Below are 72,089 nucleotides of genomic sequence, written 5' to 3' on the forward strand. Positions count from 1 at the left end.
TTTTATATTCTGAAGTGGGGTCAAGAAAAATATATGAAAAGCTTAAGGCACAGTGGAGTAGAAATAGTGCTATGTAACATTAGCTCTTTGTATTACTGCCATTGACGCCCCAGTGTGTTGGGGGGCCGAAGGCCATGTCAGGGTCTGCGGTGGGGTCTTTATTAAGTAAAATATATGTTTCTCTGTCCTGTAAGATTCTGAAACATTCTTTTTCATAACATTCTTTACTCATTATCACAGTCCCCCCGTCTTTAAGCACTATATTCCTGTTATTCCTAATTTTAACATGCCTTTTTACTTTTACTATTTGTGTCACCATACTGACCAGCGTCACACACATTTTCCCACAGTCCTTAACAAAAAATCTAATTATAATCCTAACCCTAATTGTAACCTTAACACTAACTATGCACATTAGTAGAGTGACCCCCTGGATGGTTGATCACCTTTCAGCCAATCGCACTAATGACATATTTTATGATAGGGCATACACCCCATTCTGAAGTATAAGAATAAAAAGGTATAAACAATATACCAGCAAGTGGAGCGCTATAATGAATATTAATATAAATAATGAGGGGGTATACTCACCCCTCCAACATAGTGATACAATGTGTCCAAATGTACATACAAAGTAAAACAACAAAAAGAGAGAATATAGTGCAGATGGTTTACAAAAATAAAAAATGAATAATAGTAGCAATTGGTTGAAACCACTCACGTGGGTTGGAGCCTATAAGCTATTGGCTCCGTAAGTGACTCCTTTTTGCTCTTGAGGCAGCAACACACCCCTTTATCCCAAACGATGTTCTCCCGAAGATATGGAACAAGCAGAGAGAGAGAACCTCATAGGTGGTATTGTACAGATAGTGTATACAAAATAGTGAGATAGTAATTGTTATGCTCACCTTAGACAGAGCCTTGAATTCCTGGCTCTGAGGTTTGTTGGCAATATGCTAATTTATTGGGATAGCATTCCCCACATAGTGTTCCTGGAGGCTAGAAAGGACTATATGGACTGATATAAAAAAATAACGATTTATTGTAGAGATAAAAAATAATAAAAACAATATTAAGACTTCTCAAAAGCATATAAGCTAAAAGGTAGAAAGTCCAAGTATAAAAGTCCAAAACTCCAGCTAAACGCGTTTCACTCTTGTATGAGCTTCCTCAGTAGCTGTGAAGTAGCCTCAGGAATCTTCCACTTTATAAGTGTTCTAAAGTTAATTCGGATCCTCCCTTTGGGGTCACAGGAAGTGTGATTATCCAATCATAAGGTCAGAGTCTCTTTCAAATTTCTTATACTGATCACCTGTAGTAAAAAAGCTTACATTGGCTGAATTGCCTGTCAATCAATTAAAAAACTTGATTAGAACGAATTCTATTGGTGGTTGGATGGGGCTTTCTTTTTCAAATTTCTTATATTGATCACCTGTGGTAAAAAAGCTTGCATTGGCTGAATTGCCTGTCAATCAATTAAAAAACTTGATTAGAACAAATTCTATTGGTGGTTGGATGGGGCTGTCATGCATAGCACCCATTATGGGCAGTGGTTGGCGGAAGTGACATCACTTCCGCACTCCAACATCTTCCCAAATGTCATTGTTAATAATAATAAAAAAACAAAAACAAAAAAAAACATTATGGACAGTGGTTGGCGGAAGTGACATCACTTCCGCCCTCCAACATCTTCCCAAATGTCATTGTTAATAAAAAAAATAAAAAAATAGATGACATAGATGACCTGTTTTTTATCTGGGAAGGCACAGAAGAATCACTAACCAACTTCCTTAATACATTGAACAATAATGATTGAGGCATAGCCCTCACTACGGATTTTAACAGATCTTGACATTTTTATTGAAGATAATAAAATCAAAACTAGCACTCATTTTAAAAAAGTAGATGTAAATAGTTTTTTTTTTTTGACAATCTTTATTTTGGATAGCATAGCAAGAGGTATTATAACAATAACAAGCAAAAACATGCCATGAGTACAATTCACCAAGCTTATAACAGGTGTACATCAGATATTCCAGGGTAGAGAGTTTTAGTTAATAGGATACTGCATAAGATATTGAGTGTGCAATATATTCACAACTGCTATACATATTTTGTTAACCCCTAGTACAGTCGAGGTGGTAGGACTTTTGTAGAACTCTGGTCGGAGATCACTGTAAGACATATCAGGCTATCTGGATTTCTGTGCAATGTTTAGTGATACAAAGTTATACTGTTATGAAGCTACATGCAGCTCTCAACCTATTTCACTCTGAGTCGATTTCTCATCTCACTCCTTTAGATCCCCCCTATAACATGTGGGACTATCCGTGTGTCTGTAGTCAAACTACGTGCCATCTTCGCAGGGATACGGGGCCACCGCTAATTTGATCGTCAGTGGGGTATCCATGGCTGGTCCATGTGATCTAGAATAGGACACTAGGTGTTAAAAAGTCAAGTCGGTGGAGGGGAGAGTGTCTACCCTTTGACGGGTCTGTGAGTTCGTCACTCGGGACGGTCGAGAGCGCTTATAGGCCGTACCCAATACGGTACAATACAGTGTGGAAATCAGGGGGGGGTGTCTCTACGGAGGAGTTAAGGAGTCTGACTGTCGGGGCTAAGGGGAGGGGAGGAGGGAAAGAGGGAGGGTGAGGGTGGAGAGGGTCGGGTTGCCTGTCTCCCACCCCCCGCCCCGGCGGCCGATATGTGCCACAGCCATGGCGTCCAGACATGGGTACATTTTTCTTGTCTATCCTGTAGGGCCGCCGTAAGGGATTCCATAGTATATATATCCCCCACCCTGTCCATCCACTGCCGGAGTGTAGGCGCATCCCGCTGCTTCCACATCGTGGGGATCAGTGAAGTGGCTGCCGTCAGCAAGTGTTTTATCAGGGATTTTTTATAGGCAGCGAGCGACATGTCTGTGTGGTGAAGGAGCATGGAGAGGGGTTGGAGCGGTAGTGTAACATCCGTGATCTGTTGAATGGAGTCTCTGACCGCTGTCCAAAAGGGGATAATCTCGGGGCAGCTCCACTAAATGTGCAGGTAGGAGCCGTCTGAGGCTCCACACCTCCAACAGTCTCCAGGTATCTCCGCGTCCATGCGGTGCAGAGTGTCCGGTGTCCTGTACCAGTGCGTAAGGATCTTAAAGTTCGTCTCTTGGAATTTGGAGCTGATGGAGCACTTATGTGACAGAATGAAAATCTTTTCCCACTCCTGGTCTGTGAGTGTGGTCCCCGTGTCCCTTTCCCACCTGGAAACATATCTCGGGTGTGACAGGTGTTCGCTAGCTAGAAGATGTGCGTATAGCCTAGAGACCCCCTTATCCGGGTGTGACCTGGCTGTGCAGAGAGTTTCAAACAGTGTGACGGCTCTGTGTAGGGATTGTTTGGCTGGGAAAGTCTTGTAGTATGCTTGAATTTGCATGTAATGGAAGGTGTCTAGTCCCGTGGGTACCTTGTCCCCTAAGATGTCCGCCAGGGGTTTAAGTCGGTTCCCTAGCGTGAGATGATGAAAGCTGAGCCAGTCAGTGTCGGTGTATGTGCTGAGGTCTGCAGGTGTTAGTCCCCCACCCACCCCCGGGTTGTGCGTTATGGGCGTGAGAGGACTGTCCGTGGTCGTAAGTTGGTGTGAGTATCGCAGTGTGCACCAGATTTGCAGTGTGGCGTCAATCAGGGGGTTGCCAGTTCGCAGGGCTCCCAGCGTTAGAGTGCTTAACCAGAGGCGTGAGGGAAGAACGCTGCCCGCCTGCGCGAGTTCCATGGGGACCCACAGCTTGTTGGTTGGGCGGGCGTGCCAGTCCACCAGCCTGAGTAGGTGGGCTGCTTGATAGTATCTCAGGAATGACGGGAGCCCTGCGCCCCCTCTCGTTTTTGGGCGTTCTAGTATCGCCTTGCTTACCCTACTCTTTCTCCCGTTCCAAACAAAGTCTCTCACCGCCGCGGAGATCGTTTGGAAAAAGGTTCTTGGCAGCGTAACGGGGACCGCTTGGAACAAAAATAGCAGGCGGGGGTAGCACATTCATTTTAACAACGTTTATCCGGCCGAACCAGGAGACATAAAGGCCCCTCCAGCGCCGGAGGTCATTCTGTAAGGCCGAAAGGATGGGGAGGAAGTTTAACTGGTACAGTAGGGTCAAATGAGTAGGTAGCCAGATCCCGAGGTATTTGAGCTTATCAGTGCACCATGAAAAGCGGAATTGTGAGTGTAGGTGTGCGATCCCCGCCGCTGTGAGTGAAATCGGTAGGGCCTCCGATTTAGTCATGTTCAGCTTGAGATTGGAGATATCTCCAAACTCCCTGAAGGCCCGAAGCAGGTTGGGGAATGACACTATGGGGTTGTCTATGAAAAACAGCATGTCGTCGGCGTATGCCGCCACCTTATGCTCCACTCGGTGCATGCTGTACCCCGTAATACCCCCGTCCCGTCTGACCGCCTCCAGGAAGGGCTCCAGGGTGAGGGCGAACAGGAGGGGGGACAGGGGACAGCCTTGCCTGGTGCTGTTGCGTATGTTGAACGGGGCCGAGAGCGCTCCGTTGATCCGGATACGTGCCGTGGGGTTAGTATACAAAGCTAAGATCCATGAGCGGATGTTGGGCCCGAACTGCATATGACGCAGGGTAGCTTCTAGGTACTTCCAATCCACCCGGTCAAAGGCCTTTTCTGCGTCCGTGGAGACCAGTACCAAATTTTTGTTGGTCGACCGGGCGGAGTGGATCAGATTGAGGGCTCGGATAGTATTGTCCCGTGCCTCTCTACCAGGGACAAAGCCCACCTGGTCCGGGTGGATCAGCGCGGGGAGTATGCGGGAGAGTCTCAGGGCCATGGTCTTGGCAAATAATTTTAAATCTGCATTGAGTAGTGATATTGGTCTATAACTCCCGCAGTCAGAGGGGTCCTTACCATCCTTGGGTATTACCGTCACCGTCGCGTGTAAAGTGTCAACAGGGAACCTGCCACCTTCCAACAGGGAGTTGAGACCCTGCAGCAAATGAGGCAGTAGTATATTTTTGAATTTGCGCAGGTACGTGGTCGGCAAGCCATCGGGGCCTGGGGCTTTGTTGGACTTAGATTGTTTAAGGGCTGCGGCAAGTTCCTCCTCAGTAATCGGGCGGTCCAAGTCCTCGGCTACGTCCACTGGGACCTTGCGCCCCACGTACTCAGAGAGGAACGCCTCTATCTTATGCTGATGTAGGTAGGTGTCCGTACGGTGTGAGGTAGCGTCAATATTGTACAGATCTGAGTAAAAATGCCTAAAAGCTTGTAAGATGTCCGGAGGTGCCCGTTTCACCGTTCCATCCCTGCCCCTTATCTGATGTACATGTTGCTGTCTATGCCTCTGTGTCAGGGAGCGGGCCAACATTTTCCCGCATTTGTTGGAGAATTCGTAAAAATGTCTATTAGACTTCCGGATAGTGTGTAACAGATTCTGTGAAAGCAAATCCCTGAGTTGTCTACGTTGGTCGGTGATAAGGCGGTAGGTATCGTCTGTGTGGTCTTGTTTATGTTGCGTCTCCAAGTCCGCTATAGTTTGTGTCAGTGTCTGGATCTGTGTGGCGTGGTCTTTCTTGCGTTGGGTGCAAAGTTTGATAAAATGTCCCCTGATCACACATTTATGTGCCTCCCACACCGAGAGGGGGGCCACGTCGGTGCCGTCGTTGTCAGCAAAATAATGCGTCAAGGTCTGTGCTATTTGGGTGGTGAAGGTAGTGTCTCCCAATACACTTTCATTGAGTTTCCAACAACGTTCCCGGGGTTTGAAGAGTGGGGACTTAAGTGTGATGAGTACTGGGGCATGGTCCGAGTCCTGTTGTATTCCAATGTTGGATGTGAGGAGGAAGGGGAGGTATTCTTGGGCAAGGAAGACATAGTCTATCCGGCTGTATCTATTGTGTACTGCGGAGTAGCATGTGTAGTCTTTAGCGTCGGGATGCGCCACCCTCCAACAGTCGACTAGACCTGATTTTCCCAAAGCTTGTTTGGCTTGCCTTAAGCAGTGTGCGGGGATGGTACTGGTGCCCACGGATGTGTCCATCCGGGGATCCAGCGGGATATTAAGATCGCCGGCTAGTATCAAAGTTCCATCTCGGAACCTCTCCAGTTGTGCCAAGGTTTTCGCCAGGCAATAGATCGTGGCAAATGTGTACTTATGTGCTGCAATTACGCCCTTTACAAACAAAAACCTCCCCTGTGGGTCTGCTTGCGAGGTAGAGTTCTCGATTGGGACCGTATTAGCGAAAATAATGGCCACGCCTGAGCGTTTGGAATCCGGGTTGTTGGCGTAAAATCCCAGCGGGTACCGTCTATCCCGTATCTGGGGGGCCTCGTCGCCTTTAAGGTGCGTTTCCTGCAGAAACGCTATCGAGGCTCTATGTGACCACAAGGTTCTCAATAATTGTCGCCGTTTTTCGGGGGCATTAAGACCTCGAATATTATGCGAGAATAGGGTCAGGGAAGCGGGGGTGAAAGTGGTCGCCATGGCTGTTCGGGGCGGAGGGGGGGTGAAGGAGGGAAGCTGGGGAGGGAGAGGTAGGGGTACTATCCCTGTATGTGGGTCCAGGCCCGTCAGGGGCTTCGGGGGGTTAGGCAACTAAGACCCTAGGTCGTGAGAGGGTGACCTGATCTACAGGTGGGTCGGTTGCGGGGGGATGAGAAAGTCCGGTAGGAGAGGTTCGTCCAAAGAGAGCGGTGCCCGCTCTCCCTCGACCCACGTTGTGGGGCGTACGTCTCGACTATTAGTCGTCCGGGGAATGGGAATCACGTGGCGAAGCGCCAGAGCCAACATGTAAACAGGGCAGGGGGAGGGGGTACCGTCCGGGTTGGGGCGTCTGGGTACTGGCTGTGAAAGTGTCGCCACCTCGCGTCATCAGCATACCCCGTTAACCTTAGACAGTTTGCTTACATCCCAACAGTACTTATTAAGGTGCACGGCCCCGGGGTCCCTCCACTGAGCCATACCCCACCCACCATAAAATTCCCTGCAAGGGTGGCGTTTGAGGCCTGGAGCCCCGTGCAGCGTCAAGGCCTAGAAATCCGCTAGTTTGATCGATGGGGGGAGGGCCATATAGTGGCTCCATACTGTTGGTGCCATGCCCCGAGAGGCCCGAGAAGGGGCGATATCTCCTCCTAGTGTGAGGATCTACTGGTGCCCAACTCGCACCCGAGGGTCGGGGGAGTAGATAATTTGACGTGGGGGGGGCCAATGTGGAAGAGGCACTTAACAGCGTAGGCCGCGAGGAGACCCCGAGGCCGTCGTAAGAGGTCAGGTTGAACCCCGCCATTCCCGCCCCACCAATGCAGATCCATAATTCAGTCATCAAAGTTATCCATAACGTAATAAAACAACAAGGGACCAAACATAACTGTTGTAATACATCATAACTGTTGACATACATTAACCTTTAAGGGCCTCGTGAGTTGGGGAGGAGCGACCCCGGGGCCGCAGTCCAAACCGCCCGCCACGGCATTGTAGGGACACCGCACAAAGTATAGTTGGGGGGACAGCACGTGGTGCGAGCGATTCAGCGCGGCCCCCGGGCCGCACCAGCCGTAATAGACAGACAGCCATACCAGGTCGTCATTCAGTGCCGCCAGACCGCAGGCGCCGGCTTAGCGGCCCACCGCCTGCCGTGGGGCGGTATGTGCTTCTAAGTCGGATAGGGTGACACACCATGGTATAGTACTAGCCCCCGCCCTCCAGCAATATTCATAAACTGCCCAAATACAGTTACATAACGTCTCTTCTGCCCCGTGGATGCCCCCTTGCAAAGTGTGTGCCAAAGGATCAGGCTGGCCGGCCTTCGTAGGCAGCGTGTGAGGGTGGTTCCTAAACTGGTCCTTAAACTGCTGCCGTAAGTTAAGTTGGCCGCTCCCCAGGCGGAGGAGTACTATCGATCGGACTGAGCCTGCCCGCATGGGGTGGTAGGGGGTATGGAGTCTCAAATGTCCAGAGAAAGAAGGTGTTGGCATTTACCCGTACCCCACCCAAAATCGGCAAGGGCCTAGATGTAGCTTTGGAAAAACCGCAACTGTTCACACCGCAACAAGTATGTAGGGAGGCCCTGCCGGGGGACTGTCCCGGTTCCCACCCATGTTATAAGCTAAGTGTTCAAGTGTAAATATAATCGTGGCAACTTATCTGATAGCGAAGTCGTCTGGGGAGGCCTCCTCAGGTCGGCTCCTGCTGCTGCGGGACCAAGACGACGTGATGCTTATCTAGGGACCAGTTGTTATTCTTCTGGGCCTGCTGGGCCCCCCCAGCGGGCGGGTTGCGCATCTCTCCTAGGTTGATTACGGAGAGCCTCAGGGACCTCGGGGTGGGATGGTCGCGGTGGAGGCTGGTCCAGGATCCAATTGCGGACAGTGACTGGCGGTAGATCGAGGGCTCTCAGAAAGCCGGGTATATCGTTAGGCCAACGCAGGGAGCACCACGTGTTGCCCTTCTTAGCCTGAAGGCTAAAAGGGAAGCCCCACTTGTATGGGATGCGCTTTTCCTGAAGGATGCCTGTCAAGGGTCGTAGGGCTCTCCACGCATCTAAAGTGGGGGCAGAGAGGTCTTGGTATAAGGAAATCGGGGCGTCCATATAGGTGACTGTCTGCGTGCGAGCTGCCCTCATAATGGCTTCTTTGAGCTGAAAGGAGAGGAGGCAGCAGATCACATCTCGGGGCAGGCCATCCCTTCTCGGGGGCCGCAGGGCCCTGTGTGCACGTTCGATGTGGTAGTCATCCTGAGCTCTGTCGCCCAGTATACGAGTGAAGAGCTGTGCGAGGGCAGTACCCAGGTCTTCAGTTTCAGCTTCGGGCATACCTCTGATCCTGATATTATTCCGCCTGCCCCTGTTGTCCAGATCCTCCACCTGTCTGCGGAGGTCTAGGAGCACTGAGCCCTGTCTGGCAGTGGCATGGTCAGCTGCCTGGGAGTGTTGAATCGCCTGCAAGTTTTCATGCTCCAGCTCAGTGACACGCTCCTCCAAGGCCGTGAGGTCCCTGCGCACCTCCAGAATCTCCTCACGGATCGCCGCTCTCAGTTCCGCTACCATGGCAGTTTTATCTTGCTTGGTGAGCATATTAGCCGATATGGCCGTCAGTTCCGCCGTGATTTGTGTTAATGTTTCCCCTCTGGCTGGGCTAGGCTCCGAGCCTGCTCCGCTCTCAGCACCAGGGGATGCCGCCGCCATTTTGTCTGCCTGCCTCGTGGCACGGTAAGCGTCAGGCGTGGAGAGAAAATCATCCATCGGGCAGGCCTGTTTTCTCGATGGGCTAGTGCCCGATGGTCCTGGGGTGCCCTGGCGCCTAGTTTTCCCCATTTCACCTGCGTGGTTTCGCTAATAATAGGGGCTATGTGGGTCGAGATCGCGGAGCTCCGAAAAGCATGTCTCACTCCATGCACCGGCAAGCCACGCCCCCAGATGTAAATAGTTTTATTCACACCACGAGCTGTCATTTTACACCTTGGCTTATGGGAATCCCCAAATCCCAATTTATCCGGATAAAAAGAAACTGCACTGAGGAGACTAAATTTATTGAACAGTCGCATAAATTAGAAGGTAAAATGTTGGAAAAAGGATATAAACAAGATGATCTAACCAAAGATCTTAATCAAGTAATGGCAATTAAGAGAGAAACCCTATTAACAGGTAAAGGGATTAATGAGAATAAAGAAAGATTTAATGATAATGACAACATACCTATTTTCTGTAATTACAGTCATGGTAACCGTCATTTAAAAAAAAAATAAATTTTATTAATAGACACTGGTCAATCCTAAAGGAAGACCCAGTCCTGTCCACCATTCTACCAGACAAACCCAAGGTGATCTTTAGAGGGGCACCTAACATGAAAAAATTACTAGTAGGGAACCACATCAGAAAACCATGCAGCATAAAGCCAATTGATACTAGGAAAGGTTTCTTTGGTTGTGGAATATGTTTGGCGTGCAGGAACACTGGAAGCAAAAAAAGACATGTAGGGAAATTCAAAAGTACTAAAGAAAATGAAGAGTTCAACATAAACAATCTCATCACTTGCCATTCAACCAATGTAGTGTACCTATTGGAATGTCCATGCGGCCTCAAGTATGTGGGCCGCACAAAACGTAATCTACATATTAGGATAGAAGAGCATATAAGGAACATTAAGAAGGGATATGAAGGACACAGTGTATCCAATCATTTCAAGATTACACACAACAGCAATCCTCAGGGGCTCATATTTATGGGCATACACAAAACTTTAGGGAATTGGAGAGGCGGTGATTTTAACAAAATTTTAGCTCAAAATGAAATGAGGTGGATTTTTAGCCTTGGGACCTTACAACCCAAAGGTCTAAATATAGATTTTGAACTCTGTCATTTCCTTTAATTATCTTTAACATATATTTAACACTATCATATTATATCTGCACCAACTGCAAATTTATACCATTTGGTTTTATGTCCTTTTAAAAAATGAAGTCTTGAATTCCAATGGGAGGAGTTTGTTTTGATTGCACTCTCTCATTCAGTAAGTTTTTAATCGACCCTCATTTTGGTAATCCCTTTTATTTTATGTTATATTTGAGGGATACCTCTCTGTTATTGTACCCATCTATTTATTTTACTTTGTTAATATTCATTCCGTTTTTTTTGTTTTTGTTTTTTTTTATTAACAATGACATTTGGGAAGATGTTGGAGGGCGGAAGTGATGTCACTTCCGCCAACCACTGCCCATAATGTTTTGTTTTGTTTTTTTTGTTTTTTTATTATTATTCACAATGACATTTGGGAAGATGTTGGAGGGCGGAAGTGATGTCACTTCCGCCAACCACTGCCCATAATGGGTGCTATGCATGACAGCCCCATCCAACCACCAATAGAATTTGTTCTAATCAAGTTTTTTAATTGATTGACAGGCAATTCAGCCAATGCAAGCTTTTTTACCACAGGTGATCAATATAAGAAATTTGAAAAAGAAAGCCCCATCCAACCACCAATAGAATTCGTTCTAATCAAGTTTTTTAATTGATTGACAGGCAATTCAGCCAATGTAAGCTTTTTTACTACAGGTGATCAGTATAAGAAATTTGAAAGAGACTCTGACCTTATGATTGGATAATCACACTTCCTGTGACCCCAAAGGGAGGATCCGAATTAACTTTAGAACACTTATAAAGTGGAAGATTCCTGAGGCTACTTCACAGCTACTGAGGAAGCTCATACAAGAGTGAAACGCGTTTAGCTGGAGTTTTGGACTTTTATACTTGGACTTTCTACCTTTTAGCTTATATGCTTTTGAGAAGTCTTAATATTGTTTTTATTATTTTTTATCTCTACAATAAATCGTTATTTTTTTATATCAGTCCATATAGTCCTTTCTAGCCTCCAGGAACACTATGTGGGGAATGCTATCCCAATAAATTAGCATATTGCCAACAAACCTCAGAGCCAGGAATTCAAGGCTCTGTCTAAGGTGAGCATAACAATTACTATCTCACTATTTTGTATACACTATCTGTACAATACCACCTATGAGGTTCTCTCTCTCTGCTTGTTCCATATCTTCGGGAGAACATCGTTTGGGATAAAGGGGTGTGTTGCTGCCTCAAGAGCAAAAAGGAGTCACTTACGGAGCCAATAGCTTATAGGCTCCAACCCACGTGAGTGGTTTCAACCAATTGCTACTATTATTCATTTTTTATTTTTGTAAACCATCTGCACTATATTCTCTCTTTTTGTTGTTTTACTTTGTATGTACATTTGGACACATTGTATCACTATGTTGGAGGGGTGAGTATACCCCCTCATTATTTATATTAATATTCATTATAGCGCTCCACTTGCTGGTATATTGTTTATACCTTTTTATTCTTATATTTTGCACTTTATTGTGGATTAAGGTATTCCACTTTTTGTGTTGAGCTGCTTTTATTCAGGCACTTTATTCAGGCACTTTAGTATCTCAGTAAGGGATAGTTATTGTTTTCTCTGTGTGTTTCATACCCATTCTGAAGTAGTTCAGCTGTAGCCAATTGACAGCTGATCCTAACATGCACTGCGGCCGCTGTGGATCAGCTATCAGTGTTACAGGACAGCTTTGGGTGTGAGACTGTGGAGTAGCAGCATGTACGCGCTCACGCTGTGGCGTGTACATCTTGAAAAGGAGGTCCAGTGGCTGTCTGAGGATGATAGGAATGGCAATCATCTGCCTTTTAGAACCTCCATATAGCTGCATCTGTGAAGCCACACTAGTATCCACAATCACAGTGATTGTGGCGATACAAAGGACCAGTCAATATGTGGTTCTCAGCCTGTCAGGAAGTACATAACCAAGAATTCTGTACCATATTCAGATTCAGTCAGGAAGAGATTAACCCCTTAAGGACACATGATGGAAATATTCCGTCACGATTCCCTTTTATTCCAGAAGTTGTGTCCTTAAGGGGTTAAAGGAAGTTTTTTTTTTAGTAAACACCATATTATATTGAATTCAAATCTAAATTGCAAAATGTAGGCCACAGTTGTTGATTTGGACAACTTTTCCAGCTGCCAATTTTTGACTACATTTAATAGTTCATTTTTTAATTTACAACAATTAGTCAAAATAGTCAAACTCCAACATACCTCTTAATTTAGGAGGGATAGTTCCTATTTTGAGCCCAATATCCCTTTCTATCCTAATGTCCCTATTTTTTTTTGTAGGAGATCCTTTAAATTATTATTAGTAACCTACAATTTCTCTGAACAACCCTGCCCCAATCATTGAAGTGTCCCTCTTTGTCCATTTAAAATGTTGACAGTGAGCTACTTTGCCCTAAAAAATGAAATTTACAAGTCCCTTTTAATGAAAAATCCCTGTATACATTGTGTATCATATATAGTATATTAATTTCTATTTCTAGTAATATTAATATTTTATAACTCATTTTATGCATAAAAAAGCATTTTTTTTCCCCAAATCTGTATAGGTTTGCAACATTAAACATTTATAATTCCTGCAGAATGTATTATTAGCGCTGAATTGAGGAAACACATATGTTTTTCTTCTCTTCGTAGCAGCCGAACCACCAGGGGGAGGAAGCCGACAGGCTGTTAATGGCTAGCACCACCCCTAGATTATCGCAATGGAAAGCAACCCTGCGGTTCTGCAGCAACGACCCCCACATCTCCAAGGCAACCACTTAAGGGAATAATTTTAGGAACACCAAATTCTTTGTGAGGCCCGACACGTGCTAGGCCTCAGGCCAAGTATCTGCACACCAGTGGATGCCCAATATAGCCCCAAAACCCACCGAGCCTGCCCTGTCAGTGAACAAGTGCAGCTCGGCATTGGATACTTCCGGCCCTTGCCAATAGGACCAGCCGTTAAAATCCACCTAAAAGGAACGCGTCAAACGCACAAAATGGTGAGGCCTGGGTATGCCGGATGTGGCGGCAGTCAGGCTCTGATTAAACACCTTACCCATGGGCAAGAAGCAACAGGCAAAGTTAAACTGACCTAACAGCACCTGCAGCTGGCACAACTAAATCTTCCTCATGCCCAAGACCGATGCCACCCGAGTGCGTAAATCTCCCTTATCCGCCAGGAGACGGCATTCCCGCACCACCAAGTCAATTTCAATGCCAATAAAGCGCAAGCACGTAGTCAGGCCCACGGTCTTCTCCGGGGCCAATTGTATCCCAAAAGACTTTGCACTGACTGTACCGAAAACAGCAGCTGCGCTCATCTCTCCGAACTCCCTGGTTCCACGTACAAGAAATCATCCAAATAATGCAGATAGGAGCAGCAGCCTGACTCTTTTTCCAAGAACGAGCTAAAACACTCAAAATATCACAAAATCAATCAACCCATTGGTAGGTACAGATCCACAAAGAATTGACCATAAAAGCAGCATCTTAAGAGATGATGGCACTCCGGATGTACCCGAAGCAACCATAATGCGGCCTTAACATCCGTCTTGGCCATTAGGGCACCAGGACCCGTGTCCTGCACCATTCAGACTGCCTGGTCAAAGCATAAGTAGGACACCCTACAGAGCTCCACTGAAATGTCGTCATTCACTGAGCCCCAGAAGGGGTACGACAGGTGGTGAATCAGTTCAAACTTACCCGCTTCCTCTTTACATTTGTTCTCATTGAACTGCCAACAACAACTGAGTCGATGGGTACCGGCCAACGCAGACTGTGTCCCTGCCGCGCCGCCCCCCCCCCCTCCACCCCTGAGAAAAGACGATAAGCCCCCTTTGGTGCGCCCCCGTGCTGGTCATAATTGACAGCCATAGCCCGATATCCATCTACTCCCACCCCACCGCGGGGCATACCGCGAGAAGCTGACGGAACTGCTCATCATAGCGCCAACACCCAAGGCCACCGTACACCGGACGCGCATTCCAAATTGTATCCTGGTAACAGAAGAGGGCCGAGCACTTAGCAGGGGCCTTCTCCCCTATGACACTGGCTAGGATAGAAAAGGCCCTAATCCAGTTACCAAAAGTCTTTAAAGCAGGAAAAATGTAGAATCTTACAAAAACGAAGCCTTTCCCTCACTTTCTCTGATTCCTTAGAATCCTTTTCCAGTGGAGATAAGTCCTCCAACGGAAGCAGGGAGAAAATGTCCACAAATTCACCCTTCCAGATCTTCTGCCAAACCTCAGATTTCATGTGTAGGCCCAGAGGGCCCGACCAGCACATGTAAGCTGCCCCATGCACCGCCTGTGCCACCTCCCCTGTGCTAGCAGTACCCAAATCTGTAGTCCACATGGGCATGGGCGAAGAAACCATAGCCTCAGGAACCAAAGGGGCAGTCACCAGAATGGACGAGGATGGACCAGCCGACCCCACCCGGGATGATGTAGCTGACCCCCCACCTGACCGTCCAACCCCTCTGGGCCCCACGGCCGGAGCAGCCCCCGTGCAACGCTCCCAGCCATCCAGCAAACCCTGCAATGAAGAAAGAAACCCACCCTGATCCTGGAAGCACACCAGCGAACATACCGCTCGCGCCCCCAACCATCCCCAGATCCCCCAATGCTGGAGCAGAAGGTAACAAAGGAACCACAGGAGGAAAATGCTGGCCAGCATCCGGAACCTGTTGGGGTGCTGAGAATCTGGGACCAGCCATTACCTAGAGTGCCACATAACCCTATCTAAGGAAGCAACTATTAACTTGCGTTCCAGAGCCCACTTCACTCTGCATGCATCCTCAAACGAAGCAGGCTGTGACACCCCAAGCCCACCTAAACAACGTCCATCTAGTCTTACTAGCGAAGTAATGCCACCCGCACTGTAGGCCCCTACCGGGGCCAATAACCAATTGTAAACCCATGTTAAAAATTATCTAGACCAATTGTGTTAAGCTGTACCACATCCTGCATCATTACCTTGCAGGTTTTAAGAGATCTGCTGCTAATATCTTGGTGCCAGATATCACAGGACACGATCAGAGTAACTGTTGCTTACATAGGCGTGCGCACGGGGTGTGCCGGGTGTGCCTGGGCACACCCTAATCCCCGCGGCACGCCTATGGATTGAGTCCTACAGGAACGGAGTTCCTGCACTTTTTTTGTGCAGGAACGCCGTTCCTGCAGGCACTCAGCGCCCCCCTTCCTCCCCCATGCCCCCCCTGTCATGGATGGGGGGAGGGGGGGGCAAGAGGTTATGGACCCCCCCCAGTCGGCTCTCTCAATATCAGCCGCGGCGAGGGAGCTGTGAGCTTTCTGCTCCCTCTCGCCGCGCGCTGCTTGCTGATGCTGGGAGCCGGAATATGACGTCATATTCCGGCTCCCAGCTACAGCAGACAGCCCGCGCGGCGAGAGGGAGCAGAAAGCTCACAGCTCCCTCGCCGCGGCTGATATTGAGAGAGCCGCCCGACCCACTGGACCACAGGGACAAGTCCACGCCAGCACTCCAGGTAGGGAGGCTGGGTGGACATTTTTTTAATAAAAAAAAATAATCATTTGTGTGTGTGTGTGTGTGTGAATGTGTGTGTGTGTGTCTGTGACTGTGTGTGTGTGTCTGTGACTGTGTGTGTGTGTCTGTGACTGTGTTTGTGTGTGTGTGTCTGTTTGTGTGTGTGTGTGCGTGTCTGTTTGTGTGTGTGTGTCTTTGACTGTGTCTGTGTGTGTGTCTGTGTGTGTGTATGTGTCTGTGAATGTGTCTGTGAATGTGTGTGTGTGTGTATGTGAATATGTGTGTGTCTGTGTATGTGTGTGTGTGTGTCTGTGAATGTGTGTGTGTGAGTGTATGTGTGTATGTGTATCTGTGAATGTGTGTCTGTGAATGTGTATGTGTGTCAGTGTATGTGAATATGTGTGTCTGTGAGTGTATGTGTGTGTGTTTGAGTATGCGTGTCAGTGTGTGTGTGTGTATATATATATATATATATATATATACACACACATATACATACACACACTGGAGTGTATTTTTTTTTTTTTGGGGGGGTGGGAATCTTGGTTCCCACACTTTATTCCCCAGGACTTTATTCTCCCCTGTCGGCTCACGCAGAACCGGCGCTGAGTGTCGGCTCTGCTCTAAGCCTCCATGGGCCGGCGGGGAGATCAAAGATCTACCTCACCGGCCCACAGCAGCATGAAGGGAGGCAGGAGAGGACCCGGGGAGCTCTAGACAGCAGCTCCGCCAGGTTCCTCTGGCGAGATCTGAGCGTTGCCGCGGCAACGCTCAGATCTCACGGGAGTTAACTCTAGCCCCGCAGGCTAGAGTTCACTCTCCACTGGACCACCAGGGATGGCACATGGCAGCAAGGATCCCCCCTCCCTACATAAGGTAAGAAGGGAGGGGGGATATTTACTAATCTGCCCCCACCTCCACAATCTGTCCAAACATACAGCACACACACACACATACAGCACCCACACACAAAAAGCACCTACAGACATACAGCACTCTCACACAAACAGCACACACACAGCACCCTCACACACACAGCACCCAAACAGCACGCACACACATACAGTACACATACAGCACCCTCACACACACAGTACACTAACCGCACCCTCACAAACACACACAGCACCTTTACAAACACACAACACCCTCACACACAGCACACTAACAACACCCTCGCAAACACACACACACACAAACAGCACCCTCAGAAATACATGACACCCACACACATCACACAAACAGCACCCTCACACACAGCACCATCACACACACATCACACAAACAGCACCCTCACACACACAGAACCCTCACACAGCACACTAACAGGACCCTAACACACACACACACACACACACAAACAGCACCCTCACACACACACACACACACACACACAAACACCCTCACCCACATAGCACACTACCAGCACCCTCACACATACACACACACAGCAGCACCCTTACACACACCACCCTCACACAGCACACTAACAGCACACACACACACACACACAGCAGTGTATGTATATATGTGTGTGTATATATATATATATATATATATATATATATATATATATATATATATACATATACATGCGGCGTGTGTTTGTGCTTTAGGGTGCACACCCTAATGCAATAGGCTGCGCACGCCTATGGTTGCTTAACCAACCTGCATCAAAAAAATCCCAGCGATCGGGCCACCAGTCATCTGATGAATTTCAATCACCTTCGGCTTCCTGCTAATGTGTTAATATGAGCCTATGCGTTTCACTTAAGCTTATTATTCTGTTCAAAGCCTCTGATTATTTTGATTGTGGCGAGGAAACCAGTGATTACATCTGCTTGTACAAAGATGAATGGTAATGATATTCAAACAGCTTTCTGTACAATGCAGGGATCATGACACACAGAGAAGGTGCAGATTTTTACACAGCCAGTTCGGTATAAAAGCACATAATACTAGGACTATTGCACAGGCCTGGGTACCAGGGATACAGAACAAAGCATCGTATTGTCTTGCTCCAATATTGCATTCAGTACAGGATAAAGATGATGGGTGTATGATATTATAGTCTTTTGCAGCTAAACATAGTCTACATGAGGGTTCTCAAACAGAGTATCATGCAGAGTAAAACATTACTTATCTCAAAGAGAGAGGAAAAAAAACAAGTCATAAGAAGTATTATAACCCTTTTACTAGTCTCACAAAACAATGTCGTATATAATGAAATTACAATAACTGCTAATTTTCTTAAAGTATTCTCTTTTTTACTATTTTATGGTTTGGTACTTGATTTATTTGTAGATTACGTAAGTGCTAAACTATTGCATAATCTGTGGTGAACACAAGAATGCCAGTAACATTAAAGATAGCGCCATTATAATGGCAAGCTTGGAATATCAAGCATCATTTGAACATAGCATTAATGGCACTGCATGCATGCGCCATTGTTGTGCTAAGTGCTGGTTTGTTAGCTTTACAAAAATTCAGGGTGCAGTGAGTTCACAATTGTAGAGACTTAAACCCTACAGCTATTGGAACTGTACAAACCCACTAAGCGTGAATGCTTATTTATCAATCTGTGATATTGTGCATTGGAAATCTAGTTGACTGCTTATTCTGCGTTAGTATCACAATGGATCGCAAAGTAGCACTTTTGAAAACTTCTTAACACTTCAGTGCTGTATCAATACTGCATCTTACAATGTCTGTCATGTTATAATTAACGACAAGTTGACCATTCTGTATAAGCCAATCAACCTTGCGTCAAGCATTATCTACCTTGAGGATGTGCGGGGTTATCAGTCAGCCTGGTCACCAAATTTAGGGGTGGATCCACCCAGTTTATGCCCTATTTTCATGGGCAGATATGCCCACTGGGCTGTCCTTTCCCTTGCCTGACTACCTCAAACACAGATGGTGGGCAAGTAATGTTGGCATGTATGGTCATTACAAGTTAATTACCGGTAAATGTTAATAAGTATAAGTTTGAATGTTTGCCCACTGACAAAGAAATTATCAGCCTATAATTTTAATGGTAGGTGTATTTTAACAGTGAGAAACAGAATAATAAAAAAAAAATAATCCAGGAAACCGCATGTCAAAAAGGTTATAAATTGATTTGCATGTCAATGAGTGAAATCAGTATTTGATACCCTATCAATCAGCAAGATTTCTGGCTCCCAGGTGTCTTTTATACAGGTAAAGAGCTGAGATTAGGGGTACTCTCTTAAAGGGAGTTCTCCTAATCTCAGCCTGTTACCTGTATAAAAGACACCTGTCCACAGAAGCAATCAATCAATCAGATTCCAAACTCTCCACCATGGCCAAGACTAAAGAGCTGTACAAGGATGTCAGGGACAAGATTGTAGACCTACACAAGGCTGGAATGGGCTACAAGACCATCGCCAAGAAGCTTGGTGAGAAGGTGACAACAATTGGTGTGATTATTCGCAAATGGAAGAAACACAAAATAACTGGCAGTCTCCCTCGGTCTGATGCTCCATGCAAGATCTCACCTCGAGGAGTTTCAATGATCATGAGAACTGTGAGGAATCAGCCCAGAAGTACACAGGAGGATCTTGTTAATGATCTTAAAGCAGCTGGTACCATAGTCACCAAGAAAACAATTGGTAACACACTACGCCGTGAAGGACTGAAATCCTGCAGTGTCCATAAGGTTCCCTGCTCAAGAAAGCACATGTACAGGCCTGTCTGAAGTTTGCCAATGAACATCTGAATTATTCAGAGGAGAACTGGGTGAAAGTGTTGTGGTCAGATGAGACCAAAAATAGAGCTCTTTGGCATCAACTCAACTCGCCGTGTTTGGAGGAGGAATGCTGCCTATGACCCCAAGAACACCATCACCACCGTCAAACATGGAGGTGGAAACATTATGCTTTGGTGGTGTTTTTCTGCTAAGGCAGGGGTCCTCAAACTCCGGCCCCCCAGATGATGCTGAACTACAACTCCCATGTTGTAGTTCAGCAACATCTGGGGGGCCGGAGTTTGAGGACCCTTGTGTTAAGGGAATAGGACAACTGCACCGCATCAGAGGGACGATGTACCATCAAATCTTGGATGAGAAACTCCTTCGCTCAGCCAGGGCATTGAAAATGGGTCGTGGATGGGTATTCCAGCACGACAATTACCCAAAACACACAGCCAAGGCAACAAAGGAGTGACTCAAGAAGAAGCACATTAAAGGAACACCATAGTCACCTAAATTACTTTAGCTAAATAAAGCAGTTTTAGTGTATAGATAATTCCCCTGCAATTTCACTGCTCAATTCACTGTCATTTAGGAGTTAAATAACTTTGTTTCTGTTTATGCAGCCCTAGCCACACCTCCCCTGGCTATGATTGACAGAGCCTGCATGAAAAAAAAATGGTTTCACTTTCAAACAGATGTAATTTACCTTAAATAATTGTATCTCAATCTCTAAATTGAACTTTAATCACATACAGGAGGCTCATGCAGGGTCTAGCAAGCTATTAACATAGCAGGGGATAAGACAATCTTAATTAAACAGAACTTGCAAAAAGAAAGCCTAAATAGGGCTCTCTTTACAGGAAGTGTTTATGGAAGGATGTGCAAGTCACATGCAGGGAGGTGTGACTAGGGTTCATAAACAAAGGGATTTAACTCCTAAATGGCAGAGGATTGAGCAGTGAGGCTGCAGGGGCATGTTCTATACACCAAAACTGCTTCATTAAGCTAAAGTTGTTCTGGTGACTATAGTGTCCCTTTAACCCCTTAAGGACACATGACATTTCTGACACGTCATGATTCCATTTTATTCCAGAAGTTTGGTCCTTAAGGGGTTAAAGGACCACTCTAGGCACCCAGACCACTTCAGCTTAATGAAGTGGTATGGGTGCCAGGTCCAGCTAGGGTTAACTAATTTTTTTTATAAACATAGCAGTTTCAGAGAAACTGCTATGTTTATCAATTAGTTAAGCCTTCCCCTTTTTCCTCTAGTGGCTGTCTCACTGACAGCCGCTAGAGGCGCTTGCGTGATTCTCACTGTGAAAATCACAGTGAGAGCACGCAAGCGTCCATAGGAAAGCATTATGAATGCTTTCCTATGTGACCGGCTGAATGCGCGTGCAGCTCTTGCCAGGCGTGCGCATTCAGCCGACGGGGAGGAACGGAGGCGGAGAGGAGGAGGAGAGCTCCCCGCCCAGCGCTGGAAAAGGGTAAGTTTTAACCCTTTTCCCCTTTCCAGAGCCGGGCGGGAGGGGGACCCTGAGGGTGGGGGCACCCTCAGGGCACTCTAGTGCCAGGAAAACGAGTATGCTTTCCTGGCACTAGAGTGGTCCTTTAAGGTCCACGAGTGGCCTAGCGAGTCTCCAGACCTTAATCTCATAGAATAACTGTGGAGGGAGCTGCCAAACGTCAGCCTCAAAAACCTTAATGACTCGGAGAGGATCTGCAAAGAGGAGTGGGACAAAATCCCTCCCGAGATGTGTGCAAACCTGGTGGCCAACTACAAGAAACGTCTGACCTCTGTGATTGCCAGCAAGGGTTTTGCCACCAAGTACTAAGTTGAAGGGGTCAAATACTTATTTCACTCATTGACATGCAAATCAATTTATAACTTTTTTGACATGTGTTTTTCTGGATTTATTTTTTCTCTCACTGTTAAAATACACCTTCCATTAAAATTATAGAATGATCATTTCTTTGTCAGTGGACAAACGTTCAAAATCAGCAGGGGATCAAATGCTTTTTACCCTCACTGTATATCGCTAGCATTGTGAACTTGGCGAATATGGTGGGGGAAGTAAGGGACCAGTACCTAAATATCTTTATCTGGGTATATGTTGTTTTGTTTCCTTGTTTATTTGTATTCTTTTTTTTTTTAAATGTATTTTTGAATATGCTTGAATGTTTTAACATTATGGTTGTGTAAATGTAAGGATTATTAAAAACCAAGGCTTCGCTTCCTGGTATAAGAATGTAATAGGCTGCCTCTGTTGTGTAACTTATTTAATAACTAAGGCCAGAAAACCATTATGCTACACAGACCATTGGCGGATCCAGGGGGGGGGCAACGGGGCAATTGCCCCCCCCGAGATTCTCCCCTGCCGGCTAGTGCAGGGCTGACATTGCCCAAGTGCCAGCCCTGCATTGTGCCTGCAGACCGGGAGGGAGATCAGTGATCAGTGATCTCCCTCCCCGGTCCGCAGGCACATTACTGACAGCCGACCGGAAGGGGAGGGAGAGAGGACCCGGGAGCTGTTACCAGCAGCTCCTCCGGGTCCTCCTCTCGCGAGATTTGGAGCGTTGCCGCGGTTACCACGGCAACGCTCCAAATCTCGCGAGAGTGAACTCTAGCCCTGGAGCGCGGGCTAGAGTTCACTGGAACCACTGGACCACCAGGGATTCCCCACTGGGACCACCAGGGATCCAGAAATGTCCCCCCTCCTCCTCAATAAAGGTAAGAAGGGAGGGGGGACATAATATATTTTATTAAATACATTTTTTTTTTTTTTTTATTAAAAAGCCTCCCTTCCCTCCTCCCCTCCCCCATACACACTGCCCCCATACACACTGCCCAACATACACTGCCCCACATACACACTGCCCCCATACACACTGCCCAACATACACTGACCCCATACACACACTGACCCCATACACACACTGACCCCATGCACACACTGACCCCATGCACACACTGACCCCATACACACACTACACACACTGACCCCATACACACACTGACCCCATACACACACTGTCCCCATACACACACTACACACACTGTCCCCATACACACACTGTCCCCATATACACACTGTCCCTATATACACACTGTCCCCATATACACACTGTCCCCATGCACACTACACACACTGACCCCATACACACACTGACCCCATACACACACTACACACACTGACCCCACACACACTGCCCCCATACATACACACAAACACTGCCCCCATACACACAAACACTGCCCCCATACACACACTGCCCCCATATACACACTGTCCCCATACACACACTGTCCCCATATACACACTGTCCCCATACACACACTGCCCCCATACACACACTGCCCCCACACACACACTGCCCCCACACACACACTGCCCCACACACACACTGCCCCACAAACACTGCCCCATACACACACTTCCCCCTTACACACACTGACCCCATACACACACTGACCCACAAACACTGCCCCACATACAAACACTACACACACTGACCCCATACACACACTGCCTCCACAAACACTGCCTCCATACACACACTGCCCCACAAACACTGTTCCCATACAACACTGTCCCACAAACACTGTCCCCATACACACTGCCCCATACACATACTGCCCTGCACACACTGCACACCTATACACACACAGTGCCCTACATACCCTGCTGCCCCCCCATACACACATTGCCCCAAACACACACACACGACCCACCCATACACACAGTGCCCCCCATACACACACTGCCCCACACAGACATACAGTGCCCCCCCATACACACACTGCCCCACACAGACATACAGTGCCCCCATACACACACTGCCCCCTAACACACACACTGCCACCCTTACGCACTCACACTCACTTCACCGCTCACACACACACTGCACCTTTCACACACACTTCACCCCTAACACACACCACTTCTCCTATGCCCTATATCCCAGCAGACCCCAGGCAAGTTGTCAAACTGTTCTTAAACGGTATGACTACTTACTCCGGGGTGGGATCCTGGCACTACTGGCACCATAACTACTACACTGAGCTGTAGTGGTTATTGTGCTAGGATTATTTTTTTTAAATAATCTACAAGTGCCCCTCCCGAGATCAGGCTCTGGATCCGCCACTGACACAGACACAGTTATTTGTATTCACTAAACCCTGAAAAAGTGACGTTTGAATAGCAAAATTAAGAATAGAAGAACTGAGCTGTGACTAAAGCTGAAATCAAGTATTTCTCTATATTATTTAAAGTTTCCTAAGTGCTGCCATTTCAGTTTCATACAATTTGGGGTTCAGTAAATAACCCTGACTATGTTATCAACTACAATGTGAATTGTCATGAGCTCAAAGTGAATTTAAACTGGTTTTCAAATTTTAAAGGGACGCTATAGTCACCAGAACAACTACAGCTTATTGTATTTGTTCCTGAGAGTAGAATCCTTCCCTTTAAGCGTTTTGTTGTAAACACTGTCTTTTCAGAGAAAATGCAGTGTTTACATTACAGCCTAGGGATAATTCCACTGGCCATTCCTCAGCTGGCTGCTAGTGATGCTTCCTGGGGCAGTGCTGCACAGTGTGACTGACATTCAGTGTCTCCACCTGCATGGAGACACTGAACTTTTCTCATAGAGATGCATTAATTCAATGCAACTCTATGAGGAGATGCTGATTGACCAGGGCTGTGTTTAGCTTGTTCTGGCTCTGCCCTGATCTGTCTCCTTGACAGTCTCAGCTAATCCTATGGGAAAGTATTGTGATTGGCTCAGAACAAGACTTCTGATGTTGTCAGCCAAGGAGGCAGATCAAGGGCAGAGCCAGCAGAAGTTTGGAAAAAGGTAAGATTTTGCTATATTTAGAGAGGCAAGGGGGTGGGAGGCATTGGGGCTAGATTGGGTTTTAACACTATAGCGTCAGGAATATATGTTTGTGTCCCTAACCCTATAGTGTTCCTTTAAGCACACAGCTGACTATTATAGAGTAGCTAGTTTTTTTCAATTTTGCTATTTTGGCTAAATTCAGAATATCACATTCAGTTCACTTTGTAATCCTGACAACTCACACTTTAGCCTTGCTAGTCAGTTGTGAGAAAAAAAGGAAGAGGCTTAAGTACTGCACGTTCATTATCAGTTTGACTGATTCATATGTAGCCTCAATTAAGAAAAAGACCACACTTAAAAAAAAATATTCAGTTGGGACAAAACTGAGACAAGAAAATGAAATAAAACAACATATCACCAGATTATCATAAAGGGTTTTATTACGCTAAAACACAGCTGATATAGTGCTTTATGTCAAACGTTACCGGTCTACAGGTCTCTTAAAAATGTTGTCATACCAAGATAAAACATAAAGTGTGCTACCAACTTCAAAGAGCACCATAATCACTCGCACTTACTGTACTGGTTATAGTGCTTAGAGTGGTCCTTTAAACTATACAGCTCGTTACACAAAGAACAAAATTAAGTGTACCAACCGTAATATGATCAACAAGATATACACAGAAATACATAGTACAAAATCACTCTCACAATTAGGACTGGGTTTTACATACATGTATAGTGTGCCGGTATCCAGAGGTTTACATACTGTATAGGTAACAGGTATCCAGAATTTCAGAAGAGCTTATATACATCCGTAGCGTCTATAATATTAACCTCATCTAGTTTCTGGCCTTCCTTTGTATGATATATGGTATATTCCCGAGGCATCATGGACTAAATAAGCAAATGCAACAAACAGATAATAATTGAAAGCAATATAGAGATAGGCGGATGGACAAGGAGACAGATAGATAGGTAGAGGAGGAGATAGGCCTTAGGAGGGATATTCACTAAACTGAAAATGTCCAGGATTTGTAAACAGAAGGCCAAACTAGCCAAACTGAAATCAGAATTGACTTGTAGAATTGTAATCATTTGTCTGTTTTGGCCTAGATTTTGAAATTCTCTTTAAATTCAAGGCAATCTTCACTTTACTGAATAACTGTGCGAGATTGATGGATAGAGGGGTCGAAGGAGAAATAGAGAGAGTTGGGGAGGCAGAGAGAGAGAGGTATGGAAATATGGATGGGTGCATAGACAGACAAATAACTCATTTATATTATTTTGGTGTGTTTCGGGAGTAGCGAGATATTTTGCCTAGAAGCCGCTGAGATATTTCCTCACACATAGCTGCGGTGCAACATACAGAAAGACAACTGAAATAAATACTGTACACAGATCAGAGAGATGGGAACAGTTTGTGTCAATAAATACAAAGGGTCTGCAGCAGGAGAACCTTCTTGGTCCCAGTCATCAGTGAGACTCATCATCCTCGAGATTCAAGAGATCTGCCAATTAAAAAAAAAGCAAATAAAAAAAATAAAAAAATACATTGTATTTACGGGAAAGAATTAACATCTGCAGAATAATTCACTAAAGTTAGAATTCAAAGTGAATTTCAAATCTTATACCAAAATAGCCAAACTGGAAAAACTAAAAATACAACTATGCTTCTAGTTTGGATACCGAAGCCTTAAATTGTATAACTTCACCTTGATTTCTCACTTTCACTTTGGTGAATAATCTTGTTAATATTTCGGGGACAAAACTGTATTAAAATGCAGCAACGATAATTTTCAACTTTTATATGAAAGTACAGACGAGAAAAGGGCTGCGGGTGGAAGGAACAAAGGAAACCAACTTAGAGTGGTACTCTTCCCTATTAAGCCATGTCTAATTGTATGAAAGGTAACAAGATTTTACCTTCCACACGTGTCTATATAGTTGAATACCAGCATCCACCATATTTACTAAAATCTCTGAAGCAAATTTCTGGGGGGAATCTCTGTTTCCATATAGTAAAGAATGTATTTCATGATTAGAATGTGAAGGTTAACAGTTAAAATTCTTTGGATGCAATGTTACAATAGAGTATGCAGGGCCGGGATTTAAAAAAAATTGTGGTGGGAGCGGAGCTTCCCGTGCGGCGGGGCAAAGCTTCCCGTGTGGCAGGGGCAGAGCTAAAAGTGCCGGATAAGTGCTGCAGGGGAAGCAGGAAGGAGTCCCTGCTTCCCCCAAAAAACAGTCTCCAGGAGCTGCACTGCCTCCACAACAGAGGTAACTATGTGATTGTCTGTGTGTCTGTGACTGTCTGCCTGTGTGTGTGTGTGTGTGTATGACTGTCTGCCTGTGTGTGTGTGTGTGTATGACTGTCTGCCTGTGTGTGTGTGTGTGTGTGTGTGTGTGTCTGTGTGTATGCCTGTTTGCCTGTGTGTGTCTTTGTGTCTGTGTGTATGACTGTCTGCCTGTGTGTGTCTGTGTGAGTGACTGTCTGTGTGTGTGTATGTGACTGTCTGCCTGTGTGTGTGTGTGTGTGTGTCTATGACTGTCTGCCTGTGTGTGTGTGTGTCTATGACTGTCTGCCTGTGTGTGTGTGTGTCTATGACTGTCTGCCTGTGTGTGTGTGTGTGTGTGTCTGTGTATGACTATCTGCCTGCCTGTGTGACTGTCTACCTGTGTGTGTGTGTGACGGTCTGCGTGTGTGTGTGCGCGCGCGTGACTGTCTGCCTGTGTGTGTGTGTGAGTGGCTGTCTGCCTGTGTGTGTGTGTGTGAGTGGCTGTCTGACTGTGTATGTGTGTGACTGCCTGCCTCTGTGTGTGTGGATAGCCGCCTGCGGTGTGTGTGTGTGTGTCTGTCTGTGTGTGTGTGGCTGTGTGTGGGGGGGGGGGGGGGGGGGGTTCTGCCTGTGTGTGTGTTTGGCTGTCTGCCTGCCTGTGTGTGTGTGGCTGTGTGTGTGTGTGACGGTCTGCATGTTAGTATGTGTGTAAAACTGTATGTGTGGCTGTGTGTGTGTGGCTGTCTCCCTGTAATTGTGTGTGAGTGTGTTTATCTACCTGTAACTATGTATGTGTGTTACTGTCTTTACCTGTGTGTTTCTGCCTGATCCTGTGTATGTGACTGCCTGCGACTATGTGCATGTGGTGTATTTGACAGTGTATATGTATAACTGTGTGCCTCTGACTGTGGGAATGTGTGCACAAATATATACACCTGCCTTTACACACAGGCCTAAATGTATGTTTTTATCTGAATGAAATAACCATCACACACAGCCAATAAACCCTATCACATACACAGACAACACAAACATTACATAATATATGGATGACAGGGGGGGGGGGGGCTGTAAAGATTTTTCGCACAGGGCGCCTAAAGGCTTAAGGCCGGCCCTGAGTGTATGTAACATTACAAGAAAATTGTGGATTTTAGTGAGTTCAATACAAATGGTAAAACTGAAGCTAAAATAACAAACGTAGGGGTACTATGCGGGAGGCAGGAATAAGTGGGGTACTATGCGGGAGGCAGTTGTCCGTCCTCAAATGGCAGACGAGAGGGGAAATCCCACCTCTTACCTATCATTCTGTGTAGCGAGGCAATGCTAGAGGTGCTTTATTATCCTATGCCAGATCTGACAAAGCAGCTCTTGGCTTGTTGTGAGCGTCATATCCCCCACCCTTCTTATCCCAACAGAGGAGATATGAGGTTTAAGAGATGCAAGGTGGCATATGAGACGCAAAAGGGGGGTTAATAGCTAAAGATATATATTTATTTAAACTTCACCAACCATGAAAAAAAAATTCTGAGCTACTTTACAGGTTATGGCTTATAAAGCATTTTGTTATACTGACATATTTTAATAATTATACTTTTTATTCCAGAATTTATAGTAGAAAAAACAAATATGTCTTCCACAAGAATCTGTGTATCTAGCTGAGATGCAGTGCATGTGATTCTTCGTAGTAGGCACTGCTGAAAGCTTTGAGATGCAAAGAGCTTTACTTGGTATTAGGGTGGCTCAATGCAGTTTATATCTGCCAAGTTTAGCAGGGCGCCAATCAGAGGAGGGGGGCAAAGGGCAGGCTGGTGGACATATCCATGACAAAATCAGAGACACGGGTCACATGTCTACCTGTAAAGGGTGTGTGTCATCTCAGCAGCAAAGCACAGTGCAAGTGTGTTTAGAAAAGCTTCGCAGCTGGACTTTACCCAAGTCCTGCTCACACCATGTGGGTGATCGGGGGGCTGTTTATAATGCATGTGTGACTTGTCATCCTGCCGCTGCTCTCTCCATTTCTGATGGAAAGTGATATTCTTCAATGCTTATCTGTTAATCAATACATGTATGGGCTATTACATCAACCAAGAATACAATGGAGCTATGGTGGACTAGGCTCCTCTACAGTGATATGGATAGTATGCAAGCAGGAGGATGGCTCAGAAAGAAAATGCAATAATAGCATGAACAGGATGATGACTTTAAGAAAATAACAAATGTTGGGGGTGAGATGTAATTAAAAAGCAGTTCTGCCAAATGATTTGTGGTGAAGGGTTTGTGGGCTCAATGGTTCCTATGTCCACATGTGGTGGGAATGTCCTATAGTGGGTGGGGTTTTGGTGTCAGATCAAAGGGCTACTGGATACGTTTTTGAAGATTGATGGAGATGGAACCATGGTCCTTTCTCTTGTTTAGTTCAGTAGAAGAGTTAAAGGGACACTCCAGGCACCCAGACCACTTGTGCTCATTGGAGTGGTCTGGGTGCCAACTCCCACTACTCTTAACCCTGCAATAATTACTGCAATAATTACATTGCAGGGTTAACTCCACCTCTAGTGGCTGTCTAGAGGACCTCCAACGTCGCTCATTTCCTCATAGGAAAGCATTGAAAATCTTTTTCAATGCTTTCCGATGGAGAGCGCTAATGCGCATGCGCGGCATTGCCGCGCATGCGCATTGGGTCTCCTCTGCCGGTAGACGGGATCAGTCTTGCCCAACGGCAGACGGAGACAGTAGGAGGAGCGGCGCGGAGGAGGAGACAGCGATGAGGGACATCGTCGCTGCCTCAGGTAAGTGACTGAAGGGGATTGGGGGGTGGGAGGGAGAGGGTACCTCCAGTGCCAGGAAAACAGATTGTTTTCCTGGCACTGGAGTTTTCCTTTAACCAGACATGAGCAGACACTTTACAATAAAATCACTTTGGCTTTTACAAGAGCACTGTCTGCCAAATGGAAAAAGCAGGACGCTCCATTGTCAAATTCATCATAGGCAATAATAAACTAATGGATCAGCTCACAGCTGCAGTGGGGAGGCCACATATAGGACGGTTTGGGCCAGGAGTGGTGACCCTACTATGGTATAAGTCATGAGAGAGGTTCCGATTTGGTAACTTCCGGTACAACTGTTCAACTCTTTTTCCCCCTCTATGCTATAAATAATTAGTATGGGATCTCCTGCTTTCATTTGCAAGACAGGCTCTGTATCTTACCAATGTTTAACAGTAATGACAGGTACATACAATGATACAAAGATTGCAACTACTCACACCTTAGGGGTACATAGTTTATGGTCTGTCTAGACACTAATGTGTAAGGATCCTTGGACAAAGTTGCATAAGCTACATATTGAATTTGCTTTATTTCAGTGTCTCATTTTTACTATGGGAATTTGTATAAGCATTTTATGTGTTCAGGAAATTTGTAATAAAATTTTTCCTGTCTTTTAAATAAAGAATATAAATAAAAAAAGAAAAAGGTGTCCTAAAGCTCATATCAACTTCTGCTATGTTCAGCTGTTGCATTTGAAGAAGAGCTTTTAGCAGAGGAGTCACTAGGGGGGACAGAGGAGGCCATGGCCCCCCTACATCAGGCAGTGTCCCCCCTTGTATCCTCCCAATTGAAATTAAAACCAGGAGCAATAAGTCTCCCTACATAGGCTGCAGCAGCAGTGCACAGAGGTGGATGGAATTCTTTGAAGAATTCCAACGTGCGGCCAAAGGGGGCGCTGTGCTGGGGGGAACTTCGTGCTGGGTCACAGAGAGGAGCGCAGGGAAGAGACAGGGAGAGGAAGCTCAGCTTTGCCTGGGGGGGAATGAGGCACCCAGGCAGCTGCTGGTAAGTGTGAGTCAGTGTGTGTGAGCTGTGTGTGAGAGTCAGTCTGTGAGTGTGTGTATGGGTCAGTCTGTGAGTGTGTGTATGGGTCAGTCTGTGAGTGTGTGTATGGGTCAGTCTGTGAGTGTGTGGATGGGTCAGTCTGTGAGTGTGTGGCTGGGTCAGTCTGTGAGTGTGTGGCTGGGTCAGTCTGTGAGTGTGTGGCTCAGTCTGTGAGTGTGTGGCTCAGTCTGTGAGTGTGTGGCTCAGTCTGTGAGTGTGTGGCTCAGTCTGTGAGTGTGTGGCTCAGTCTGTGAGTGTGTGGCTCAGTCTGTGAGTGTGTGGCTCAGTCTGTGAGTGTGTGGCTCAGTCTGTGAGTGTGTGGCTCAGTCTGTGAGTGTGTGGCTCAAATAGAAGTTACATTTGAATGCTCTCTTCTCACCAACAAGATATGGTTAGGAAGTTACTATATATCTAATACCTAAGCTTCGATTTCACAGAGGATCTGACATTGGATTTATTATCCCACTAAGATTTTAGTCTTGATAAAGAGCATTTGTGTCTACTAGTTACGCTATTAAACTTTATAGCCTATCTAGTTTAGTCTAACTTTATTTAATTACTAGATTTCAATAAAAGTGAACTTTTACTTTATTTTTTGTTGCTTTTTTTAATGAAGGGTTTGTTTAGAGTTGATTCTATTTCTTAGCTCTACTTCTCCTTCAAATTCATGTTTAGTCTTTTGGTCTTTCTATACTAAAATTAGGGATTACCCCCCACCCTGTATTTAGCAACCTGACACACTCTCCCTTAGTAAACCAATTTATATTAATGAGATACCTCACTATGTGAAATCAGCAAAGAATACAAGCTCTATTTCCTTACGTGTAGCTGTTCTGCTGCTGTCGACGGCGTGCAGTTCGCATCTTCTCAAACCTTGCTTCCATCTCCTCTAGAACCTTCGGGGTGTAACGTACGACCAGCTTCACTGTTCCCTGTGCCGCTTTAAGGAGTTCCACTGCTTTTTCATGCTGCTCTCCTTCCACACTCTGCATAGTGGGAGATTATACCGTATTAGCATACATAAACAATATTAAAAAAGAAGTTGTAGTGGGACTCAAATTTTCACATTAATGTGATCAAAGTCCATTAGAAACAATATAAAGTCCATTAGAAACAATATATTGTGGGATATATCGTCCCCCAACTGGAGAGGTAGGCCAAATCCCAAAAAGGTTTGAGACATCCTCTTACTGCAAATGTAAACATTATCATGGTTATTCTAGTCAAGTAGAATGGAAGGAACATATAGGAAAACTACTCGGAGGAAAACCGGGTACCAGGGACAGGCCTTTTAAACTGCCTTTAGACTACGCAGATGAAAAAAGATTGATTAATAAAAAATATATTTTTATTTTTGTCTTAATTTAATAATGATCTTAACGGTAGGCATTCATTTTGCACTGTAGTGTTTGTAATTGCAGGATTTTATTCGTCTGGAGTGTTAGTTTGTGTGACAACAAGGGTGTACTTGTGTGGAGGATCATTGTATGCATGCAGGAGTGTGTGTGTGTGTGTCAGTGTAAGTGTCAGAATGCAGGGAGGTATGTTTCTGCAGTGTGTGAATGAAGGGCTGTATTTATGTAAAGTGTTTGCTTGGAGTGACAAAGTGTGCGTGTGTCATTGAAGGTGAGCATTGGTGTGTAGGATCAGTGTGTGAATGCAGACACCAGCAGTGTATTTGTGGAATGTCAGTATACGTGTGCATTTCAGCCACCCATCCTAATGGGCATTCTATGCATGACAGTTGCTATTCCAGAAGACCATATACATTGTGGCATTGCCCACCAGACAATGTGTGGATTAAAAATCACCCATTTGCTTTTTAAACACTAAAAATCAGCTTTAGGGTAAGTCTTTATCTCTATAACCTGAATTTGTTAATTTTGTTACCAGCAGAGATACACTTTTCCGTTACGCTCATCTGCACAAATACTGTAACGCTTGGAAAACGTAGTGACTCACCACCCCATTGACAGAAAGAAGCTGATCCCCGCGCTTTAGTCCTCCATGGCGGTCTGCCACTCCTCCAGGAATGATGCGTGAAATGTATATTGGGGAATTTTGCTCTTTTCCTCCCATGATGTTGAACCCCAGACCCTCATCGGTTTTTGGCAGCTCCACAACTCTTGGATGAGCATGTCCTTCACTGGCTGCAAACGCTGCAACAGTAGCCTGGAGGGAATGTAAAATGCTTAACGTTGAAATAACCTGTAGTTCTCTTGCTATGAGTGGTTGGGCATCTATGAGAAGGCAGTGTTCACAGTGGCAACCCAGGCAATAGACACCAGTACCACTACATTAAGCTGTAGTGTTTTTGGTTAATACAGTGTCCCTTTGATTATATTATTATTATTTTTATAATGACAACTGATAACATTACTCTCTATATGAAAGAATACATTTATGTCTTTTGATCTCTTACCCTGGCAGTTGCGTGAGCCCTTATTTCTGCACTTCCTGTGATGTCCAATGTATCGTACAGCTGCTCATATACCTGCAATCATGAATCAAGGAAGGGCAGAGGGAGAATCAAACGTATAAACATATACCTTCTATTTACACAGATACAATATATCACAGTGTATATCAACCTAAATGTCTTCAACAGAGTTACCCTTTGTCTGTCTCCCTGTGCGTGGTGTCTTATATGAATATTGTAAAAGTCTCTGCATTTATAAGTCGTCCCTTTTTTAAAACAATCTTTATTTTCATCATTTACCTGGCACACAGAAGATAGGATGATTGGCAAAATAAAAATGACAAATTGGTTAAGTTTACCAGTCCAACCAGCATTAGGTATCAGAAAATCTGCAGTACTCAGGGCTGTTGAACATTTGAGCAATGGATCCATTTGGCAATGACCAAGTGGTCCAGAATGCAGGCTGGCTTTGTGAAATCTGTTAGCTTTTTGTACATTAAAGGGACACTATAGGCACCCAGACCATGTAATCTCATTGAATTAGTCTAGGTGCAGTGGCCCCTGTTATTTTAGCCCTGCGACGGCAAACATTGCAGTTTTACATTGCAGGGTTAAAAGGAACACTGCAGGGTTAGGAATACATACCATGTCCCTACTTAATATTAGTGCTGCTTTTTTTCCAGCGCTGAGTCTCCCTCAGTGCTGTCGCGGGTTCCTCCTAGCATGATGCCATTCTGGATGCATGCTCAATCCAATGCTAATCATTGAGGACTGTAGGCGCATGCGTGGCGCTTGCCGCAATGTGCCTACGATTCCATCATACAGAATCATTGCATGTAATTATTCTCTAAGGAAGACTATTACAGCACTGTGCATACATGCGTGACATCGTGTTACGTTATGGTATGAGAGCCAAGACGCACAGTCCCGGAGGGCTTGGAGGCGTGACTTGAAGCTGCACTTTCAAGCATTCTAATTAGCAAAATATTTAGATTTAGGGGCAGTAGGGAGGAGGGAACAACTGTTGGATCTATAGCAACTTCATCTAGATAAAGTTGTTATAGCGAGTACAGTGTTGTTTTAAACCTGCCTCTAGTAGCTGTCTACCAGACAGCCACTGAAGGCACTTCCTGGCCTTTCACGGAGTTTGCTTTTCTTGAGGACGTCCAGAGTCTTCTAAATCCCCACAGGAAAGGACTGATTCAGTGGTTTCTTACAGGGAAGACCTAATGTGCGCACAAAGCTTTCCGTGCATAAGGTTTCCCCATTGGTTGACGACTGAGGAGAAGCCCGACCCAGCGCCGAGGGACCTCAGTGCTTGAATCAGGTAAGTGTGATAAGGGTTTTTAACATTATAGTTTTTAATAAACTTTAAAGGGATTCCATAGTGTTAGGAACACAAATCTGTATTCCTAACACTATAGGGCCCTCTGGTTCCCCCTCCCTTGCGCCCTCCCCCCACAACCCCTAAACCCCATAATTTACTCACCTGATTCCAGCACTGATCTCCATTGGCGCTGGGTAGGTGCTTCACCTCCCACAACATCATCCGACAGGGGGACCCTATGCACATGTGTGGCAAGAGCGGCGAGCGGATTAGGCCCTCCACATAGGAAAGCACTGACTCAATGCTTTCCTATGGGGATTTTACTGACACTGGATGTCCTCATGCAGAGAGTGTGGACTTCCAGCATCACCTAGAGACCCTAGAATCCAGTAAACTCCTGGAAGCACCTCTAGTGGCTGCCAGCATTCTATAGCAGAACACTGACATGTGAACAACTCCCAGCAACCTCTGCTTTACCTATAATGCACTGCTCTGCACTGGTTTTATTAGATAAACTCAGCACTGCTATAGAAAGCATGTTGCGAGCATAATGATTGGCTGGTATGGGAAGAGATCACTGCAGAGACAACAAAGTTTGGTAATGTACAATAAATATAGAAACGTAAAAAAAAACATATAGGTAAATCTCATTTTGCAATTCACTCTTCGCTGCTGGCTATCATGGATAGAATCACCACAAGGTAAACAAGATCTTATCTACACCATAGATCTTCCCGAGCTGATAAAGGAAGTGGTTAATGGTCCCAAGCCTAGCAAAGTGTTATCTTTGACATACCCAGCCCCACTAGCTTTCTCTCATTAGCCACAAAGATAGTGATTCTGGTGTTTTTTTCCTTGTGGTCCAGGGACATGGAGAATATAAAGTCGGAACTCACCTCCCGTATGGCAGAGCAGAACTTGCTTTGAAGAACCCGCTGTAGAGCTTGAAGTTTCTGAGGCGGCACTTCTCCGCTTCGCTGCAACCGCTCCAGCAACTCAATGGCACGAGACACATCTAGGGGTCATGAATTATTTAAAAAGAAAGTATGTATACTATGTAAATGTAGACTGGAACATTGATAGTAAAGCAGAGTCCCTTCGGATTTACCACCAATGTGTAATTATACCCATCAGGCCACCTAACAGGCGAGAGGAAGAGTATTAATACAAAACATATGTTTACTCAAAGACTGACATAGCAAGGGCCTATGACATTCTTTATTTTATTTGACTGTCTACATGACTGTCTAATGGTAAGACAGGCCAGATATTAAGGAATACAGAAAGTAGAATAGTCAAGGTACAAGCTTGGGTCAAAATACAGAGAATCAATCAATATAACGAGCTCTCGGGTTCCACAGAGTTTAACAGGGCATAGAGAAAAAAAATATAAACTCTTATAGCCATAGGAGTAACTCTGGTTAGTAGCTGACATGTAACGTGATGACGCGCACTTTCACATCAGTTAACTGTACCAGGGAGGCAGGGCCATACAAGGGTCCCAATTCACAGTGGCCGGCGTCACACCTAATGCCTGTGGGGGCTGCGGACACGTGGGGAGAGGAAGAGTATTCATACAATACATATGTTTATTTAAAGACTGACAAAGGAAGGGCCTATGACGTTCTTTATTTTATTTGACTGTCAGCTTCCACTTATTATTATTATTGCTAATAAAGCAATAACGTGTTCCACACCGCGCTGTACAATAAGCGGGCATGCAGTTAAGTGGTTGCAACATGATAAGTTGGGTGTAGAAGGTGTCTGGACCATGTGCAAACAAGCGTATAAATTTAAGGTATAAACCACCTGTTTTCAGTTAGATCATTTCACATAACACTATAAATTACTTATCCATGCGAAAGGTCAGCAAAATAGCTGCCCTACATATGTATCATTTATACTCTACTGGAGGGGAATCAACTAATTAAATGTGCGCATTCTTAGAACCATTACGTACTACACAAATTTAAGTAAGCTATTAAGATATAGAACATTTTATGAAGTGCCAATTGCTCTTTCATGTTAAATCAGGGCACTCAGCAGAGGACATGTAATATTTAATTAATTAATGCTCTAAGCACAAGAGCCACTACAACTTAAAAGACTATTAAAGGCAAACAGACCACTTCATGTCAATGAATATCTCAATGAAGTGGTCCGGGTGTAGTGGTTCTTTAGTTTTAACCCTGCAATGTAAAGTACTGCCGTTTAGCAGATACAGCATTGCTTACTGGAGGGTTAAATAAGAACCTAGCGGCTGTCTACTGACAGCCACTAGACGTGCTTCCGCTATGGGAACCAAATCAATATCGGCTCTCACAGCTAATGTTCATTTAATTGGTGGAGCACATAGCTGACCGTTTATACGCCTTTTTATCTACGGTGAGCGCCACATATGTATTCAAATACTTCACATAGCAAAGCAATTGATTTCAGAGTGCTGTCCCATTGTACCAATTTAAGTTCTGTGGTGTCTCAGCCTGTCCCTGGAGGCTTTTAACCCCTTAAAGACCAAACTTCTGGAATAAAATGGAATAATGACATGTCACACATGTCATGTGTCCTTAAGGGGTTAAAAGGAAACACTGCCATTTATTAGAAAATGCAGCGTTTACTTTGCTGCCTAGTAATATCTATGGTGGGAGACACTTAGAAGGCCACTAGAGGTGATTCTTGTGTCAGTGCTGCACAGTGTGCAGCACTGGCAATCAGTGTCTCCGCGCTCTGCATGAAGACACTGAATGCTCCACATAGAGATGCATTGATTCTCTATGAGGAGATGCTGATTGGCACAGCTCAGCATTTGTTGCGCATGCACAATAGCCTCCCAAAGCTTTACTATGGAAAAGCATTGGAGTGGCTGAGATCGTCAAATTTGATGATCTCAGCCAAGGAGGCGGAGAGGAGGGGGAGCCAGCTGTGGCAAGACCAACGCCGCACTGTAAAAAAGGTGAGTAAAATCAAGAGAAGAGATGAGCTGGGCACTTAAAAACTTTTAAAACTATTATAATGTTCCTTTAAAGTGGCCCTATCACATCCCACCCAACAAAAACATTTTGAGCATACAACGGCGATAAAATCTTCATGAAATGCTCATAAAGATGCTGTCAAAACATATCGTAAAACAAAGTGGGGACTACATTGCCTTAAGGAATAATCTTATCTATATTAAAATGTCACAAAAAGCAGAGCTACTGCCGATCCAGGACAAGTGCTGCCCCCGATCCACCAGGGACCCATTAAAGAGAGAGAACCCCAAAAAATGCATTAAAATATTTTGCCACCCTTCGATCTCTTCATTACATGTAAGGGAAATAAGACAGCAGAAATTATTACCCATATCTATATCCTTTGCTGTTGGCATTCTCTTCCTATTTGCTGAGTGAGCCAGGTCAATACATAAATCATTCAATGGGGAAGGAATGTGATGTCACTTCGTGCCTCACTCTGTTCCCTGTTTCAGTCTGTTGTACTACTAGAGTAGACCATGCGGAGCATGAAGAGCAGCCTACTCTTTCGGGTTTAGGATGCACTACAAAATACAACAAACCACCAGATCCCTGCACTGGCTGCCAGGTGTCTACACTGTTATTGTAATTAGGGTAGAAAACGTAAAAACTAGGGATCGACCGATTATCGGTTTTACCGATATAATCGGCCGATATTCGGTATTTTCGGCAATATCGGTATCGGCCAATAGGGATACCGATATTGCCTATAATACCTCCCAGGACCGCCAGGCTCATTACAAGCCCGGCGGTCCTGGGGGGGGGGGGGGGGGGGGCGGGCAGCAAGCGTTTACTCACCTCCCAGCAGCTCCTCCAGCTCCCCAGTGTAAATCTCGCGAGACCCGCGGCCAGCTCTGACGGCCGCGGGTCTCGCGAGATTTACACTGGGGAGCTGGAGGAGCTGCTGGGAGGTGAGCAAACGCTTGCTGCCCCCTCCCCCAGCTAAGCCAATGCCACTGGGCCACCAGGGATTAACATATCCCCCCTCCCTGGCAAGGCAACAAGCAGGGAGGGGGGACAACAAAAAAATAAATAATAATAATTAAATATATAAAAAATAATAATTTAATATAAAAAAAAAATAATAAAAAATGCCCCCTCACACATACACTACACCATGGGTCGTCAACCTGGTCCCTACCGCCCACTAGTGGGCGTTTTAGGATTTCAGGTGGGCGGTAGGGATTTCCAGGTTTTGACGACCTGACGACCGGGCGGACGGGCGGGCGGGTGCGAGCCGGCGGTACCCCTGCGACTGGGTACCGCCGTGACAAATTGCGGCTCCGGCCCGCGCGGCAAACCGCCGGGGCTGCATATGGAGGGGTCCATCGGGTGGCCACCCGATGGATGTGGATTGTGAGGGGGCTCGGTCAGCGCTGGGCGCTTTAACAGCGCGACCGGGCCCCCTGTGATGACATCGCAGAGCTGGGAGGAAGTGACTGCACATCACTTCTCCCAGCTAATACTGAGAGCCGCGCGGGAGGAAGACCAGGGAGTCAGAGTGGGAACTCTGACTCCCATCCACCTGAGCCACCACTGGACCCCAGGGAAAGTCACCCTCCTGAATCTAAAAGGTAGGAAACAGGAGGGTGACTTAAATATAATGTGTGTGTGTGTGTGTGTGTCTTTGTATGTATGTGTGTGTCTGTATATATGTGTGTCTGTATGTATGTGTCTTGTGTGTATGTGTGTGTGTATCTGTGTCTGTATGTGTGTCGTGTGTGTATGTATGTATGTGTGTGTGTATGTATGTGTGTCGTGTGTGTGTGTATGTGTGTGTGTGTATCTATGTGTCGTGTGTGTGTGTGTGTATGTATGTGTATCTATGTGTCGTGTGTGTGTGTGTGTATGTATGTGTATCTATGTGTCGTGTGTGTCTGTATGTGTATCTATGTGTCTGCATTTGTGTCTGTATGTATGTCGTGTGTGTGTGTATGTGTCGTGTATGTGTGTGTGTGTGTGTGTCGTGTATGTGTATGTGTGTGTGTCGTGTGTGTGTATGTGTATGTGTCGTGTGTGTGTGTGTGTATGTGTCGTGTGTGTGTGTGTGTATGTGTCGTGTGTGTGTGTGTGTATGTGTCGTGTGTGTGTGTGTATGTGTCGTGTGTGTGTATGTATGTGTCGTGTGTGTGTATGTATGTGTCGTGTGTGTGTATGTATGTGTCTTGTACGTGTGTCTTGTACGTGTGTCTTGTACGTGTGTCTTGTACGTGTGTCTTGTACGTGTGTCTTGTACGTGTGTCTTGTACGTGTGTCTGTCTGTTATAGTGGACTATATAGTAAGTGGGCTACCTAGCTCAGCCTTCCTACTGGGCATTGCTACAAGGAAGGTTAAAAAATAGAAAAAAGGGGAAAAAAAAGGTGGGGAGGGGAATTGAGGAGGGAGAGGAGATGAGCTGACGCACAAGAAAAATCATAGAGAGATAATATGAGAAATCATATTATGCGCAAACAGAGAAGTCGTCTGAATATCACTGAAAGAGACCTTCGTTTGTTCCTTACGAAAATCGAACCAGATATCAAATATTTAGTCTCGCAGCATCAACCTCAAGGATCTCATTAATCACTAGTAAAGGTAATTTCAATTTACTTTATTGTTTTCTCATTAAACTTTATAAAGTTAAAAACCTTATAAACCTGCATTAAGTAGAAATAAAAAGATAAATGTACGTACATTTATTTTTTGTAAAACACCCTCCTTTCTAAAAAATATTCCGCATTTGCGCGAAAACTGGTGGGCGGTAAGGAAATTTTTTCAACCAAAAAGTTGCATTAGTGGGCGGTAGGTAAAAAAAGGTTGACTACCACTGCACTACACAAACACACTGTGTATATAATGCAGTGTGTTTGTATAGTGTGTGTATATAATGCAGTGTGTGTGTGTGTATATAATGCAGTGTGTGTTTGTATAGTGTGTGTATATAATGCAGTGTGTGTGTGTATATAATGCAGTGTGTGTTTGTATAGTGTGTGTGTGTGTTTGTATAGTGTGTGTGTGTATATAATGCAGTGTGTTTGTATAGTGTGTGTATATAATGCAGTGTGTGTGTGTGTATATAATGCAGTGTGTGTTTGTATAGTGTGTGTGTGTGTATATAATTCAGTGTGTTTGTATAGTGTGTGTATATAATGCACACTACACAAACACACTGTATTATATACACACACACACTATACAAACACACTGCATTATACACACACACACACACTGCATTATATACACACACACTATACAAACACACACTGCATTATATACACACACACTATACAAACACACACTATACAAACACACTGCATTATACACACACACACACTGCATTATATACACACACACACACCTTATACAAACACACACTGCATTATATACACACTACATTATATACACACACTATACAAACACACTACATTATATACACACACTATACAAACACACACTACATTATATACACACACTATACAAACACACACTGCATTATATACACACACACACACTATACAAACACACACTGCATTATATACACACACACACACTATACAAACACACACTGCATTATATACACACACACTATACAAACACACTGCATTATATAAACACTACACAAACACACTGCATTATATGAACATTACACAAACACACTGTATTATATAAACACTGCATTATATACACAGTGTGTTTGTGTAGTGTGTTTATATAATTCAGTGTGTGTTTGTGTAGTGTGTTTATATAATGCACACTACACACACACTCTGCATTATATACACACACTATACAAACACACACACTCTGCATTATATAAACACACTACATTTACTATACACACACTACACAAATACACTCACTCTGCATTCCTTATATACACACACTACACAAACACACACACTTTGCATTTAGTATATACAGCATTCACTTTACACACACTGCATTTACTTTACGCACACTACCCACACACTACACAAACACTCTGCTTTCATTATATACACACTAGACAAATGCACACTGCATCCACTACACAAACACACACTGCATCCACACCACTCACACTACACAAACACACACTGCATCCACTACACACACACTGCACAAACACTGCATCCACTACACACACATACACAGCTCCCCTGTCTAAACACACTGCATCCACTACACGTGGCATCTATATTTTGTGCATTTACCTTTAGAAATAGTTTTTTATTTTCCAAAATGGTAAATGTACAGAATATCGGCAAATTATATCGGCTATCGGCCTGAAAGTTCACAGAATATCGGTATCGGCTCTAAAAAATCAATATTGGTCGATCCCTAGTAAAAACATTGTTTCTGTGGCTTTGTCAGTATTTAACTAATACCCGACACGCAGAACTTAAGGTAAGAAAATAAAATATAACCAGAATACTAAAGTCAGGCTTTCGAATGGCCGGATTTAACACTAATAATATAGAATAGTACAGAACAGGCCTAGGTCAGAGAGTACGTAAATGTTAAGACAAGCCAGATATCAAGGAATACAGAAAGTAGAATAGTGTAGGTACAAGCCAGGGTCAAAATACAGAGAATCAATCAATATAACCAGCTCTCAGGTACCCATGACAGGGCACAGAGAAAAAAGCGAAAACACATAAACCTTTTATAGCCATAGGAGTTACTGGTTAGTAGCTGTCATGTGATGCCAAAAAGTGCATCTGTACGATGACGCACACATGTTTGCAACAGTTAACTGGCGGGGCCATAAAAGGCAGATCTCGATCGGCGGAGCCTGACTGCCAAAGCAAGAGGTCGCATGATTCCTGAGCTCCTGAAAGCAAAATCGACAAAATACGGCCTCTCCTACCGATACTTTTGGGCGACAACAGATTCCCAAAACTCTAGGGCCATTATGGGTGAAGAAAAATAAAAAACTGAAGCCTGACAAGCCCCGATTGGGGATGAATATCGGAGACATGTGGCGACAGGCCAGGAGCGGCCTAGGGCCCAAGATGGCGTCTATCATGGGAGACAGCTCGGATTTCTCTGATGATCCACTCAACGAGGGAGATGAAGGGTACTTACCCGCTCCGGCTACCACGCTGCTACCTCCACGGCCAGACCCGACCACTGCCCCGGTGACCACAGAGATCATGAAAGAGCTCCTAGCAGATCAGCAACAAAACCTAATGGCAGATATGGCTACCATACGCAAAGATATATAGGGTTTGACAGGCCGTCTGGGGGAACTGGAGAGGTTCTCCACTACAGGCACGAAGCAAATTGCATCCCTGCAGAGGGCAGTCCACGACCTGCAACAGTAAAACTTACAACACGAGCGCCGTTTTGCGGCCCAAGAAGACACACGCCGCAAGAACAACCTCAAAATAAGTGGGATCTCGGACACTGTCCCTGAGGCAGAGCTGCCACACATGGCCAGACGTCTGCTAGCGGCCCTCTTGACACCTAGACAGGCCAAAACAATTGAAATCGATGGGGTATTCCGGGTACCCAAACCACGGAAAGCACCATCCACAGCTACGAGAGACCTGGTGGTTCAGTTCCGCAGCGGGAAAGACAAAATGGCACTACTGGCAGCCTGCAGAGATAAGCTACCATACCACTTCGAAGAAATGGAGCTCACCTTTTACACCTACCTTTCGGGCAGCACGTTGGCCTGGCGTAGAGAATTCCGACCACTTACATCGGTGCTACGGCAACACAATATCCGCTACTGGTGGCACCTCTCTCGTTCTCTGATCATCTACAACGGAGAAGCGACCCACACAGCCCAAGACGTCAAAGAAGCGGCAACTATCCTACACAACATGGGCCTCTCTGGCGAGCCTCAGAACCGAGATAACTTACCCAAGACGGCCAAAACCCGACACCACTGGAACCCACAGACAGCCGCGGAGTTTGTACCCAGACCACAGGCTTCGGTGCCCTATGCCCGGGCCACCACCTGAACGCAGCAGGGACCTTCTCCCACTGAGAATACCCCAGACCCCTGGAACTCTACAGTTACACATACCCCTGACGGGACACGCTAAATACTCAACCACTCAGATGACTGGCATGCTTGCCTCCCCATATGATCCCTTACCCCCCCATGCCCACGGGTGACCTGGGCACCGGGAGTAAACTCTCTGGTTGATGCCCACAGCGAGAACTAGCTAGGACGGAGGGTTACGCTCCCTACAAGCGTCCAAAACCCCACATTATGCCTGCTCAGACAGATTTTAGATCTGTACCCCGCAACAAACAGCACCTACATCCTAACATCACTGTACACCTCCTACTGACAGAGCCAGGACCAGGCCTATACATAAATACCCACAGCACGACAGATGTACCAACCACAACAACACTACCTACATGTATATAGCGTACAATACAACACACTATACAGCAGTGACCTCAACGACACCCGACACAGTCCTGCGAATAAGGTCTATCTCCTTGGTCACGAGCAACTAAATGGGTAAAACCTGCAGTTAATCCACTGTTTACGTTTTTGTAGTTATTTAAGCCTGACATAGCACAGTCCACCCAACTACGCTCAGACGATAACATGACAGCTTCCTCAGACGAGAGTGGACTTCAAATTATTCACCTTTAAAAAAAAAAAAAAAAGTGTGCAAATCTACTCAAATGTCCCATATCTGTTTAAATGCTTTGTATGATCCACTGCTTGATACCTGCTCTTGGGGCATGCCAAGCATATCTGTTGTAATAATATGCACAGTAAAAATAAAGAATAAAAAAAAAAAAAAAAGGCAGATCTCAATTCACAGTGGCCGGCGTCACACAGAATGCCGAGGGGGCCGAGGACACGTAGGAAGGAGGTGAGCGTGGCACTCAGGCCAGCCATGCAGGGACGCGCTGCACCTGAGCACGCCTTGCGGATGCCATGACAGGCTCTTTGTGTAAAGGACAAAAGGATTGGAGAAGCACTTATGATGTGCCTTGTAGAATTTAAAAGGGCACTATGTGCACCTAGACCACTGCATCTCATTGAAGTGTTCTGGGTGCAGTGTCCCTGTCCACGTAACTCTGTAATGTAAAAGACTGCCGTTTCAGAGACATTGGAATGTTTATCTTGCAGGGTTAATACTTTCTCTAGTGACAGTCTCTCAGACAGCCACTACAGGTTTAACTCTACGAAATGAAGCTGAACGTTCTCATGCAAAGCGTCTTAAAATCCCCCATAGCAACGAGGTAACGCTGGAAAGAGTTACGCGTATAAAGGGTTTTTAACCGATCTGTCAACGTCAAATTTCGTCACTTCCCAGAGCCATCACTTATTGTTATTATTATTATTTACATAGCGTCAACACATCCCGCAGCACTTTACAATTATAATATGGAGATGTCTGACAGCAAGTAATTTACATACAGAATATAACTTAGACAAGACGTAAGGAAGGCCCTGCTCATCGCGAGATATCTATTAAAGGCTCCTGTGGGATCCTCCGTAGACATCAATCTTGTCATCTGTAACGTGTGGATAAAATGTCAGGAGCCGAAGAATAAAGATGGCGGTGCCTGCAGGGAGACTGCAAGAGCTGAGTACAACACCTCTCTGCTTTACCCCAAACAGTAAAATCACTAGCTAACAGAGCATTTTAATTCAGGCGAAAAAATGCACTTGGAAAAAATATTTACTCAACATTTTTCCCAGCTAGACTCATTTGACATATACAGTATGTTGCAATTTAGCTGTAAGATCAACACAATTCATACTGTTTTTAATGTATTTTTTTGTTTTTATTAAAGGGACACACCAGGCACCAAAACAACTTATCTTACCTCAAGGGGTTAAACCAGGGCTTGATAGATTTGCTTGGAATCTAGGAGCCAGCTAGAAAAGTTAAGAACCAGAGAAATCAACGCCAAAAGTACAATTCTTAAAGGGACACTATAGTCACCAGAACCACTACAGCTTAATGCATTTGTTCTGAAGTCTATATCCTGTCCCTGAACGCTTTTCAATGTAAACACTGACTTTTTAGACAAAAGGCAGTGTTTATATTGCTGCCTGGTAACACCTCTAGCGACAGTCACTCAGACGGCCTCTAGAAATGCTTCCTGGGTCAGTGGTTCACAATGTGCAGCACCTATGTTAATGTTCCCTCTGAGAAGTTAAATTGTTGCAGTGGCATTTTGCCGTGCATGCGCAATAGCCTTCCAATGCTTTCCTATGGGGAAGCATTGGATTGGCTGAGATCGTCAAGCCGTGATAATCTCAGCCATTGAGGTGGGGCTAGCCGCAGTGTCATCAGCACGGCGTGGGGAAAAAAGGTGAGTAAAAATACTCACAGACATACTGACACACACACACACACACACTCAAAGACATACAGACACACACTCACAGACATACAGACACAGACACACACTCAGACATACAGACACACACACACTCACAGACATACAGACAGACACACATACATAGAGACATACACACAAACACAAACATACTCACAGGCACACTCACTCACAAGTAATTACTTTATTTAAATCCACCCAGGCTTCTGGAGAGCTGGAGTGGATAGGCTTTCCCCGGGGCCAGTGATACTGCTGTCATCTCCCTACTCAGCTCAGTCTCGTGCACTATTTAATGAGCCGAAGGCCGGAGTGAGACAGCTCTCCATGAGCTGCCGATCTCCCTTCCTTACATCTCAATGAGCCGGCCAGCCGGCCGCCTCCCTCAATCAGCAGCCTGCCTCAGCCCTCCGTGATCCGACTGCCCACCTCTGTTCACAAATAAACGAACCACAAATCCCAGGTGCCAGGACAAATTTCCTGGTAGCCATGGCGACCTGCCGCCTGGGATTTGTTGAGCCCTGGGTTAAACCGTTCTCAGAGTGCCGCTGGACAAGGGCGACGCTGATTGGCTTATAGCGGTTAACTGACGCTCTCAGCCAATCAGTGATTCCCTATTCACAAAACTGGCATTTGCAGAGACTGCTCTTACCAATGAGTGAAGCCCTCAACCACCTGGCACTGCTCAGTGCAGGAGCCTTCGGATACAGATGTGGCAGCATACGGTGCCAGGCAGACCCAAAGTATGTTGTCAGACCATTGTAAAACAACTTGACTACTTACTGTGGGAGAGCGCCAGGGCTACCCTAGCAGCATAACCAGGCAGAAGAAGTTATGGTACTTGGTGTGTTCTCGGTGCTTTTCTATGCCCCCACCCTCAGGGTCCCACTCCCGCCTGGCTGAAGGGGGAGGAAGGGGGTTAAACACTCACCTTTCTCCAGCCTCGGGCTCCCTCGGCGCTGGGGACTCGCCTCCCTCTTCGGTCGTCATCGGCTGAATGCGAATGCACGGCAAGAGCCGCGCGCGCATTCAGCCAGTCCATAGGAAAGTATTCTCAATAATTTCCTATGGACGCTGGCGCCTTCTCACTGTGAAAATCACAGTGAGAAGCGCAGAAGCGCCTCTAGCGGCTGTCAATGAGACAGCCACTACAGGCTGGATTAACCCATATGTAAACATAGCAGTTTCTCTCAAACTGCTATATTTACAGCAGGCAGGGTTAACCCTAGATGGACCCGGCACCCAGACCACTTCATTATGCTGAAGTGGTCTGGGTGCCTATAGTGGTCCTTTAAGTTTTTTAGGACCTGGTATTAAGCAACCACCTAGAATGATATAAGGGTGATTAACTGAGGTGTGAACAATTGAGTATTCAAAGAGGATTTATAATTTAAGGCTAAAATAGCTGGATTAGGAAAGTCTTGTTGGTGGTGAGACAGGGGCTAATTGTAAGCCCCTATACAGATTAGCATGCGTCATTGAGTGATGTTACATGTATGACAGTTATACAAGAATATAATAAAAATATCTGGATCTCACGTGTCCTCCGCACAGACAGGGTTGTTTACTGAATTAAGCCGTTTGTTGCAGCAAATTAAAACCCACATGGCAGCATTTAGGAAAAATAATAGATCTGAAACCAGTTGCGCACTCTGTTATAGTAACAGCTTGACTATTTTGGTATCAGTTTGCCAGTTTGGATTTCAATTCACTAAATTTCATTTCTTATTGAGTGAACCCAAGAGGTGATGATTGCAGAGGACGAAGCAGACTTGACCTGCGCAGCAAAACTGTCAAGATGAAGTAGATTTCTAAACAAAATGGCCTCTGGGTAGCATTTTCATTAGGTGACCAACCTAGCAAGATATTCCGTATTCGTAGATATCCTCTTTAAGTTTTGTTTTTAGCGGACTCAACTTCTGTCTTTATATTGTAATTTTCTATTCTCTTTCAGTATATTTCCTATTCATATTCTTATTACAAAAAAAATATAAGAATTACTGATTCCCTTCAATTTGCTTCATTTTACGGTGCTATAAAATCCTCTCCTCAGGGTCTATTTTTTTTTTTTTTTTTTAATTAAAGTAAAAGTGAGTGGGAAAATGACGAATCCGTCTAAAACGCACGACAGATGCACAAACGTTTAGTGTCCCAAGTGTCCGCTAACATACAAACGCAGCCTTGAAAATAAATAAATAAATCAAATCCAGAAAGTGTAAAGTTAAAAAAAAATAAAATAATACAGAAAATAGTGAAAACTGTATATACAAGATTTAGGGGGGGGAGGGGGGTTAATAACACCCTGCCCCCTCTCTGTGGGTTTTGAGTATACTGCATGAGATAAATGCTTATTATTGTGCACCCCCAGGTACAATATGAATAAAAAAGGTTTAGTGATGCAACAAAAATGTGATTTTCTAACTCAGCTGAAGGTGCATAATAGCAATAGCCTTGAGATGCCCTAGAAACCTTTTTTTCCCCTCAAAAGATCTGTTGTAAGGAAGGGGTAAGTGGTCCTCACTGCAGGGATAAAAATGCATGAGAGACTTAAATTAAATAAAATCGCATTAATTCACACACAAATTAAGCAGGGAAATGAAATTTGAGCACATAAAGGTTAAAGCACAGAACATGTTTTTTTGGCAGACATGAGCATAGAGGTATATATGAGATGTACCAAGTGTGATATAAATGGATTAGCTGTTAGGAGTGGGGGTAGATGAATAGAATAGGGGGTGCTGATAGGCAATGGCTGGGTAATGTCTGCAGATCACACAGAGAGCTGGATTTGGGGAATAGACAAGGTTATTAGGGATCCTGCTAAAATCCTGGGTAGCAGCATTGCTGCCATGGATCAGAGGAGAAAGGAGCAGTATCAGCCATTTATGTGTCCTCTCCTCCCACTGGTTACAAGCCCAGGGTCAGATAGCAATAGAAAATGCAGAATATCTCTTACCTCTTTCCAGACCTAAAGGTTCAATTAGAGCTGCCATCTTAACTCCAGCAGTCACATGCCTAGGAGTTCCCCCAGTGTGGAGGAGGAGGTGGGGTTGGGTAGCTCAGCCCACAGTGAGTGGGGATGCAGGATGCTGTGTGCATCCTTGTGACAGGTAGTGTATCATTCTCCTACACAGGCAGGCTCAGTGAGCATCCAGCAGCCCAGACACTTCATAGGGCTAGGGATGGACTGCTGCAAACTGCAGTGTGGGTGGGAGGCTGCACACACTGAGACACATACATAGTTATCCCCACTCACTCCCAAACCCTGTAACACTCACCCCCTCACCCTGACCCTGTCACTCACTCCCAAACCCTGTAACACTCACCCACTCACCCTGACCTTGTCACTCACTCCCAAACCCTGCCACACTCACCCTGACCCTGTCACTCACTCCCAAACCCTGCAACACTCACCCTGACCCTGTCACTCACTCCCAAACCCTCCAACACTCACCCTGACCCTGTCACTCACTCCCAAACCCTGTAACACTCACCCTGACCCTGTCACACTCACCCTGACACTGTCACCCACTCCCAAGCCCTGTAACACTCGCCCTCTCACCCTGACCATGTCACTCACTCCCAAACCCTGTAACACTCGCCCTCTCACCCTGACCATGTCACTCACTCCCAAACCCTGTAACACTCACCCTCTCACCCTGACCCTGTCACTCACTCCCAAACCCTGTAACACTCGCCCTCTCACCCTGACCCTGTCACTCACTCCCAAACCCTGTCACACTCACCCCCTTACCGTTACCCCATCACTCACTCCCAAACCGTGTCACACTCACCCCCTCACCCTGACCATCTCACTCACTCCCAAACCCTCACACTCACCTCCTCACCCTATCACTCTGACCCTGTCACTCACTGTTGAACCCTGTCACTCATCCCGCAACCTCGTCACATTCACCATTTCCCCTAACCCTGTCACACTGACCCTATCACTCATTCCCCAGCAATGTAACACTCAACCCCTTAATCCTGTCACACTCACACCCTCACCTGTGACACTTACTGCCCCAACCCTGTCACAATCATCCCCTACCCTGTCACACTCACCCTGCCATAGTCACCCCTATGCATCAATGTGTTTGTGTGTATGCGTGCTAATGGTTTAGAGTGTGTATGTGTGTGCATGTATTTGTTTGTCAGTATTTGTGTGCGTGTCCATGCTTGCATGTGAGGGTGGTATGCTATGGCAGTGCCATGGTAAAGTGGAAACATATAATTTATACATACATTTACAAATATGTTCTGACGCCTATTCCTAATGTTCATTTTGTTTTCTATTAAATAAGGCATTATGTATACTGAAATTAAAAAAATACATTGCAATATTACTTTCCAAGATACTCAAAATACTCTTGATAGCGTAAGGGTTAAATATGAATCTCTTTTTTTCTTTTCTTTTCTGGCAACTAGGAGGTTAATGGAAATCAATATCTGCATATGGAAGGTAACACAGAACACAAATACTATGTTAAAGAATTACCCGATTTTGGAGGGTGATGGGGTCTTAAAACCTTTTCTATACATTACATTTGTTTAAATGATGGATTAATTTATATGTTCTAGTGTAAATATTTAGTTTTAGCCTTTCTTTTAATCACTATATTGACTTCTTGCTAGATCTATGTACCTCATTGTAACGTACGATTTTATAGTCAGCCGCCATTTCATTATTATTATTATGTTATTATTTTGCTTACATTGTTCAGAAAATTCAACAATTTGTTCCTCTATTCTTTTTTTTTTTTTTTAATTCTTTATTTTTCTACTCGACAGGAGTAACAGGTGTACAGTAACATTGTGCTTGCGCAGAAGCCAACATTGGTATTACAAATGGAATGCAGAACATGCTTCAGAAGAGCCTTATGATACCTTTTCTTTACTTCTTTGATGCTTGTCTCCCATCGAGGGTTTTACATTTATCAGGCAATTTAGACATAACTATATGAGTCCTATTGTAATATCTATCCAAGTAACTCTAGATCTCCCTGTTCCTTCATTATTTTGACCATGCCTGAGGAGATTTAAGTAAAATTTAAAAACAATAGTATAGGTAAGAGAGAGAAGAGAAATAGATGGGGTGCAAGATCCGGGAGGCGAGGAGCAAAGGCCGGGGGGCAGAGGCAGTGGCGTACACATGACCCATGGGGCCCCGGTGCGAAAATTGATCCGTGGGCCCCCCCCCAACCCCCCGCGCTTACTCTGGCGGACCGGGGCCGCAACACATTGCGGTGGGCACCTGGTCGCAGGGGTTGCAGGGCTGCGAACCCTGCGACCGCGGTATGTACGCCAGTGCATACAGATGCACACACTTAAAGGACCACTACAGACACCCAGATCACATCAGCTCAATGAAGTGGTCTGGGTGTCAGGTCCCTCTGGTTTTAACCCTGCAGCTGAAAACATAGCAGTTTCAGAGAAACTGCTATGTTTCACTGAGGGTTAATCCAGCCTCTAGTGGCTGTCTCACTGACAGCCGCTAGAGGCGCTTCCGCGATTCTAAGACACTGAACGTCCATAGAAAAGCATTGAGTAATGCTTTCCTATGGGCGGTTTGAATGCGTGCGCGGCTCTTGCCGCGCATGCGCATTCAGAGCTGAGAGGCGGAGGGTTCCCCTGCGCCAAGGGAGTCCGGCGCTGGAGAAAGGTAAGTGCTGAAGACACACACACACACACTCTCACGAACAGACGCATACACACTAGCTAACAGACACACACATTTACTGACAGAGACACACTCAGCGACAGACATACATACACACTCACTTACAAAACATACACTCTCACTGACAAACACACACTCACTAACAGACATCAAACAGACTCACTAACACGCACACAAACACACTCAGTAACAGACACACACAGTAACACAATCACTGACACTCACTAGCAGACACACACTCACTCACACTAGCAGACACACACACTCTAACACACACACAAACACACACAGTAACAGACACACACAGTAACACACTCACTGACACTCACTAGCAGACACAAACACTAACACACACACTCACACTAACACACACTAACACACACACTCACACTAACACACACTAACACTCACACACACACACACACGAACACTCACACTGACACACACTAACACTCACACTAACACTTACACACACACACTCACACTAACACACACTAACACTCACACACTAACACTCACACTAACACACACTAACACTTACACACACACACTCACACTAACACACACTAACACTCACACACTAACACTCACACACTAACACTCACACTAACACACACTCACACACACTCACACACTCACACACACACTAACTTTTTTTGTATTTAATCCCCCCAGCCTCCTTACCTTTTGGAGTGCTGAGGGGATTCCCTGGGGTCCAGTGGTGCTGCTGGGCTCCTGGGGGTCCGGTCACCCGGCGGGCAGTCAGGCTGGAGGGCGCGCGAGGGAGCACTCTCCCCTGAGTGCTTCCTCTTCAGCTCCCTCGCGCGTCGCGTACTGATACCGGCGCCGGAAGATGACGTCATCTTCCGGCGCCGGCATCCCTACGCGGTGCGCGAGGGAGCTGAAGAGGAAGCACTCAGGGGAGAGTGCTCCCTCGCGCGCCCGCAGGACCGGCCAGCCGGGTGGCAGCAGGGCCAGCCTCGGGGGGGCCCGGAGGTGGCCGGCTCTAGGGCCCCCCCAGGAGAAGAGGCTGGCCCAGTGGCTACATACCGGGTCGCAGGGGCGGCCGGGCCCCCTGGTGGGCCGGGCCCGGTCGCAGCCGCGACCCCTGCGACCCTGGTATGTACGCCACTGGGCAGAGGGAGACCCAGTAGGACGGAGGGCGACCAGGGACCCCTTTTGTGCAAACTGTTGGTTCACCTTTACTTTTCTTATTCGGTCTTATCTGTCTTCGTTGGATCCCACTATGCTATTATCCCATGGCTCCCAGAGTTTTAAGAATGTTGCTGTCGTCCCCCTTACCCTTGCTGTCAGGTCGTCTATTATCCTGCATTCTCGGATCCTGGATATCACTCCCGGAAACTCCGGACCTTCTGGCGAGAGCCATGCGGTTGCTATTGCTCGTCGCGCACTTAAAGTTATTTTATGGACCAGTTTCTGTTCTCTCTTGGTCCAACCGTCGACAGACCTATTCAATAAATATATCCATGGATCTAGTACTACTGGCTTGTTAAATGTCTGTTTCAGTAAATCCTCAACTGCCTTCCAAAATCTACGTATTTTTGTTCCTCTATTCTATACATTGACAGTACCACTATTTCTGTCCTATTAAATTGATAAAAAAAGGGGCACAGGACGAAAATGTAGAGAAGGACACAAACTGGAAAAATGCGGTGCAGAGAAATTCTAATGTTGTCGCAAACAGTAAACGAGACAAACTATTGGGGTGAAAACAGCAGTGATACTTTTTTTTTTTTATTCTTTGTTTTTGGTGCATAGAGTGAACAGTACTTTTTTATAAATCACCCCCATAGTGTCTAACAAATTGTCTTCCTGCCCCAGTGCTGCCCGTTAAGAAAATGTTGTTCTGGGATTTCCTTAGTTCCCTGCCAAACCTTAATTTTCTAACAGCAGAGAACTATTGCTGGTAAAAAAAAAAAAACATATAAGATTAACATCCGCTGTAGTCTTAATGGATATGGGAATTGAAATATTGCAATATATATATAAATATATATCTCAAACAATGTGAGCAGACCGGTCTATGTAGGGTCTAAGAGCTGTAAATGCATATCAGAGCAAAAATCAAGCCATGAGGTCAAAGGATCTGCCTGCATGCAAATCTCAGAGACGGGATTATAGTGAGGCACAGATATCGGGAAGTCTTGGCTGAGAGCACAGTGGCCTCCATAACTATGAAATGGTTTGGAGAAACCAGGATCCTGGCCAAACTGAACAATAGCAGAAGTGCCATGGTAAGATAGGTAACAAGAACCCGGTGGTCACCGTGTGGGAGTTCCAGAGGTCATGTTTGTAGATGGGGGTAACTTGCAAATGGATAACTATTGCTGCAACATTTCACCAATCTGGCCTTCATGGTAGACTGGCCAGACGGATGACTCTCCTCACTGTAAGACACATGAAAGCCTGCTTGTCATCACTTTCCTTGTATGAGTTTCTTTATTTACCGTCTCAACTTTGCTGCAGTACCGCTGAATGTTTATTTCTTGCTTGTTTATAATTAAGCACCTGTTGTTCCCTTAATACGAATGGTTTCTCAGTGCCTGCATCTCATGCAGACATTCTCTTTCCTGTATCCTTTCAACTCTGTCATGAGGGGCACATTATCTCAGCATCCATGAACGCTACTGGCTGCCGAGCAAGCAACAAAGCTCAGTTACCTATAGTTGTAATCAAAATTATTCAACCCTCATCGAAAATCAGGTTTATTGTCAAAATTTACAGACTTTCAGTCTGTGTGCAATGAACATATCAAACTAAAGCAATTGCAATAGCTCGACACAACAAATGCTTCAGGTGGGTTCCTAAAATTCAACTGAAAATTAAACTTATAATGACTTCTCCACAAAATTATCCAACCCCTTCATGTCATGCATCTTTAGCACTTGCTTTTTGCTGTTAGGACCTGCTGCAGAACCAGATACCAGATTCCAGAGGAATCTTAGCCCATTACTCATGAGCAATGACCTGTAGTTCAGTGATATTGCCACTGTAGCTTTTCCAGGACTTCTTGGGATCATTGTCTTGTTGGAGGGTTCAATGACGCCAAGCTTCAACTTCCACACAGACGGCATTATGTTTTCTCTAGGATTTCCTGATACTTCAATGAATCCATCTTGCCTTTCACATGTTGCAGGTTTCCAGTGCCAGAGGATGCAAAGCAGCCCCAGTGCAGCCATTGATAGCTTTCTTTTTTCTGCCTGTCCAGGGCCCAGGAACCACTATTCCTTCAACTTTTAACTTGCGAGCTATGCTTCCAGCGGTGCCTCTAGGAACATTCAGTGCCTTTGCTATTTTTTTGTTTCCTGTGCCTTGTTTGTAAAGGGCAATGATCTATACTCTTAACTTTGTAGGCCATTCTTTTGACATATTTCTAACATGCAGTCAAACATGACTCTCAACAAACCCCGAGACAGTTCACGTATTTCAAATGTTCCAGCACAAGCATACCCAATGAAGCCCTTGATGAGTTGCATCAGGTGTGTTTAAGACAACACCTGTTTTGCATATCTGTGCTGTTATGAGGGGTTCTATTCAGGGGGTTGGATAATGTTGAAACTGGAGAAGTCATTTTAAGTTGCATTTTCAGTTGAATTGGGGAAACCGTTTGACGCACCTGTTGTGTTGAGCTACTTAAATTGCTTTTGCTTGATTTGTTCATTGCAAATAGCAGAAAGTCTGTAAATTTTGACAATAAAACTGATTTTCAATGGAGGATGAATCCTTTTGATTACAACTGTACATGCAGGGCATGATACAAGTCGGTATAATGCTATGATGCGGTATTGTTCATAAAGAGTGTTGGTAATTTCTCTTGCAAGTTGTGAAATCATTTCAAGGTCCTGCATAGTGACAGAGCTTGCGTGAGCATGAGGCTCTAAACTGCTTTATTACAGCAATGCAACGTTGTCATTCAACTCTCCCTGAAGGCGAGAACTCCTCCATGATCACTCAGACCTGTCAGCATAAACTGCAACATCACCAAAACACCACCGCGCTTTTACCTAAAGGAGATTTGTATTACCTGGAAAAAGCTCCCTTTAGAGCAGGTGAACCTGGCTAGTGTCCCACTTTTTGATCTCCCTGTCACTACAGGCAACTCACTTCAATCACTGTTCAGGCAGAAATATTTAATTGCTTTGTAAATGCAGAACATAATTAGGAATGTGTAGATTTTGCGTATAGAGCAGTTTGTTGGAACGTTCTACGATAGAAAATCGAACACTGCAAATAGCTAGCAGAACAAGAGAAGTGATGACCCACAATTTCTAGTTTGAAATATCCTTGGTAAAGCCTCCATCAAAGACAGCCAAGGCCGGTGCTGTCATAGTCAAATCACTCTCCACCACGGCACACCCCGGCTGATACTATCATAGAAACTTAGAATGTGACAGCAGATAATTTGGCCCATCTAGTCTGCCCAATTTTCTAATAACTTTCATTAGTCTATGGCCTTATCTTAAGTCTAGGATGGACTTTCTTTATGCCTATCCCACGCATGCTTAAACTCCTTCACTGTGTTAACCTCTACCACTTCAGCTGGTAGGCTATTCCATGCATCCACTACCCTCTCAGTAAATAAAATACTTCCTGATATTATTTTTAAACCTTTGCCTCTCGAATTTAAGACTATGTCCTCTTGTTGTGGTAGTTTTTTTCTTTTAAATAATTCCCTTTATGTATTTAAATGTTTCTATCATATCCCCCCTGTCTCGTCTTTCCTCCAAGCTATACACGTTATCCTTTAGCTTACCCTTCACACAAACTGACCACCGACTGTAGACCACTCTAAGCCTCCTGCACACACAAGGAGGGCTACACCCACGGTCACCCACCATAGACACAGGGAATAACCCGGAAAAGCTAGCTCTATTATACCAACTACCCCCCCCCTCCCCCAGCTCCAATCTGCCCATATCATATTTTGTTTATTGACGAGGAGTTGTTTTACACGCTACATTAGGTATCACGTACGTGTACCATCTGTTCCTTTTGGTTGCCTACGTTAGACTAGGCCATATCTTGATCCCCACTACATATATTGCCTACTGGTCCTCCAGATGGCCACTTACTGCAGTTTCCCTGCACTCCTGCAGCACAGGTATACCCGCCTTCCCCTTAGGGAGCAGGTCTTTCAAAAGCTACTACGAATAGCACTATACTAATGCATATTAGACCTTCTCATACATGCTTATTATATCCTCTAATGTACCTATGCCACCAATAACCCCGCTGTCCATACGGAAACGACTCTCTTTACAATTTAACAAGCTGATGTTTTATTTTACGCTCGCCTCTTACCAATTAAAAATGTGCAGATATTATAAATGCCATACTGATGTTATGTAATGTTACCGTTGGGCTTGTTATAGCTGTCGTGGCTATTCATGCAAGATGTAAAGCTCGCACAACAAAAGTCAAAAAATATAAACCTTATCACCAAGACCAAGAATGGGTCCAAGTACAGATCACTTATGCCCAGTTTCCACTGAGCGGTTCGGGTCGGTACGGTCTGGTACGCTATTTTGAGTGTTTCCATTATGAAAATGGCCCATACAACCGAACCAAACCACACCATTCCTGGGCCCCCTTCAGATGTAGGTCCATAGGAAATGGTACAGTACAGTTAGGGCAGAGATACTGGCGTCACACTATATAATCCATTGATTGACGGACAGGAAAACGTCAATGCTCACGACAAATTACACAATAGGCATTTGGTCTAAACCCTGCATGCCCTCTTGCGGTCCGACTTGCAGTGGAAACGTTCACCTGAATAGGCTGGACCATTCTAACCCTTTCCGAACCATACAGACCCGAACCATACCGCTCAGTGGAAACGAGGCATAAGGTTCCCCACTGGTGACAAGACCATGCTTCGAATATACTCCATTGACTACAACCCTCTGTTGCCTGTCATTCAGCCACTGCCTAACCCATTCAACAATATTGGAATCCAAACTTAAAGATTGCAGTTTATTGATAAGCCTTCTATGTGCAACAGTGTCAAAAGCCTTACTGACATATAGGTAATGTCTACTGCACCACCCTGATCAATTATTTTAGTTACCCAATCAAAAAAATTGGGTAAACCCATGTTGTCTCTGATCTTGCAATCCATGTGATTTTAGATGTTCAACAATCCTATCCTTTAACATGGTTTCCATTACTTTCCCTACTACTGAAGTAAGGCTTACTGGCCTATAGTTGCCCGACTCCTTCCTACTATCTTTCTTGTGAATGGGCACAACATTCTCTAACTTCCAATCTTCTGGGACAACTACTGTTAACAATGATTGGTTAAATTAATCTGTTATTGGCTTTGCTAGTACACCACTAAGCTCTTTTAATAACTTTGGGTGTATTCCATCAGGTCCCATTGACTTATTTGTCTTTACTTTTGACAGTTGAAATAGAACATCTTCCTCTGTAAACTCACATGTAACAAATGACTCATTTGTCCTTTTTCCTAACTGAGGTCCCTTTCCTTAATTTTCATCTCTAAATACCGAACAAAAATATTAATTGAGGCCGTCAGCTAGACCTTTATCTTTTTCCTTCCTTCTTTTGTTTTTAATATAACTAATCCTTGCTTTACTTTCATTTTCTCATTTATGTATCTAAAAAAAAATTTCTCCCCTTTTTTTTACTGACTGTGCTATTTTCTTTGTGTGTGTGATTTGGAAGCTCCTATAACTTGCTTAGCCTCTTTCTGCCTAATCTTATAGATCTGTCTATCTTCCTCAGTCTGTTTTATATGTTATAATTATTAAATGCTAATTTTTTTATTTATTTTTTTACTATTTTGCGGAGTACCACAGTGGTTTCTTGAATTTTTTGCTTTTACTGACAAGCCAAATGCAATTTTCTGTTGCCTTCAGCAGTGCAACTTTTGAATAACCCCATTTCTCTTGGACTCCATTTAAATTGCTCCATACAATACCTATTTTCGACTCTCTAACTTTCCAAAACACCATAAAACCTGTAAATGCGTTTAATGATGCGCCTGCTCTACGCTTTTTAAGGACTGTCCCCTAGCACTCGCAGGTCCACTCCTCTCCTAACCTTCTTACTAGCAGGCTGAAGCTCCTGTTATACAGTCTATGACAGAGAAAACATGTATGTAGTGAGTGTAGAAGAAAGGGAACATGTCACAGTGTTATAGAGACTGAAGCAGCAAGAGCATTTGCATAGTGCACAAAATCAGCTTTACCTTAACTAATTTAATTGTCTCCCAGTCCACACCAGTTTTGTTCTCCTATATCCCTTCTATGTTTCCATACTTAAGCAAGAGCATGTGAAGAGTAGAAAAAAATGTTTTTTTTAAATCAATTGGCCTATTCCATAGGCATGGGCCTGGAGCTGCAGCTCCATCAGCCCTTATGTTAATCCGGCCCTGCTCCTGTTGTTTCGACTTTGTTCCTGGTGTACAGCATCTGGGGACACCGGGAAAATTACTACAACCAGCACAGCGCTCGCTAATCCAAGGGTGCTCAGTCATCACAGTGAGCCTTTTACCAGAGCTGATATGCCCCTCATTTACTGGAGGTACCTGCCTCTAGGTGGCATACGCACCCCTCTGTCCTTTATATATACATCCAATGATAAGAGGTATGGGCAAGCTACAGCAACATACAACTATGCACACCCCCCACTGCCCCATATCACAACAAGAGAAGTTATGGATACAGGATGTGCAATGATGATCGGTACGCCCACATTGGGAGGGGGGGGGGATATCAGCTAGCCAGATATGCACAGAGCAAAGTTGAAGTACTGTTAGTATGAGCCCAAAGCCCAAAATGTATCTTTCTCAGATTTGGGATCTTCTCTAAGTGTCCCTAGATGTGAACACCAGGAACAAGGCTGAAAATGACGGGAGAGAACCTGAATTTGGGATGATCCTGCTGCACCCATGACATTTGAGAGGGTGTCCCATATATTACTGAATGCAATACAAACAATTGACCCAGGAAAGCAGGACAAAACCCAAAATTTAGGACAGCCTTACTTGACTCAGCACAGTTGAGAAATATACATTTATTCAGTCCTCTAATTAAAAATACGAATAAATAGCTGTGGGGAATCACCAAAATTATTTGAAATTAAGAAGGGGGGGCCCTTACTCAAAGTAGATGGGAAGTGAAACCCTTGATTCACAATGTAGCACAATCTTGCGGAGACACTTTTTTCAGACCTGTCTGTAAACAACCGCAAGCAATTATCTTATTATAATTATACACGGTCTGTTTGTTACAAGATTACATCTAATTATGGCCCTGAGTTAATATTTTTGGAAAAACCTTTAAAATTATTTAATATTTTGAACAATATTTGACATTTGTTTTTATGTTTTCTATTTTTTTTTTATGTACATTCTTGGATATTTTAATATTTAAAAAAAAACAAAACATTTTCAAAGTTTAGCAAAAAATATTAAAACATTTGGAAAGCTTATCCAACAATATTTAATCAAGACCCTTATTTAAGGAGATATTTAAAACTGAAGAAGAATCTGAATAATAATAAAGCATGTACGACACCCAGCAGCCCCTAGAGGTCGCTGTGTAATTAATTTACGTGCGTTCAGCTTGCTGTGTAAAACCCCTAGAGGTTACCGTAGATTTATGGCGTTGACTGGAAAGTCGAGATCTTATCGTTGTATTGGACCTGCTCATTAAGGTATTTGTGCAGTCAGCATTCTGCAAATGTAATATAAAGTTTAGCAAAATCACTGAGCAGTCAGCAACTGCCCTTTAAGTGCATTAACTCTTCCCTGACTATATACTGACCTGGATTTTCACTGAAGAGAACATTCTAGGGGAATTTTAACTTTAAGGTCAAGATAGGCAAACTAAAACAAATCTTTAAGTAAATGATGCTTTCATTTTGGCTTTCACTGGCGTTAAATGACCATTTTAGACACCCATACCACTTCATCTTGATTTAGTGGTTTGTGGTAGTTTTAACCCTGCAATGAAAAACATGGTAGATTTATAGAAACTGTTGCCACTAGAGGCCCTTTCGGTGAGAACCAAGTCAAAATCAGTTCTCTATCAATTGCTGGCATCATTTGATTTGTGATTTGCTGCGCATGTGCAACAGCCTCTGAATGTTTACCTGTGAGTAAGCAATGGATTAACTGAGCGGCTGTAGCGAGTCCATCCCAGTGTGGCAAGAAAGGTAAGTGATACTCAACTTTCAAAACTGTCATGGAGGAGGTTATGACATAGATAAGGGTACACTGTAAACAGAAGCGACATTAAACCAATAATAAATGACACCTGGTATCAATTAACATAAATTAACTTTTTAGCAGGCAAAAAGCAAGTTCTTTGTTTGCTAAAGTGTTTTCACTTAAGGTCAAATTTAAGGTCAGACATTCAAATGGTACACTTTTTAAAGAAAGGACACTTGGCTCAGAGGGCACTCCGAGAACTAACACCCTTTGAAAAGTATCGCAAGGGGCACATATTTAAAAAGAAGCTTATCTCTGTCATGTACACTCTCCTTCTCTCCATACAGCCCAAACACCCTCTGGCCTTCACTTCTGCATGGGAATCGGAGCTCAATATCACCATACCACCTGATAGGTGGCGCAAAATCTTTAGAAATATTCACAAAACATCTAGAAACACAGAGACCCAAGAGAGTAACTATAAAAGAATAGTTAGATGGTATTATACACCAGCGAGACTAAGAGCCATATTCCCCCAATCCTCTGATCAATGTTGGAGATGCCATCACCCCACAGGCACAGCATCACACATCTGGTGGTCCTGCCTAGAAATACAAACCTACCAATTGATCCCTATATGCTGGAAAAAACCCGCCGCCCATAAGAGATTGGATCCAAAGAGTGGAAACCACTAGGAATATGGAGGAAATGTGATACTCCCTCTCAGACAGTTACCACTCTTACACATCTATCTGGTCCTGGTGGTGCACGTACCTTCAGCATTCCCCATGAGGAGGGATCCCACACGCACCCTTGGGCAAGATGCAATAGCATGGGCAAGCTAACCGAAGGGGAAAACTTCCAACATACACTCCATACCATTCTACCAGGGTTATCTTTGTTCTTTGTTTTTGTATTTACTTTAACACAACTTGATTCACAAACCATACAGACAATTGTTATCAACAAATTCTTGTTTTCTATGTATTTGACGCATACAGATAATTGTTACTTCTCAATATTCTATGTATACAAAACAGTGATATCTGTACCATGACTTTATGCAAATAAAAAAAAAAAATAAGGTCAGACGAGGTAGAAGCATAGCTAACTAAAATATATATTTTTTAAAGGGACTATAGTCACCAGAACAACTACAGCGTATTGAATTTGTTCCGGTGAGTAAATGTCATTACCTTCAGGCTTTTTGCTGTAAACACTGTCTTTTCAGAGAAAATGCAGTGTTTACATAACAGCCTAGTGATAACTCCACTGGACACTGCTCAGATGGCTGTTAGAGATCCTTCCTGGGTCATGGCTGCCTAAAATGTATCCAAACATTCAGTGTCTCCTCCCTCTGCATGCAGACACTGAACTTTTCTCATAGAGATTCATTGATTCAATTCAGCTCTATGAGGAGATGCTGATTGGCCTGGGCTGTGTTTGAATCATGCTGGCTCTGCCCCTGATCTGCCTCTTTGTCAGTCTCAGCCAATCCTATGGAGAAGCATTGTGATTGGATCAAGCTACCACTTCTGATGATGTCAGCAGACAGCTTGTTTTTCTGAGGCAAACAGCATGCAGAGCTACAGCTTCAGGCTTGAATACAGTAAGATTTTGCTATATTTATGAAGGCATGAGGGGCCCAGGGGGGCTAGATGGTGGTTTTAACACTATAGGGTCAGGAATACATGTTTGTGTTCCTGACCCTATAGTGATCCTTTAAGTTCGCTATTTTGACCTTAAATTTTAAATTTACTTTGAATTCTCACTTCACTAAATAACCCTGTAGGTGTTACCTAAATACACAAATATTTTACCTTTTGTGTGATTACCACCTATGGATTGCTGATATTCCACTTGATACTGGATTATTACAAATCAGATTGCACTATTGGAAAAAAACTACCAGGGATTTTCCCTGGCTTTTCCATTAGTAAATATTTGATTTGCAGTCTGTTGATTTGTCAGCTTAGTTTACTAACACATCATGTATTAAGAGTTTAGAACTGAATCCATAAATTCCTAAATCAGTCACAAAAAAAAGAACAAAAAATGTACTTACATCAAGAAAACATTACATTGCTTATAGTTCAGTTTATACATTAAAACATGATACAATGAGTGGATGAGATTTCCTTTAATGTTTGACACTGTGGCGAAACCAGCTTCGCCACTGTGAACTGGAGAGGCCTGGTTGCTAGCCTCCTGCCCGCTGACTATGGCCCCTGGACATGTTGCACTTTAAAAACTATATTTGGGCATGTAATAATTTATATTGCTGCTACTGGCCCTTTAAAATCAGCGATGGACATTTTGGGACTACTGTCCCTTTAAGACTGTGAAGCATGTTCTATTGTACTGCCTATATATTGTATATGTATTCATGTGTTAAGTTTAACCTGCAGCATTCACCTGATTGTTCGGTAGAATCACTCCATTCATTATATTGAGTGAAACTACCGAACAACCAGACCACCCAGGAATAAGTGTGCCTCCAATTACAGTTTGCAACAATGTTGCAAACGGGTAATTGGCAATCCATGTAATGTATTCTTTGTCCTCTGGGTGGCCGCCATTCGGGAAACAAACACGTGGCGGCGGCCATCTTAAACTACCGAACAGCGGTGTTTTGCCGTCGAGTGTCTGGAACTAAAATCGGACACTTGACTAGGCAAACACCGTTGAGACCTCCATACTTCCAGAAATTCGTATGGAAACTACCGAATGACCCGCCGTTCGGTAGAAAGAACCCCACAAACAAGGGAATTCATTCAAACCCTCTCCAGGCTCTATAACACAGGCAATTCGCCTGTTTTCATTCCCTTGTTTGTGACCGACCGCAGGGCCAAAATGCATGGAACTGTTTTCGGATACTTTACCCATGCGGTCGGTCAAATCTTTAAAGTTCCATAACTCCTGAACCATTTATCCGAATGGGCTGATTCTTGCATATGTTGTCCCCAATGTGGCGAAACCAGCTTCGCCACTGTGAACTGGAGAGGCCTGGTTGCTAGCCTCCTGCCCGCTGACTATGGCCCCTGGACATGTTGCACTTTAAAAACTATATTTGGGCATGTAATAATTTATATTGCTGCTACTGGCCCTTTAAAATCAGCGATGGACATTTTGGGACTACTGTCCCTTTAAGACTGTGAAGCATGTTCTATTGTACTGCCTATATATTGTATATGTATTCATGTGTTAAGTTTAACCTGCAGCATTCACCTGATTGTTCGGTAGAATCACTCCATTCATTATATTGAGTGAAACTACCGAACAACCAGACCACCCAGGAATAAGTGTGCCTCCAATTACAGTTTGCAACAATGTTGCAAACGGGTAATTGGCAATCCATGTAATGTATTCTTTGTCCTCTGGGTGGCCGCCATTCGGGAAACAAACACGTGGCGGCGGCCATCTTAAACTACCGAACAGCGGTGTTTTGCCGTCGAGTGTCTGGAACTAAAATCGGACACTTGACTAGGCAAACACCGTTGAGACCTCCATACTTCCAGAAATTCGTATGGAAACTACCGAATGACCCGCCGTTCGGTAGAAAGAACCCCACAAACAAGGGAATTCATTCAAACCCTCTCCAGGCTCTATAACACAGGCAATTCGCCTGTTTTCATTCCCTTGTTTGTGACCGACCGCAGGGCCAAAATGCATGGAACTGTTTTCGGATACTTTACCCATGCGGTCGGTCAAATCTTTAAAGTTCCATAACTCCTGAACCATTTATCCGAATGGGCTGATTCTTGCATATGTTGTCCCCCTGAATAAGGGCTATCAGGGGATACCTGTTTTGGAGGTGTAGCATATGTATTTGGGGTACATCCAGGAATTGGGGAAAAAGGTGTACAGTATAATTGTGTTAAGTGTTAATCTAAGGGGAGGAAATGTGTGGGAGGTACATCCATGTGATTGGTTAATTTCATCCTCCCCCTGGGAGTGTCCTGTATGTACTTGTTGGTAATAAAAGCCAGACTGGGTGTCCCAGTCTTGAGTTCCTGCTTAACCCTCAAAATGAAGTGTCGTCTCGTTCTTGGGGGGGATTGGATTGTAAGCTGACTGCCAAGAGTGTAAGCCGATTGTATGCTTTTCTTGTTCAGCTGTTCCAGTTCGGAGTGTTATTTCGTATCCAGATCGGGAGTGTGGTGTTCTGCAGTAGCTGTGCCTGTCTCCAGAAAAGGGGATTATCGCCTAAACTGGGTTTTATCCTCGTGTGTGTGAAACGGTCCGTTACAATTGGTGGCAAGCGGCGGGATCGTTCCTACAACCAGAGGGACAGCTACAGACAACACCATTTCTGGATTACAAATTGAGGGCAACGCTAGTATCCGTACAGCAACCCTATCTACAAAGGAAATCAGGAAAATGGAAGGAGACAGAGTCGCAGCTGCTGCAGCACCTCCGAGGGAGAAGGAGGAATCCGAGTTTGCCAGGGAATATAGGAGCAGGATGGCTCTATTCTCACCAGCCCGAGCGGAGCGGATGGCAGACCGGGTCTACAACGATGTACAGGCGTACCTCATGCTGCGAACGACGCAGAGGAACCAACAAGCTGCGGGATTGTTCCCACAGCCAGAAGGACAGCTACAGAACACCAATTCCTTGGAGTTACAAATTGAGGGCAACGTTAGCATTCGTGCAGCGCCCCTGGCAGCAGAGGTATCCAGCGACTTGGAGCAGACAAGTATGGAAGGCTCTGACGCTGAAGATGATTTTATGGCCAAGGTGAGGCAGCAAGTGGCCCAGTATGGGGGTTATATATCCATGGACACATTCCAGGGGATCTGGAACCAGGTCATGGCTGAGCAAAACTCAAAGATGGACGAAGAGTATGATGAGCAGGAAGAGTGGTACAGCAGCAGAGTAGAGGCTGCATCCGAGGAGGTTAGCCGCCCCCCCCCGAGGCGGCAGGAAGAACCCGAAGTAGGGGTCCTCATAGATTGGTCCTGTGAGGAACCACAACAGGCAGGTGGAGATGGGACCGAGGTCTCTCTACCGGCCCTACAGGGATGCTGGGCAGTCGGCCCAGATCCCCAGCGGCAGTGTGTAACCCAGGGAGCTGATGGTGTCGTCCATCCTCCCCAGCGGCAGAGTAAGTCCCAGGGAGATGAAGGTGTCGTCCTTCCTCCCCAGCGGCAGGCTGAGTTACAGGGGGCAGAGGTTGTTGTTCCTGCCCCCCAGCAGAAAAGTGATGTGCCAGGAAGGCAGTGTGAAGTAAAGGGAGAGGAGAGCAGCGTCCTCCCTCCCCAGCGGCAGTGTGTGTCTCCGGGAGCTGATGGTGTCGTCCATCCTCCCCAGCGGCAGTGTGTACCCCAGGGAGATGAAGGTGTCGTCCTTCCTCCCCAGCGGCAGGCTGAGTTACAGGGGGCAGAGGTTGTTGTTCCTGCCCCCCAGCAGCAAAGTGATATGCCCGGAAGGCAGTGTGAAGTGAAGGGAGAGGAGAGCAGTGTCCTCCCTCCCCAGCGGCAGTGTGTGTCTCAGGGAGCAGAAGGTGCAGTCCTTCCTCCCCAGCGGCAGTGTGTACCCCAGGGAGCAGAAGGTGCCATGCTTTCTCCACAGCGGCAGTTTGCCATCCAGCGAGAGGAGCTTGTTACACCCTCTCTCCCATGGCAACCTAACCCACCAAGGGGAGATGTTAAGCCCCACAACTGTGCAGATGGGACCGTAGTCTCTGCACTTACAGCACAAGGGATAGGGACGGTCGGTCCTGTTCCCCAGCCTCAGTGTGATGGATCCAAAGGGGAGACAGTCGGTCTCCCCCTCCGGCAGTCGAGCTGTGCACCTAAAGGGGAGACAGTCAGTCTCCAGCAACCAGGCGCCCACCAGACTACTCCCGTGGTAGTGCTGGCAACAGGACAGATTACCGCTGGTCTCTGCCCCCTCAGCAACCCACCAAGACAGCCTACTCGTCTCCCACCCAGCAGTGGTGAGACACCAGAAATTGGACAGAATTCTTCCTCACCCAGATGTAGTAACCGGTTAGGGGGGGTGGGCTGCTCTGTTATTTCTGTTTCGTGGGTGGGTTGCTGGACTAACCAGGGCACTGACCGGCAGAAAGTCAGGTACCCTGTTAGTCTAATTGGCAAAGGGGAGAAATGTGGCGAAACCAGCTTCGCCACTGTGAACTGGAGAGGCCTGGTTGCTAGCCTCCTGCCCGCTGACTATGGCCCCTGGACATGTTGCACTTTAAAAACTATATTTGGGCATGTAATAATTTATATTGCTGCTACTGGCCCTTTAAAATCAGCGATGGACATTTTGGGACTACTGTCCCTTTAAGACTGTGAAGCATGTTCTATTGTACTGCCTATATATTGTATATGTATTCATGTGTTAAGTTTAACCTGCAGCATTCACCTGATTGTTCGGTAGAATCACTCCATTCATTATATTGAGTGAAACTACCGAACAACCAGACCACCCAGGAATAAGTGTGCCTCCAATTACAGTTTGCAACAATGTTGCAAACGGGTAATTGGCAATCCATGTAATGTATTCTTTGTCCTCTGGGTGGCCGCCATTCGGGAAACAAACACGTGGCGGCGGCCATCTTAAACTACCGAACAGCGGTGTTTTGCCGTCGAGTGTCTGGAACTAAAATCGGACACTTGACTAGGCAAACACCGTTGAGACCTCCATACTTCCAGAAATTCGTATGGAAACTACCGAATGACCCGCCGTTCGGTAGAAAGAACCCCACAAACAAGGGAATTCATTCAAACCCTCTCCAGGCTCTATAACACAGGCAATTCGCCTGTTTTCATTCCCTTGTTTGTGACCGACCGCAGGGCCAAAATGCATGGAACTGTTTTCGGATACTTTACCCATGCGGTCGGTCAAATCTTTAAAGTTCCATAACTCCTGAACCATTTATCCGAATGGGCTGATTCTTGCATATGTTGTCCCCCTGAATAAGGGCTATCAGGGGATACCTGTTTTGGAGGTGTAGCATATGTATTTGGGGTACATCCAGGAATTGGGGAAAAAGGTGTACAGTATAATTGTGTTAAGTGTTAATCTAAGGGGAGGAAATGTGTGGGAGGTACATCCATGTGATTGGTTAATTTCATCCTCCCCCTGGGAGTGTCCTGTATGTACTTGTTGGTAATAAAAGCCAGACTGGGTGTCCCAGTCTTGAGTTCCTGCTTAACCCTCAAAATGAAGTGTCGTCTCGTTCTTGGGGGGGATTGGATTGTAAGCTGACTGCCAAGAGTGTAAGCCGATTGTATGCTTTTCTTGTTCAGCTGTTCCAGTTCGGAGTGTTATTTCGTATCCAGATCGGGAGTGTGGTGTTCTGCAGTAGCTGTGCCTGTCTCCAGAAAAGGGGATTATCGCCTAAACTGGGTTTTATCCTCGTGTGTGTGAAACGGTCCGTTACAGACACCATACCAATCAGACATTAAAGAAGTATTCATGCTAAGATATATGTTATCCTCACAAGAAACAACATGTTATGATAGTCATTGATATATGGAATGAGACTGCTAGACCTTGATGGAATTTTAGATATTTATGCAAATGAACTTAAGATTTTCAAAAGCCAGGTCCAGGTCAGTACTAGAGGTAGGCTAGTAAGTATGTTTGCCGAAACGTTTACTCATAAAGTTGGGTTGATCGCAGATATACCCCATGAAAGTTTATTGAACACTCCATCTCGTAAAACGTACTTATATTTGAACAAGACTGACTTGATCCATATCGGGGAGAAAATTCACCGGATTTCTCTTAAAACCTTCGTAAACATACTGATGGCTTCTTGCACCATAACCACTGCAGTACATTGTACAGGTTATGGTGTTTAGAGTTTACCATTAAAGAGATACTCAAATACAGCTACTTAATACATCACTGCTAAGAGGGACACTTCCAATCCCTAAAGCACTTCAGCTTGCTTCAATGGTTACTCCGTTTTCCTAATCCATTTTTATAGTATAGGAATAGTAATTGTATAGTAATACTCCTAATCATCATCTATCTTTACGTCCACCCACTCCTGTAGCCCCATGTAGCCAAAAGCACAGCTTAAGCGGAACAGGGCCTTGACAGGGGTTAGGAGGCGGGCCCAGGAGGAACAGACAGGACAGGTGGGTTATGGGATATGGGGGGGTTTGGCTATTTAAGGGAGGAGCCATTTTGTAAGGTTCACTTCTAATTTCCTACCCGGTTAGTTTGTGTGCATCCCGGTGCTCTATATACTTGCTGGGTAGGGTTCTCTCTTTGTCTCCTCTGCAGGGCCATGGATGTCGTGGAGAAGCTTCTGGAGGGGATCAGGACAGCGGCGCGGCAACAAGGAGTGGATTGGGTGCAGGCCCAGCTGGGCCCGGTCCTTGCTGCGGTGGCAGGACATGAGGCCGGAGACTCGCGCCCGGCGCGGGCCAGGAGGCCCCCGAGGCGTTTGAGCCCGGGAGGAGAACCGGAGGTCGGTGGCACGGGAGTGCAGGAGACAGCCAGTGGAAGTCGCAGCAGGCCCAGGAGCTGCCTGGTCGAGGCTCTGCCTCCCAGTGTGCGGCCGGGGCTTCGGCGTGGTGAGTCGAGACGGGCGGCTGCCCTGGACATCGCTGCACCGCCCCCGAACACGGATGGGGCCGTGCGCGGAGCAGGATCCAAAATGACGGCCGGATGGCCTAGTGCGGGGCCTGGCGGGGCGGGGTCGCGGCCCAGGAGGGCGCCCCCATCGGTCTTGGCAGTGGACAGCGGCACGCGGACTGGGACGGTCCGCGACGGGCCCAACGTACAGCAGGCAAGTGCAGGTGCCCCTCCCGGGGGTCCCCTTGGCGTGGTGGGCAGGCGGGGAGTAAGGCCCGATTCCAGGGAGCGGGTGGACGGGGGGGCGGGTAGGCGAGCGGCCCAAGGGGATGCTGCGAAGGGGTCTCGCGGAGTGCAGACTGGGCAGACTTCAGTGGGGGAGGGTGGGGGGTCCCTAGGTAGTTCGCTTGCGGGGCGGAGGGTAGTGCCTGCGGGTTCGGTGGATGTTGGGAGGGCGGTAGAGGGTAAGGGGAAAGGTAAGGCTCCGAGGTCCGGTCGGTCGGGGATAGCTGTCTCGGGGAGCGGGGTGTCACCGTCCGCGTCCGTAGAGGGCCCCGGGGGAGGTGTCCCTGGTCTAGTTTCTGTAGGAGCGGGGGTAGGTCGGGCTGCAGCGGGGTTGGGGCGCGGGGCAGGAAGCGGGGGGGGCGGGTCTAGTTCAGAGTCTGGTAGTGCTAGCCCCTCGCCGGTTAGGGCCCCCAGGACGCGCAGACGGAGGCCCCGGCGCAGGCGCGCAACGTCGGGAAGTTCGGCAGGGTCCGGGTCCCCCAGGTTGCATCGACGGGGGTTGGTATCCAAAGGTGACGGTAGGAGTCGTAGTCCACGTGGCAGGGCTCTCGGGGCCTTTGGGGCGCGTCGGCGGGAGGATACCCGGCGGGAGGCTTTGGCGGTTGGCAGGCGCTCCCCGGTTCGGGACGGGAAGGTAGTGGGGGAACAGTACGCCTTGCCCAGGACTTCTTCTCCTCTTTCCAGGTCCCGGAGTCGCTCCTCATCTGAGTTTTCCAGGCACCGGGTGGGCTCCCTGGTTGGCGGGACAGCGGCGGATGGCGTACATCCTGGACGGGCAGTGACGGACTCCGCAGCCCCGGGTATCCTCGGCTCCAGGGGCTTGGCCGGTGAGTCTACTGAATCGTTACAGTCCAGTGCACTAGTACAAACACTGCAGTCACTACTCCACTCACTGGGAGCGGGGGGTGGCACACAAAGTAGCGTAGGGCAGGTGTGGACGCAAGGGGGAGGTGAGGCGGGGTCCGGCCTAGGGACCCCGGCGGCAGTTGCGGGCGGGGAAGCTGTGTCGGCTTCCAGCGCGGGTGAGGCGGGAAGCGAACGGGCGGAGTTGACGGGTGGGGTGACGGAGGCGGCGAGGCAGCATGCGTATGTGTCCTTCGCGGGCCCGCTGGGGGTGCACCTCAAGCAGGAGGTGAAAGATAAAATCTGGAAGGGGGAATTTTGCGAGATCTTCTCTCTTCTTCCCTTGGAGGACTTTCTTGACCTCAAGGAGGAGGACAAGAAGGACGAAAAGAAGGAGGAGGAGGAGAAACGGCGGAGGTATCGCAAGATACCGAAGTCTTTTGGTAACTGGCTAAGGGCATTCTGTATCCTAGCCAGCGTAATCGGGGAAAAATCGCCGGGCTCCTGCTCGTCCCTGTTTTGCTACTTGGACGGCATATGGGAGGCGTACCGCACCTATGGCGGATTGGCATGGTGGCGGTACGATGAGCAGTTCCGGCAGCGGCTGGCGGCGAATCCGGGCATGCGGTGGGACCAGATGGACCTGCCTCTCTGGATGAAGCTCATGATGGCGCAGAAGGCGCAGCCCTTTCAGCACGCGGCTGGCGCTAAGGGTCAGTCCTCCTCGTCGGCCGCCTCGCAGAAGGGCTTATGCTGGCTCTTTAATGAGGGCCAGTGCAAGTGGGGCGCAGCCTGCCGCTTCAAGCACGAGTGCTCGGGCTGCGGTGGGGCTCATGGGCTCCAGCGATGTTTCAAGAAAGGAAAGTCCGGGGGGACGGGAGCCTCTGCCGCGGTTGGCGGCGGAGGGTCTCCCACTACCTCGGGGGCTAACCCCGGTGAAATTAGACGCGATGGAGCCCTGGCTAAACCGCTACGGTAACAGGGCAGACGCGGAGCTGCTTCGGGCGGGGCTTGGGCAAGGGTTTGTCATTCCTTTTCGGGAGAGGGATGGCACTGCGTGCCCCCGTAATCTCAAGTCGGTGGTGGAGTTTCCAGAGGTGGTTCGGGAGAAGTTGGACAAGGAGGTGCGGTTGGGTAGGATGGCGGGGCCTTTCTCGGCCCCGCCGCTGGAGGGCCTGCGGGTCTCTCCCCTCGGAGTGGTCCCCAAGAAAGAAACAGGGAAGTTTCGGCTCATTCACCATCTTTCCTATCCTAAAGGGGAGTCGGTGAACGACGACATTGATAGGGACCTATGCTCGGTCTCTTATGCATCATTTGACCAGGCGGTCGAGCTGGTGAAGAGAGCCGGGCGTGGTGCGTTGATGGCCAAGGTGGATATCGAGGCTGCTTTTAGATTGCTTCCGGTACACCTGGCGTGCCACCACCTGTTAGGGTGCTTCTTTGAAGGGGGCTACTTTGTGGATTTGTGCCTTCCCATGGGGTGTTCCATTTCGTGCTCTTACTTTGAGAAGTTTAGTTCGTTTCTCGAGTGGGTGGTGCGGATGGAAGCGGGAGATAAAGCGGTGGTACACTATCTGGATGATTTCCTGTGTGTGGGGCCGGCCGGCTCTCCCGCTTGCCAGCACTTGTTAGGTACTATTCAATGGGTGGCGGGCTGCTTTGGGGTGCCGCTGGCGGCGGATAAAACTGAGGGCCCGACTGAGTGCCTTAGTTTCCTGGGTCTGGAGATCGATTCAGTGCGGGGGGAATGTCGGCTGCCGCTGGCAAAGCTAGAAGGGTTGCGCGGCGTGGTGGCCGAGGTGCGTCGGGCACGAAAGGTGACCCTGCGCCGGCTGCAGTCGCTGGTCGGTATGCTCAATTTCGCCTGTAGGGTGATACCCATGGGTAGGGTGTTTAGCCGCAGCTTGTCG

The 72,089-nt window shown here is 45.9% G+C and overlaps 1 protein-coding gene across 2 annotated transcripts; it reads right to left on the reverse strand.

The window, feature by feature from the left end:
- Positions 1-24,847: 24,847 nt before the first annotated feature.
- LIN7B (lin-7 homolog B, crumbs cell polarity complex component) lies at positions 24,848-48,705 on the reverse strand. 2 transcript variants are annotated; one of them, XM_063436882.1, is made up of 6 exons: positions 48,587-48,705; positions 35,227-35,353; positions 33,007-33,078; positions 32,547-32,756; positions 31,407-31,570; positions 24,848-25,944 (listed from the first exon to the last, which is right to left on the reverse strand). In XM_063436882.1, the coding sequence occupies exons 1-6, from the start codon at positions 48,622-48,624 to the stop codon at positions 25,923-25,925; spliced, it is 633 nt and encodes a 210-aa protein (XP_063292952.1). In that variant the 5' UTR covers positions 48,625-48,705; the 3' UTR covers positions 24,848-25,922. The 2 variants fall into 2 exon arrangements, with proteins under 2 accessions (XP_063292952.1, XP_063292953.1); XM_063436883.1 differs by having other exon boundaries at positions 35,227-35,345; positions 48,588-48,702.
- Positions 48,706-72,089: the final 23,384 nt, after the last annotated feature.

Source organism: Pelobates fuscus, chromosome 11 (assembly GCF_036172605.1).
Source record: "Pelobates fuscus isolate aPelFus1 chromosome 11, aPelFus1.pri, whole genome shotgun sequence".
Classification (NCBI taxonomy): domain Eukaryota; kingdom Metazoa; phylum Chordata; class Amphibia; order Anura; family Pelobatidae; genus Pelobates; species Pelobates fuscus.

Bases quoted from the DNA above. Each gene is read 5' to 3' on its own strand.
- LIN7B (XM_063436882.1), bottom strand. From the start codon at position 48,624: ATGGCAGCTCTAATTGAACCTTTAGGTCTGGAAAGAGG. The intron at 33,079-35,226 runs GTGAGTTCCGAC...TCATGATTGCAG, and splicing joins TCTGCTCTGCCATACGGGAG to GTATATGAGCAGCTGTACGA. The intron at 32,757-33,006 runs GTAAGAGATCAA...CATTCCCTCCAG, and splicing joins GGGCTCACGCAACTGCCAGG to GCTACTGTTGCAGCGTTTGC.